Source organism: Nylanderia fulva, unplaced genomic scaffold, assembly GCF_048542155.1.
Source record: "Nylanderia fulva isolate GAGA-0341 unplaced genomic scaffold, ASM4854215v1 Scaffold142, whole genome shotgun sequence".
Lineage (NCBI taxonomy): Eukaryota > Metazoa > Arthropoda > Insecta > Hymenoptera > Formicidae > Nylanderia > Nylanderia fulva.
In genome coordinates, this window is record NW_028189644.1 from 242925 (window position 1) to 302858 (window position 59934).

Here is a 59934-nt window from a genome sequence, read left to right on the forward strand (position 1 = left end):
AAATATTATAAAAGAAGGGGCTGGGGAAAAAATGACTAAGGGAGTTAAAGGAGTGCAGAGGGGAAGGGAGATTGAATGAGGAGATGAGTGAAAGTGATGGAGAGAATAAGGTGAAAGAGTGAAAGTTAAGACTAAATGTTTGTAAACGGAAATGGAAGTCCCCCGAGCGTAATGCCGGGATGCCGGAGCGTTGGCCGAACTCCGACGAGTTAGCGCCCTCATTTGAGTGGAACTAAAATTGTCGATAATTACCGACAATTTTAATTTTGCCATTATCGACAGTAATATATATATGTCAAAAAGCCATTTTAGTATGTTCAACATATTGAAATCAGACAACATAATATATTTTTACTGTCGAATCATCTCGCACACGCATCTAAGCGTGTCAATGACAGTAAAACATACATATATAAATGTGTCTCTTTATGACATAGTTGAACACAATTTCAATATTGCTCTTTTATATATTTTGATGATATATGCATATTTTCATGTATTTTTTAAAGGAAATATACAATCTACCATATATATATATATATATATATATATATATATATATATATATTGCAACCGTATCGCGCGGAATTCGCAGCGAATATCAATTCGTCGCGTAAGGAAAAACGTCTCCTGCGGAATATCGGTTCCCTTCGGCGCGATCTCTCCGTCCGATCACAAAAAAAAATTATAACAAAAAAAAAATAAAAAGAAAACTAAAATCTCGATTTAGTTGGGCTCCAGGTGCGGCAGCCGCACCGTCTCTCAATTAATAAATTCGCGGGACGCTATGTCTTGATGTACTCGGACTTATTGTCCCAGCCCTCTCGCGGGCGTCAATCACGGGAGAGAGAGAGATCGCGACGGCAGCTTTCCCGCTCGGCTAGCCTCTGTACGGGTAAGGGTTCGGGTGCGTGGTGGCGAGAAATCACCCGAGGAATTTAAAGTTAATAAAACATATATTTAAATTTTGTTCATAAGACACATGAGTATATAATATACAGAAATAAGCGGCGTGCACAGGCGCACGATTGAGAGTTTGGTGAGGCAATACGACCGGTGGTTCGCCGGGCCGAGTTATGAATAATATTTAACTAAAAATAAAATCTCGACGGCAATCGGAGCCTGTGCGGATGACATGCACAAATTAATAAATTAAAATGAGATCTCAAATCAAACTCATTTATTAAATTCTAAACGTTTCGACCCACTTCGGGTCTTCTTCAGTAGCTGCAAAATACAAAGAAACAAAAATAAAAGATAATCGATATAATCAGAAAATTATAAAACTCGTATACATACAATCCGCAAATAAATTAAATATCATTCTCCTCCCTATTCAAACCGTCCGGCCGTCGGAGTGTCTCCCTAACGGTGACCATCGTCAGGAAGGAAGCAGAGCAGTGACTCCCTTACTAACACTAATCAACATAGTATAAATTAAACGTAGTTCTTTGTGATTATACATAACCGGATTCTATGTTAGACCTTTGACATGAGTGCTGATAAATTTTAGTTGTTTTTATTTTTATTTTCATATTTTATTTTTATATTTGTTTTTTGCGTATATATGTATCGACTGTGTCGAAGTAGAATACCGCACAGTCGTTAGAGTGATGTGTCACGTGTAACATCGTCTTCTCTCTGTTTTTGCTGTCGGGGTGAGTGTTCTTCCCGGTTTTTAATTTATAATTCTTGTGGATTTCTACGTTTAATTTATACTATGTTGATTAGTGTTAGTAAGGGAGTCACTGCTCTGCTTCCTTCCTGACGATGGTCACCGTTAGGGAGACACTCCGACGGCCGGACGGTTTGAATAGGGAGGAGAATGATATTTAATTTATTTGCGGATTGTATGTATACGAGTTTTATAATTTTCTGATTATATCGATTATCTTTTATTTTTGTTTCTTTGTATTTTGCAGCTACTGAAGAAGACCCGAAGTGGGTCGAAACGTTTAGAATTTAATAAATGAGTTTGATTTGAGATCTCATTTTAATTTATTAATTTGTGCATGTCATCCGCACAGGCTCCGATTGCCGTCGAGATTTTATTTTTATTGTAACACAATAATTCGAGCCGAGATTATCAATTTTTTTATAAATATTTAACTAATTCGCGGCAACGAGGTAGTGTCTCCAATAACAAAAGAAAATTGATTAATTAAATCGGCGATGCACCACCGGGTATGTTACTCCACGCCGCGGGCGCGTGATCCGCGCGGTATGCGCGACAACAAAGGAGCCGGCGTAAGGGCGCACCGCGGGCGCCGTACATAAATTCCATACACAAAATTAAACGTAATCACGCCTTTTCTTTTAAGACAACATCAATACTTTAATGAGCCCGAAAGCGTTTATGAGCTCCCCGATTTTGCGCCTCGAACAATATTCGGCAACGCATAAATCGCGGTAATTTTCGCGCGACAATGTTACGCGCGAAGACTGTCCACGCGGGAGAGAAAATATGCGGAAACGCAAGAGAGTGGATGGGTCGTAGTTTCTCCCAATAGAGTTTCGTTACGTTAATATCGCGACTCGACAATAAAACTAATCTCTCGCCATTTCATAACGGACCGGCAACCAAGTCCGGCATAATCTCTTAACGATAGGTAATTCGGGACTCATCCACCCTGCTACCTTAATTCGGCGACAGCAGGATGACCACGTCGTCTCACCAGTCCTGTAACGTCCTTATCGTCCTCTCCTCTCTCGCTCTCTCTAAGTCGCGCTTCCGTCTCGGGACCTCCACTCTCTTCGGGCGCTCGCTAGACAGTGCCGAACCGGGGCCCTCAGGAGACACGTCGGTGACCCAATTACCTAGATAGGCCACTCGCGGCGCTATCAGGTCGGCCGCGCGCGCGGCCTCGGTGATCCTTGCGGCCGCGCGCTTAATTATCCTTACCCGCGGAGTCCTGATCCGCGGGTTGCCCTTCGTAGGCGGTCGTCGCGGCAGCGCACGGCAGGGCCGCTCCTTGTTCTCCTTCGGGATTCCGGATGTCCCGGGGGCGGCAGCTCTCCTGCCGGCGCTCCGTATGCGGGGACTCGGGTGCTGGTTGCACCCGAGTGGCCATCCCCTGCTCGCTCCTGGAAGGTACAAATTTTTAGGCGGTGGCACCTACTCCGTTGTCGGATGTTCGGTGAAGAAATTTTGAATCTTGGGCTTACCGGGCGTGTCCCTGACGAAGGGGTCCCCGTCGTCCTGCTTCCTATGCCTTCCTATTTCTCCTCCCGGGTTTCTCTCTCGGCTGAGACTCGTCGCACATCCTGTCTGCCGAAATAATCCTAACTCTCAACAAAAAAAAATATACGAAACGCGTAGCAGCGGGATCGCGTCCGGTCCCGCGTTTTTCGCACGCACGCTCTCTCTCTCTCTCTCTCTCTCTCTCTCTCTCGCTGTCTCGGGAGAGCAGAGGTCCCGTGCCCTCCCCCGATCGGGCCATTCAGCCCTTGTGACGGACAATTTCAATTTGTCACGTCACAATATATATATATATATATATATACAAGGTTCAAAAGTCCGGCAACGGTTAATTATGTCCAAGAAATAGTGGTCTTATGAATAAAATATAAAAATTGCACGGTTCAACCCGGGAAAAATTTTTTATATATAATTATATTTAAATAATAATATAATTATACATAATTATATGTGAAATATGTTCATTTTATATATAATTAAATTTATTTATATATAAATTATAAAGTTTATGTATAATCTCATGTCAAGTTATATATGAAACATTATATATATTTATATATGTGAATACTTATTTATTATATATATATATATATAAATTTATATAAGTATATGTATATAAAAAGCTCTTATATCTAATTATATATAGACATATTTCATATTTAATTTTGCAATTATATGTATAATTTTATATATTTCTATATAATTTTATATTGTTATATATAAAAATTGTTTCTAGGGAAAATAAGATATTTTATGGTGACCTTGACTTTGACGTAGGGGTCAAATTTAGAGGTCATTTCAAGATCAACTTTTATTAAACAAAACCCTCTATTTTTATTACATATTCTTGTAGCTTATTTCGAGAATTTTCCAAAACACTAATAAAATTTTTTTGATGTGCTTATTGAGTTATAAAGGTTTGAAGTGAACAATTCTTTTATAAAATTGACAATGTCTTGTAAAACATTCGATTTTCGTTATACATTTATACTTTTTATGCACGGAATAATGAGACCAATCAATAGGTGCAAAGAAAACACAGTTGCAAAAGACGTATGTAATTTTCAAGAAGCAACTGCCCAGCAAACAACATTATAATTGCTATATAACACGTAATTAACGTGCATGTAACATGTAACATACACGTTAGTTGTAATTTCCCACTTATGGATTCTATTATTTATTGTAATTATATCCTAGATAGAATAGTGACTTAGCGAAAGATTATCTTTCGGGATCTTACAATATCCATGCTATCTGGGATGTAATTACAATATATAAATAACATACATATGTCATATTACAAATGTTACATCTATGAGTGAGAAATTACCGTATATGTTACATGTAACATGCACGATATATAGTATTATATACATGTAACATAGCAGTTATATTTTGTGTTTGCTGATTGCATTTTCTTTACACCAAATTGGTCTCATTATTCTGTGCATAAAAATAAAAAGTATGATAACGTAAAACTGAATATTTTACAAAGATATAATTTTATGTCAAACAATTGCTTTGAATCTTTATAATTCAAAAAGTACTTCATGAAAAAATGTTTTATTATAATGCTTTGGAAAGCTGTCGAGATAAGCTACAAGAATATCTAATAAAAAATAAAGGTTTTAAAAAAGTTGACCTATAAATAATCTCAAAATTTGACACCTAGGTAAAAGTCAACACCTTTAGTATTTTTTTCATAAGACCACTATTTTCGAAGATAATTGGCCATTGCCAGACTTTTGAATTACCATGTACATATTATATATATGTTTATGCATGGATATATGCATCTATATACATGTATATATATATGTATATATTTCTTACATATATAAATGCATACATATATACAAATACATATATACATACATATATACACATACGTGTATGGTATAAGCATACGTGTATGGTACGTATATTGATATTACCTGTAATTTTCTATAAATTACAATGTATGCAGTACGCACAATTCGCTTTTTTCCTCTTATCAATAATTGAGAAAATAGCAAATATATTCAAATAATCAGCTGTATATTTTTATATAATATAACAGAATATTATATAATATACAAAACATTTTTATGCATATATAGAATGAAATGGGCCCCTCCATCGCTCATTCCCGTGAGAACGCAACCATAATATATGTATTTTTTTCGTTTCTCCGATTTTTGCAAATGAGACATTTGTATTAGACACTTTTTTGCAACAATATTTATTAGAATTACACATTTCTAAAATAATGATAAATTTTTATTAGTTAGGAAAAGGCGACAGTTTATTTTCTGCTATAATTTTAAGAAATGTTGTCTCATACGTTTAACATCAGCAAAATATGTCTCATTACAAGGATTTCCTCCTAAAGCTATAGTTGTAGCAAATGCGGCAGCAAAGATTCCACAACATATACCATCAGGTTGTGTTTGAACGTTTTCAAATATTATATTATTTTTATTTATTTGTGGATAACGGCAATAGAAATTGTTACTTTTAGAAAATATGTATATATATATTATGTAAAAAAAAATTTATAACAATTGAACCCCATAAATATTGAATAAGAATGAAGGAGGTGTCATTAGAATATCGCAAAAAATTTATAGATGGAGAAAATCTTGCAAATTTTAAAATCATCTTTATTTTTTGAATGATCTCAAGAATACAAAATTTCACTGTGGATATCACGTTGCAGGACATCCTGCGTATATATACACATACATACATATATATATATACAGGGTAGGCCATTTTAATCTTTCCACTAAAATTTCTCAAAATCCAAAAATTTAAGACAAAAATGTTTCAGATAAAAGTTGTATGGTTTCAAGGGGGACATGAGATGGTGTCATTGATTTGACCTTGAATAGCCATTTGAAGGTTACGTGAAGGTCAACTTCAATTTCTTAAATGGAACACTATATTTTTTCTTGCATACTTTTGTAGCTGACTTCGAGATCTTTCCAAAACATTATAATCAAATGTTTTTTCATGAAGTACTTTTCGAGTTATAAAGCTTCAAAGCAGTATTTTGAAATACGATATCTTGTATGTTGTAGTTATGTGGTCAAGTTGACTCTTAGGGATCATTCCGAAGTCAAATCAACTTTTCACCCAAATTTTTGTGGTTATGCATGTTATGCATAAAAAAAAAATCGAATCATCCTACTTTTAGCGCTATCCAGGAACAACGACGTGGACGTAGTAGAATTTTGTTCCCTTTGGGGTGCTTGATTAACGTGAGTCCCCTTGCCTCTCACGATTCGGGGTGCTTGATTAACGTGAGTCCCCTTGCCTCTCACACGTTGTCAGAAACGTTCTTACAGCAAATGCTCAAAAACGTTTCCATTTTCTTGAATACATAATTGTATCCTTCGATGAAAATGTTCGACAGTTTTTAATAATACAGTTCGTGGTATGTTTCCGCAAGCTGTTGTAATTCTTTCAACCATGTCTTCTCTAGTGGTTGGTGCTCGGTCGTATGTAACATTTTTCAAATAACCCCATAAATAAAAGTCAGGGGAAGTAATGTCAGGAGATCGTGCCGGCCATGCAACATGCCCACCCCGTCCAATCCACTTGCCATTGAAGCGCCTATTTAGGTAAGCTCTGACATGTCTGGAATAGTGTGGTGCAGCTCCATCTAATTGAATCCACATTCTTAGTCTTGTATACAAATCAACTTTTTCGAGTAATATTGGAAGTTCATCTCTCAGGAGAGCTAAGAAGTTCTCTCCATTTACATTTTCCTCAAAAAAATATGGACCAATAAGATAGCCATTGATGATGCCACACCACACGTTGATGCTCCAACGATATTGGTTGTTTATTTGTCTATACCAATGGGGATTAGTATCTGACCAATAATGGGAATTGTGTCTGTTAAGTTCTCCATTATTCTTAAACGTAGCTTCATCCGAGAACATAACATAACGAAAGAAAGCTGGATCATTTCTAATCATTTGTTGTGCCCATTGACAAAACTGCATACGCATCCTCATGTCATTTTGTGTGATGGCTTGCGTTAATGTGATATGATACGGGTGATAATGTAGCTTTTTTAAGATTCTCAGAACGGTACGTCTAGGTATACCCGTCTCCCTTTCAATCTGATAGCTGCTAATATGAGGATTTATGTGAACCGTTGCCAAAAATTTGGGTGAAAAGTTGATTTGACTTCGGAATGATCCCTAAGAGTCAACTTGACCACATAACTACAACATACAAGATATCGTATTTCAAAATACTGCTTTGAAGCTTTATAACTCGAAAAGTACTTCATGAAAAAACATTTGATTATAATGTTTTGGAAAGATCTCGAAGTCAGCTACAAAAGTATGCAAGAAAAAATATAGTGTTCCATTTAAGAAATTGAAGTTGACTTTCACGTAACCTTCAAATGGCTATTCAAGGTCAAATCAATGACACCATCTCATGTCCCCCTTGAAACCATACAACTTTTATCTGAAACATTTTTGTCTTAAATTTTTGGATTTTGAGAAATTTTAGTGGAAAGATTAAAATGGCCTACCCTGTATATATATATATGTATGTATGTGTATATATACGCAGGATGTCCTGCAACGTGATATCCACAGTGAAATTTTGTATTCTTGAGATCATTCAAAAAATAAAGATGATTTTAAAATTTGCAAGATTTTCTTCATCTATAAATTTTTTGCAATATTCTAATGATACCCTCTTTATTCTTATATATATATATATATATATATATATATATATATATATGTAGCGACTTATAAATAAATTCACCAGATCTTTGAAAAAGTAATGTTTATTCATTGAAAGTATAAAGCGAAAGAACAAAAAGAATTAATATGTAACAAATAAATGAATGAATGTGTTGTTATGGAAATATATATTTTTCTTAAAAACATTATGTATATTAATGAATTAAAGTTATTACAAATGTATAAAGATGTAAAAAGTGTAAAAGTGCAGTGAAAAGTGTAAGGTGTAATAAAAGTGTAGAATGTAAATGAAAAGTGTGGATGATGAATGCTACAGTACTCCCCCCCAAGTGACGATATTCGTTGCGAAATGGACTTTCTTCTTCTTTGGTGGGTAGGTGCGTAAAGCTTTTCCAACAGTAGAAGAAGAAGAAGGATTTGAAGTAGCAGAAACAGGAGCTGAAGTAGCAGGAACAAGAGCTGAAGTAGCAGGAACAGGAGTTGAAATAGCAGGAACAGGAGTTGAAATAGCAGGAACAGGAGCTGAAGATCTGGTAGAAAGTTCAGTAGAATCTGAAGTTCCAGGAATGAAGGCTGGCTTGAGACGTTCTGTCGAAATATTGACAACTCTTCCTGAAACATTAACTGCAAATAAATGATCAGAGATACGTTTCTCAATAGGAAAAGGGCCAGAATAAGGAGGTTGTAGTGACTTCCTAACAGTATCTTCTCTAATCCAAACATGAGTACAATCAAAAAGATTCTTGTGAACAAAAGGTGATCTTTTGCAATGATGACTTGTAGGAGATGATCTGATATTTCTCATATGAATCCTGTGTTTTTCAAGAAAGATTTCAGGATCTGCAGGAAAATCTTCTTCAATGAAAAATTCTCCAGGAATACGAAGAGTGGATCCATAAAGAAGTTCTGCAGGTGAAGCTTTTAAATCTTCTTTGAAACACGAACGTAATCCCAAAAGAACTGAAGGTAAAGATTCTACCCAGTTGGTTGTTTCGTGGCACATAATCGCTGCTTTCAAAGTCCTGTGCCATCTTTCCAGAATTCCATTTGAAGCAGGATGATAAGCAGAAGTTCTAATCCTTTGGCATCCAATTAGATTTGTTAAAGCTTTGAATAAAGCTGCTTCAAACTGAGGACCTTGATCTGTTGTAATGCTGATAGGAGAACCAAAACGTGCTACCCAATGTGAATAAAATGTTGTAGAAATAGTTTCAGCAGAAATCTCAGAAATAGGAACAGCTTCAGGCCATCTGGAAAAACGATCAATCATAGTAAGACAATAACGGTAATTTTGACAAATAGGAAGTGGTCCAACAATGTCTAAATGCACATGCTGAAAGCGTTGATCAGGAATTGCAATCTTAATTGGAGAATTCTTGGTGTGTCTTGAAATCTTCGCACGTTGACATGGAAGACAAGTTCGAGTCCATTCCTTCACATCTTTCTTCAAAGAAGGCCAAATGAATTTCAGTAGTAATTGTTTAGATGTCAATCTGCCGCTGGGGTGAGCGAGTCCATGAACAACATCAAAAATTCTCTTGCGTAAGAGTTTAGGAACATATGGACGAATTAATTCCGAAGAGCAATCACAATAAATAGGTATGGTTGATCCTGAAAGAATAAGTTTCTTCAACAGAAGTGAAGAATTTGAAGAAAGTAAAACTTGAAGTTCTTCATCTTCTTTCTGATAATTAGCAAGTTCTTCTAAAGAAACTATAATAGGCATTGAAATAGATTCAATTCTTGACAGAGCATCAGCAACTGAATTCATTTTTCCAGAAATATAGGTAATATTTGTAGAGAATTGAGCAATAAAGTCCAATTGTCTGATCTGTCTTGGTGACGCTTTATCCAATTTCTGACGGAAAGCAAAAATCAAAGGTTTATGATCAGTTCTGATAATCAGTTGTCTTCCTTCAACAAAATGCCTGAAATGTTTAATAGCCAAATAAATGCTAAGAAGTTCTCTATCATAAGTGCTATAATTTCTTTGAGCTTTGTCTAGTTTCTTTGAGAAAAATGCTATTGGTTTGATATCGTCGTCAATAGACTGTTCAAGTGATGCACCAACAGCAAAGTCAGAAGCATCACAAGTTAAAATAAGAGGAGCATGAGGAGCAGGATGAGAAAGGGTAGTAACTTGTAAAAGTTCTTCTTTACATGACTCGAAAGCTAATTCCGCTTCTTTAATCCAAGAAATAATTCTTCTATCCCTCTTGCGACTGTCCTTTAAATATTCTGTTAACAGAGCTTGATGATTTGCAGCATCCTTGAGACAGCGACGATAATAATTGATAATTCCTAAGAATCTGCGTAATTCATGAAGTGTCTTAGGTTTAGGATAATCAATAATTGATTTCACTTTTTCGGATGTAGGTTTAACTCCTTGGTTAGAAACTAAGTAACCAAGAAAAGAAATCTCGCTTTGACCGAAAAGACATTTAGCGACATTGATTGTCATTCCAGCTTGTTGAAGACGATCAAAAATAATGCGTAAGTGAGCAAAATGTTCTTTCTCATCTTTAGAAGCAATAAGAATGTCATCAAGATAACAAAAGGCAAAACTCAAATCATTAAGTAAAGAGTTCATGAGCCGTTGAAAAGTTTGGGCTGCGTTTCGTAAACCGAAAGGCATTACGACAAATTCAAAAAGCCCAAATGGAGTAGTGACAGCTGTTTTGTGAATATCTTCTTTAGCGACGGGTACTTGATAGTACGCTTTAACTAAGTCGATTTTAGAAAAGATATTCTTACCAAAAAGTGAAGAAGAAAAATCTTGAATATGAGGTAAGGGATAACGATCCGGGATAGTCACTGAATTGAGTGCACGATAATCACCACACAGTCTCCAAGAATTTTGTTCCTTTTTAGGTACCATATGTAGAGGGGCTGCCCAGGAGCTGCTTGAAGGCCTGCAAATTCCTTGCTCCATCATAGACTTGAATTCTTCCTTGGCAGATTTAAGTTTCTCAGGAGTAAGTCTTCTGGGAGTCGAAAATTTAGGAGAACCTTCCGTAACGATATGATGTTCAACACCATGTGTTTTTACCGAGGAAATTGGAGAAAAACGGGTGAGTCCTGGAAATTCGGTTAAAAATTTGTGGTACACAGAATCAGGAGATGTGGTAAAAATTGACAAATGTGCAACTTCTTGAATTTTTCCAGTATTCGTAAGACCGGTAACATTATCAATCAATTTCTTGTTTTTAATGTCAATTAGGAGATTAAAATGACAAAGGAAATCGGCGCCTAAAATAGGACGTTGAATATCCGCGACACAAAATTTCCATTTGAATTCTCTCCTTAAACCGAGGTTCAAAATTAAAGTTTTAGAACCGTAAGTATTAATTTGAGTACCATTTGCGGCAAAAAGTTTTAAATTAGTATGCCACGGCTTCAATAAAACCTTTTTAGGTAACAACGATATATCAGCGCCCGTATCGACAAGAAAATTCAAATTTGAATGTCTGTCGAAAATAATGAGGCGATTGTTAGAAACACCGTCGTAAGCAGCCTCAGTCTTAAGCGGCGTTTTTAGTTTTCCTGTGAAGCCAAGAATGTTTTGGACATAGAACAAGGTAAAGTACATCGTTTAGCCTTATCACCAAACTTCTTATGGTAAAAACAAATTGATGTATCTTTAATATCTTTATTTGATTTGTCTTTCTTACGCGATAACGATCTAAATCTTCTATTCTCTCTAGACCGGCTTTTGGAACGATCTCGACGACGAGAAACTTCTAGAGCTTCGATTCTTCGTAGCAAATCCGCGAAATCCGAAGATTTATTACTTGTATTATTGGAAATTTCCGCGACTTGCAAACCGCCGTCCCGATCAGCAATTTTATCAGCTAATTCCGCAAGTTTAACAAGAGGAACATCCTCTACTACGGCTAAAGTCGTTTGAATTCTATGTGGTAAGCATTGAAGCCAAATCATTTGCAAAACACTATCCGCTAAAGATCCTCCAGATAAATGACGAATTTCTCGAAGTAATTCCGAAGGCTTTTTATCATTAAGTTCAATTCCAGCTAATATTTGTCTCAAACGTTTTTCCTCTGAATCCGTAAAGCGATTTATTAATATTTTCTTTAAATAATTATATTTATCTGTTTTAGGTGGATTTTCAATGACTTCAGAAATGTTTACTAAGGCTTGTTCATCAAGATGACGAATGACAGAACTATATTTAATATCATCTGATCGAATTCGATAAACCGTAAACTCACTTTCAATAGAAGCAAACCAGAGTTTAGGTTGTTTATGCCAGAAAGTCGGTAGTTTTAATAAACGAAACTCATTTGAGTGAATTTGTAACATAGGATCACTCACCTGATGTCCAGTTTGAGAAGGTAAAATATTAATATTTTCTGATCCAACCTGATTTGATCCGCTCGCCAAATCCATATCAATCTGTGTATCCGAACAGGGTCTAACTGGTGATCTATCGATTGGCATTTTCCTCTTGTTCCAGGAATCCGATAAAATGATTTGAGAATTTCCGTGAAGGACTAATCCGCCTCTGATGTTTCAAAGATCCGGAGAATGAATCTCTTAAAATCAGAATATCCAGCAATTCTTCCAAGCGATGATAATATTTCGCAGACTTCAAATACGACGATCACTTGGCACTTATTCCGCATCAGCCTTTAAAATGCGTCGGCTTTAATATCACGTCGGCTTTAATATCACGTCGGGGTCACCAAAAATGTAGCGACTTATAAATAAATTCACCAGATCTTTGAAAAAGTAATGTTTATTCATTGAAAGTATAAAGCGAAAGAACAAAAAGAATTAATATGTAACAAATAAATGAATGAATGTGTTGTTATGGAAATATATATTTTTCTTAAAAACATTATGTATATTAATGAATTGAAGTTATTACAAATGTATAAAGATGTAAAAAGTGTAAAAGTCCAGTGAAAAGTGTAAGGTGTAATAAAAGTGTAGAGTGTAAATGAAAGGTGTGGATGATGAATGCTACATATATACAGGTATATACACGCACACACACACACACACAACCAAGAGGCACTAAAGAAGATCACAGACAGACGAAAATGAGAATATTGCAGCTCAACATCAACCACTGTAAGGCTGCACATGAATTGCTCATGCAGACAGTACGAGAATTGAAGCTTGACCTTGTGATTATATCAGAGCCGTATAAACACCTCATCGGCCAATCATGGGAAACTGACAGCACCACCAAGACTGTCATTTGGTCCTGTGGCAAGCTTCCTTTTCAGAGTGTAGTTAGCAATAATAGCGTCGGCTTTGTAGCAGCAACAGTAGATGGCATCCGCTTCTACAGCTGTTACGCACCACCTAGCCTCTCCATTGTTGAATTCACCGACTTCCTGGACAAACTGACCGAGGACGCGAAGCAGCACTACCCAGTGGCGATCGCCGGCGACTTCAACGCCTGGGCAGTAGACTGGGGCAGCAAGCAGACGAATACGCGAGGAAAAGCACTACTAGAAGCTTTTACTACACTAGATGTAGTCCTGATCAACAGTGGTGATACGCCAACCTATATTAAAGAAGATGCAAGCTCTATTGTAGATCTCACTTTCGTCAGCAGCAGCCTCATCAGAAGGAACTACGACTGGAAGGTGATGGATATCTACACGGCCAGCGACCACAACGCGATTCTTTGGCAACTATTACATGACCAGAATACAAGAAGTCCAATCAAAAAACTCAACACCATTGAATGGAAAATAAAGTCTTTTGACCCAAGTGCATTGGTCATAGCCCTAAATAGTGAACCGATTACGACTGGAACCGCAGAAGAAATGACCAAGGATCTGATGAAGAGAGTTGCCCAGGCCTGCAACGTAAGTATGCCTCGGAAACGTAGCATGGGCCAACGCCTGGCAGTGCACTGGTGGAATGATCACATCAGCGTTCTTCAAAAAGAGTGTCTCAAAAAAAGAAGAATATCTCAGCATGGCTACAGACGACCTGACTCTGCAGAGCTGGTTGCGGAGTATAAAAAAGCTCGTCGATCACTAAACAAAGCCATCAAGGATAGCAAAAGAAAATGCTGGGAGGAGCTCATCAACAAGGTGGACAAAGACCTGTGGGGTAGGCCATACAAGGTCGTCATGACCCATTTACAAAACCAGCCAATGCCTTCACCCATGCCTCAAAGAAGGGATTTTTCCTCAAAAGTGGAAGCAGCAACGATTAGTACTGCTTCTGAAAGGAAAGAAGCCACCGGATGAACCGTCATCTTACCGCCCACTTTGCATGCTGGACACAGCGGGTAAGATATATAAACGCATAATTCACCAGAGGATTGAAGCAGTAGTTGATCCACTCTTGGCAGACAATCAGTATGGATTTCGCAAAGGACGATCAACCCTGGACGCGATCAATCTGGTTGTAGGTACGGCCAAAGAAGCAATCGCAGGAACTAGATGGAAGGGTGGTACGAAGAAATATTGCCTGGTAGCCACGTTAGACATCAGAAACGCCTTTAACTCCGCCAATTGGGACTGCATTATGCAGGCTTTCCAAGAGAAGAACGTACCAGGATACCTTCTTAGGATTGCAGCAAGCTACTTTAAGAATAGGGTCCTGAAGTATGACACGAAGAACGGCCCGAGGGAGTATGATATTACTGGAGGAGTACCACAAGGTTCAGTTCTTGGCCCGCTCCTGTGGAATATTATGTATGACGGTCTATTAAGGCTGACACTGCCAAGAAGCGTCAAACTCGTAGCGTATGCAGACGACGTAGCCGTAGTGATCGTTGCCAAACACCTTGACGAGATTAACCACATGTTCGATATCACTTTCGAGCGAGTTAACCGTTGGATGGACACAGCGAACCTGCAACTGGCTCAACACAAGACTGAGGCAGTGCTCATCACCAGCAGGAAAACAGTAGAAGCGATTAAGTTGAAAGTCGGAGAACAAGAAATCACATCGCAACCATTTATCCGATATCTGGGAGTGATGATTGATGCCCGACTTAACTTCAAACAGCAAGTCGAACACGTCAGTTCCAAAGCGTCAATAGTGAGAGCTAGCTTAGCACGACTGATGCCGAACGTCGGAGACCCAAAGCAGAGCAGAAGACTACTACTGTCATCAGTAGTCACATCAGTGCTCACATATGGAATATCCATTTGGGCGGACGCTCTCGAGACTCAAGAATTATGGAGAAAGGCTGGACCAGTATATCGTCTGAGTGCCTTAAGAGTAGCCAGCGCTTTCCGTACAATATCTGAGGAAGCAGTGTGTGTCATTTCCGGAACTCTGCCACTTAGAGTTCTAGCTGAGAAAAGACGGGCCCTTTACCATCGAAGGTCAACCACACTGAGCGCTGAGAAGCTTAAAACAGAAGAGCGGCAACGTAGTATCGCACGATGGCAACATTAATGGGATGCTGCAGAGAAGGGAAGATGGACGCACCGTCTCATACCTCGGATTGATGTTTGGCTAAACCGGAGTTACGGCGAGGTCAACTACTATCTTACACAGATGCTGTCAGGACACGGCTGCTTTCGGGGGTACCTACATCGCTTCAAGCACGATAATTCTCCGGAGTGCCCGTCCTGCCCAAGAGTTGCTGAAAATGCGGAGCACGTTTTCTTTGTGTGTCCTCGTTTCAATCCACAGCGTGATGAATTAGAAAAGATCCTGAACAAGAGAATCCAACCAGAGTTAATAGCAGAAGCAATGTTGTCTTCAGAAGCTGCTTGGAACGCTACAAGCACTTTTGCCACAGAAGTGCTAACAGAGCTGCGTTCCACTGAAAGAAGAAGAGCAAAGGACAGTAGCTAGAAGGAAGATAGAAATAACACCTTAGCCAACAGAAAAGAGAGCGGTAGCTAATTCCTCCCCCTGCGAAGTAATGCCTAACGGCGGTTTCCGTGGGGATCAGAGGCTGGAAGAAAGGGGCGGTTTTAGTGAGTATGGGCGCTAGCGTCGAGTCTCACATATCCAGGCGAAACATATATGCCTGGAATACGTAAATGTATTTCCGCGTCTTTTAATAAAAAAAAACACCAACACACACATAAACATATATATATATATATATATATATATATATATATATACAGGGTATCCCAAAAAGATCGGAACACTGAAAAATCTCGAAAAATATACGTTTTACAGAAAAAAGTTTTAGACAAAAGTTATAAAAAATCTATTCATTGATCTGATCAGTTTGACCTTGGACAGTGTTACCAAGGTCAGAATAAGGTTACCTTAAATTTCTTAGATGGAATCTTATATTTTTTATTACATATTCTTGTAGCTTATCTCGAGGGCTTTCCAAAACACTATAATAAAATTATTTTTCATAAAGTGCTCTTTGAGTTATAAAGATTAGAAGCTAACAATTTTTTGACATAAAATATATTTTTATAAAATATTCCATTTTCGATAATCATACCTACTTTTTTGCACAGTATAATAAAAAATCAATTTATTAAAAAAAACAGATAATTGAATATGTAATATTCAATATGCAGCAGCATACTTTTTTTTATAAGCACAACTATGTGTTTTTTTACACCAATTCATTGGTCTCATTATTCCGTGCAAAAAAGATATGATTACCGAAAATGGAATATTTTACAAAAATATTTTACATTTTATGTCAAAAAATTGTTAGCCTTTATAAATCAAAGAGTACTCCATAAAAAATAATTTTATTAGTGTTTTGGAAAACTCTCCAGATAAGCTACAAGAATATGTAATAAAAATTATAGGATTCTATCTAAGAAATTCAAGATGACCTTATTCTGACCTTGGTAACGCCGTCCAAGGTCAAACTGATAAGATCAATAAATAAATTTTTTATAACTTTTGTCTGAAACTTTTTTCTGTAAAACGTATACTTTTCGAGATTTTTTAGTGTTCCGATCCTTTTTGGGACACTCTGTATATATATATATATATATATATATATACATATATATAATATATACACATACCTATTGATTTATTTAGCAATCTGTCTATCTATCGAACTATCTATCATCTATCGATCAACCTATCTATCTATCTATCTATCGATCTATCTGTCTCTTCTCTCTTTTCTACATTGCATTCTTTTATATATGCACACGTATATAATAATTTTTTAAAAATATTGTACATTACAAAAGTAAAAATAATTAAATTTATAATCTAAAAATATATAAAAATTTTTTATGAATATAATGATTACAAAGTTTTAGTAGATAATTTTTTGTAATAAATAAATGATTTATATGATTTATTCTTATCTAACTACTGCTTTGTTTTGATAATAATAGCATTATTATGTATTCAATCTCTAAAATACTTTTATATAAATCATTTATTACAAAAAATTATTTACTTTATAATCAATTATAATTATTATAGATAGGCCTGTTTATACACATACACACACTTACACACAATATATATATATATATGTGAAGTAATTAATGAGTAATAAAAAATAATTGAGAAGTTTGTTTTATAGTACCCGTCAAATAGAACGAGAACTGGAAATCCCTAAACCTACGGCACATAGATTGTTACGATCAGTCAATTACCATTCGTATCATATTACTCTGGTACAGGAATTAAGTGAGGCCGACTACGTACTCAGAGTATAATTTTGTAGATGGGCTCTTGAGATGTTAGATCAGAATCCAGATTTTTTTAGTAATATTTGTTTCAGTGATGAAGCAACATTCATCAGCAATGGTAGTCTCAATAGGCATAATTGCCACTATTGGTCACCAGAAAATCCACATTGGTATCGTGAGGTGCTTAATCAACATCGTTGGAGTTTGTATGTATGAGTAGGCAGTTGCAATGGCCAAGTCATTGGACCTCATTTTGTTGAACGTCCAATTAATAGTCCAATGTATTTAGACTTTCTCGAAAATGATTTGCCAGCATACCTAGAGAATGTTCCCCTTGCAGTTAGATTAAATTTATGATATCAACAAGATGGTGCTCCTGCTCATTATGCTCGTATTGTACGGATGTTTTTGAATCAAAGGTTCCCAAATCGATGGATAGGGCGGGGTGGACCAGTTCTGTGGCCTCCGAGATCACCGGATTTGAACCCCCTTGATTTCTTTTTATGGGGATACGTTAAAGATGCAGTGTATAGTGAAGCTCCAACGACAAGATTGAATATGATGGAAAGAATAAAAAGAGCTTGTGAAGCTATAGCTCCTTTAATGCTAGAAAATGTACAACGTAACTTTCGCTGTCGATTACTGTTATCCTTAGAAAATAATGGTGCACACTTTGAGCATCTCCTTTATGCAGAGAGAGCTGATAACAATGCAATCTTGCCTTAACTGGTTGGGTCACCACTCGACCTTGCCTTAACTGGTTGGGTCACCACACGACCTTGCCTTTACTGGCTGGGTCACTACTTGACCTTGCCTTAACTGGTTGGGTCACCACTCGACCTTGCCTTCACTGGCTGGGTTACCACACGTTCAAGCACCCCGAATTGTGAGAGGCGAGGGGACTAACGTTAATCAAGCACCCCGAAGGGAACAAAAACTGCTACGTCCACGTCGTTATTTCTGGGTTACGCTAAAAGCAATTTCTTGAGAAGTAATTAATGAGTAATAAAAAATAATGAGAAGTTTGTTTTAAGACTAATTTCGAGTATTAACAATGAAAACGTGGTATTTTTATTGTTAATGTATTGAAGAATCGTAAGCATGGGTTCTCAGTAAGATAAATCAAAGAAATTGAATTTTGTCGATTACAGCGCCATCTATCATGAATCGAGAAAAATGTTTCAGACAAATTGTATGTGTTTTTAGCCAAAGATTCCGAATATGCAATAAAAAATAGGGGTTCCCATTTAAGATTTCATACCTGCCCCTCCTCACCGCCCAGGGGGAGGGGTAGTGGGGGGGCTGATGTTAACGTCATTGTACGTCCTCCTCGAAATGACAAAATTTTGATTCTAAACATTTTTTCGTAGTGTGCTTATTTTTCGAGTTATTTGGCTGCCTAAGTTAAAATGGGTCACCCTGTATATATATTTTATATATATATGTATATATATATATATATTTATATATATATATATATATATTGTTATGTCCGTGTTACGTCCGTTTGACGATACGTCCCTGTATTTTGCGATCGTCAGGATCTTTTATCAGGGTCTTCTATCGTCGCTAAGAAGTTGTTTATATTAATCGTCGCGTGTTGTTCTGGTCTGTCTGTCGTGCGGTGAGGACGTATCCTCCGACAGCTGATCGGCCGACATATTGCATTAGGATTAATGCACGTTATATTATATTGTATCGCTACGGTATATTGGCTTGTTATATTAAAGTTCATTGCTTTACTACGCGAGTGTATTCATTTCCGGCGTGTGAGAGTTTGAGTGCGCGCGACATTTCTGAGAGATAACCCGAAGAGTGCGCGCGGACGTAACAATATATATATACACATATATATAATATTAGCATATTATATCTACATACTTTAATTTTTAGAAAGCATATTTTCTCTCTCTCAAATCACTCGCATACAATTATGAACGAGCAATTTGAGAGAAAGAGAGAGAGAGAGAGAGAGAGAGAGAGAGTGTCAGAAGCACGGTCGTATACACACCGTGGTCAGAAGACAAGACAGCATGAGAGAGACGAAGATAATATGACTGTCTGTCCTTGTCTAACTGCACGATTGCAGCTCCATCTATCGCGACATCGCGCAACTAATTTTCTGCTCTGTATTATTCCCAAATGTCATTTTGCACATACACATGTGAATGAAATATTTCTGCACCAAGATCTTTTTTATTAGACTTCTAAACTTATTTCTGCAAGCTCACTAATATTCCTTTATGCAATCTTTTGTAGGAACCTGTCTTATTTTGTACGTATAAATTGTGAAACTTTTATACAAGCAAATATTGTTATGACGTAACGCGAGAAGCCAGAAAAAAACTCGTATTTAAAAATTTTTTGTCTTTTTATCACAAATTCAGACAGGTTCCTACTTTATTATTGTATTAACTGTAATCGTGGAAAAGCATTTGTTATTCTATTAACGCAATAAAAACTTCTTGGTGCAGGCAAAATATAATCGGTTCGGCCGGTAAAAGTAGACCTCCAGCATCCCCTTAAGCTGGAAAGCTTAAGATAAGGTGGTAAGGAAGTGTTTTATTTGTATTATTTATGTGTGAGAGAATGTAAAGTCTGTGCAATATTTGTATCCCTAAGGGGAATCAATAAATCTATACTACTATTATATTAAATTTATCTGCCATCTCATCTATATTATACGTATATTATCTCATTTCCACATTTAATTTATTTGTATTCTTTATTTATTTCTCTACCTTTCAACATCTCTTTCAGCACTCCCCACATTTGTTTAAAATCTTTTTTGTTCCTATATAATTTTACTTCTAAATACACTTTTTTAGCTTTCCTAATTATATCAACTGCTTTATTTCTTTGCTGTTTGAAAAAAATCAGAGTGTACCACTTGGGTAGATTTATTTGTAAGTAAGTAAATTTGAACTAATTTATATCGAGTTTTGATCATGATTTTATCTATATGATGTCAAATAAACATTTCTTTGACTTCGTGTTTTATTTTGTATATTTGTATATTAATATTTTATAAAAAGTTCGTAGAAGAAATGTTTAACAATTTCTCAGAAATGTATTTCGTCGTATTGTGAAATGAATGGTCTGCGACCATTCCATCATCGTGGTTGATATTATTTAAAGCATTTAAATGGCCACCGAAAGAGAAAAATGCTAACGTTGAGTCTAAAAAGAACTCATTACCTATGTAACGGTGCTCCTTTCCCGACGCCGCGGATCGACTTGCCGGTTCCAGGATTCGGGAGAAGAAGAGATTCAGACTCGCTTATTCCTTGACAAGGTTGTTTATTTAATAAAAGTAAAAGGTGTATCGTCCACAAGGGACTTACAAGTCACCCAGTGGGTAGTATCAGACTGAGACTATATAATGCAACAATAAATTATATATTGTTCCGGAAGGACATACAGACTACTCGGTGTACAATGTAACGGAGACTTAACGGCTAGTGCGGTGCCGTGGATACGAAGACATCCGGAGTGGACTTTCAGGTTACCCGGTATATACAGCGTAACGAAGACTGGATACAATACAATGGAGCCTCCTCACCAACTGGAAGCTGTTTTTCACATGACTGTCAGCTGCCGGAATTGACATATATATAATCTTATGGAGGAATGTTGCCAGCCGATGTAGTGGGGTGTTTGTTGAAGAGACGATAATTCGTAAAGGACATCCCGGCTTGTGAATTTTTGGGAGCTCATAAATAGTTGCACATCTTGTTTTCGTGCCTAATTCGTGCGCCGGACGCGTTCGGGTTTCCGTTATTACGGACCACGGACTTGACAGCCATGAATTTGATTGGGATAATGTTGAAATCTTGGATGAGGAGCTTTTCTTGAAGAAGAGACTTGTTTCAGAAATGTTGTTTCAAAATCGTCAGGAAGACACTGAGTGCCTACATCAGGCATATATATGCATTGTTACAAATATGCCTCAAATTCATTGAAATTCTGACCTTGGTTACGGTTATTACAAATTCTCTTAAAGAGTCATAAATCAAGGTTATAAACTTGTTGTTAGTGAGGCTTTTATATAATTAGGTTTAATCCTTTCCTAAAGGGCAAGGAACCGTTGTTCAACGATCTATAAATAGTCGCACATCTTGTTTTCGTGCCTCATTCGTGCGCCGGACGCGTCCGGGTTAGGTAGCGTGCGGGTATGTGTGTTATGTCTATGTGGGTAGTGGGTCTCCCATTGGAAAGGCTTACTGGCTACAGTCAGTATGGGTTACCTTTGAAGGTATTATTACTACCTCATTATTCTGTGATATTTGTCCGGCTGGTGACAGTTTGGGAGGCTCACTATACGTAATGCGTTTGAGAGTTTGTAAGTGATGAGACAGTTTCTTTGTCATAATTTGTACTTTTATGTTCCTATTATACTAAAGATGGTTCAAAGAAAGGACCGAAACGTTTATACTGAATAAGCTTGTTTATAGTACAAGTTATTGTGTTATTTTTTGCGCTCCCCTACACCTTGCGCTTGGCTCTATAAGCCGTGTTTAGATTTGTTTTGTTTTAATTGACACAATTCCATTCTCTAATTCCATTTATTTTTCTTTCTACTATAAACAATTGTATATATTATACAATTGTATAATACATTTTCAATATTTTTATATTACATGTGTATTTTTTTAAATAGAAAATATAGATAAAAAAATAAATAGAATACCAACCTACCGTGAAAATGACACCTCTACTAAAATTAAAGTAAAAGAATTATGTCATGACATATAAATATACTAAAAACATTCAACATATTCATTTACAAATATATTAAAAATATTCATATTGAAATAAAATAGGAATAATATAGTGAGGGCACTATAGTGAGTCAAAACAAACCCCCACTCCTCGGTCATTGGTGCCGACCTCCTGTTGTGCTAGACGGTTTTTTATGGTGTGACAGACAATGGCCCCTGATGTGAGGGTCAGTGATCCCTGTTGCAGGTGTCAAAACTCAGTCCGGACACGAGGCCTTAACGTCTGAGGGGGTGTGACTAGACAGAATTTTTTCATCGGAAATTAGTCTATTTTTATAGGGACATTAGTCTTCGGCGTCTGATAGGCTCTACCTATACTTGCCAGCACTCTGATTGGGTGATTTTTATTTTGGAAGGGTAGAGGGAAAGTAGGTGGATTTTGAAAAAAAGCCGACAAAATGGCGAGTCATGGTATATAATATTGGTGCGCATATTTTTGTTTCGTCCCGCGTTACAATTTCATGAAACACAGTACGACAAATGGCGTTGAAACGCAGATTTATTGTTATCTTATTTTCTTCTTCGTTATCTTCGTTTTCTCGTGTTTTTTTTGTCGCTAATATCAATTTTTTGATGCTATTAAAATTAACACGCCGTAAGTTCTTGTAATTGAGAGTTATACCTTTAACTTTGCAAGTTTCGTGTATAACTTCGTCGGGTGTTCGCACAATGTAGGCGTAAAATTTCGGACCGCCGGTCACGAATTCCTCGATGTAACTATCGTGCTCGTAGCTCTCGAGTTCATCGGTCATGTCGCCTAGAAAATTACCGGTACAAGGTTCATATTCATCCGGTTCACCGGTACTCACGTAAATGCAAAAATCGGTATCATAATATAATACACGACGGTCTAAGCGCTCTAGATAATTAAATAATTTTAGCCGCGCTTGTGCAGTCGTGTATGCGGCTATCATAACATTTGTTATCGGTGAGGGTACGACGGCCTCGTGTCTCAATCGCCACGAAACATACATTGCCTCGTCGTTTATTGGCAATATATCGGTTATCTCGTGCTCGGGACTTGTTAATAATAACATAAAACGCCGATGTGACTTAACAATTTCGGTATTTGACAAATTGGATCGTTGGCCGAATGGACCCCGCAACGGTCCTTATGGGTTTTGGGTCTCAGTTAAATTTAACAATAATATAGGATAATGTAGTTCATAAAGTGCTGATAAAAAGTGTCCATGGGCACCAAGCCCAAAAATGGACAGTTTCCGAGATATAAGACATTAAAGGGTGGAAAAATGAGTTTCAGGTTTCAGCTAATGGCAGTTTGCAACAGGAATATATCATGATAAGCCATACTTTTTTAATATTAAACCCACATGCAGATATGAAAGAGAGAGTTTTGTGTGTGTCCAAGGCACAGATAAAGACTCCACGGTTCGTCACTTCCGTAGTATTTATAGCGACTCCAAACCCTCTTTGCCTTGGTTGTGTCCGTGTGCGTGCGTGCGTGCGTGTGTGTGTGCGCGCGCGTATGTGTCAAGTTCTTCGCATAAAACGCATATACATGCCCTGTCAATGCTTTTATTTTAGATTCTTTATGGATCCACATTTTGAGGTGGATGACGGTTTCCTGCATCACAAACGCTTTCAAGCAGCATTTCGAAGGATATCGAATATTCTCTTCATGACGCGCATACCCTAGATACCATAACACACTGGTTATATGTGCACAGGTACCTAGAGTTCGAGCTCCAGACTTACACGTGCAGAAGTGTCCTTGAATAGAAATGCGTTCTTCACATATTTCATTTCTGGTTGATATGATATCCAAAGTTGATGCTTGGTAGCATTTCGAAATCTAGAAAAAATCCTTACTCTTATAAAGCCCAGTTCAGGCACTCTATCTACATCTTTTAACATTTCTAGATGAAATTCTTCATCATCCCTTCGCAGTTTGTCTTGGACGTATGAGTCAAGTCAATGATCAAACCATGCGTAATATAATGTTAATTTCAGTAAATGTTATCGTTATTACTTCATGTAATTTTATTTATATCTTTAGTAATTCATGCTAGTACCACGCGTTAACAGATACGCATTATCTTTCAGCTTTAAAGGATGTTATATATCTCTTTATAACATTTATTTCTTTATGTTAACAGTAATATAACGTAATAATTCGCAATATCACATATTTTAAATCCCTTATAAAGTACAACTGTAAGCACGTTATAAGTGTAATTCACAAGTCGGTTTAGTAGTATTATATCATACTCTTCATACACTACAAAATTCACATTAAGTAAATAAATAATTCTTGCTTGTTATACATGTTACATATATGCCATCTAATACAATAACAATATATTACGCATGGTTTGATCATTGACTTGACTATGTGAACACGCATACTGTGCATAAGTATAATTCAACCAGCAATCAAGTAAATGTGTTAGTGAAAGCATGGCATTCAGAAACGTTCTTCGTTGTTATGTATGTGACAGGCGGTTTGCCCCACGATTAATGACTCAAATAGATGGTGACGAGAATGCTGCGAATCTTGAAGTAGCTATTCAGAGAAGAGATTCCTTCAACAGACCTCCTCTCGAAGTAACACATCTGACAAGAATATGCACAAACTGCAACCAATCGATTCTTCATGAAATTGTAGCATTAGAGGAAGATCCTGATTGTCTTAGGCTAATGTCTTGACACAAACTAGGAATAGTACGTGCTTATTTTGCAATAACATCAATGATATACATCGATTATCAGTAGAGTGCAAAGCCGATGTTTTTATTAAGCAAGGTATTTTTATTTCTGATAATGTAAGGTCATGTCGGCGACATATGGACATTGAAGGATATATATTGCAACCTTTGCTTCTCGATTTGCAATTTGTCAATAGGCCATACGTTATCAAAAGACCCCAACTTCAATTATTCTTACAAGGGCTTCGCAAAGTCGCTAACAATATGAAGAGAATCGACAATGAAAATAGTCTGTCAGATGAAGAATTTGAATGTTTTTGTCCTATGTCAAAAGAACAATTTCGAAAGCTGTTCACTTTTTGCGAAAATATGCGACGTAATGATGGGTATAGAAATAATATTAGTAAAAAGGATTTGTTGATGTTTCTATGTAAAATGTGTCAAGGTCTCTCCAATAGTTTTTTAGCTGCCATTTTTCAATACCCTAGTAGGCAAGCAGTGAGTATTTCTATTACTAAGATCAGGAAGTTTTTCCTTAAATTTTCTTCTAAGTTTCCTTAAATGCGGAACAACTACTAGACTTTTCACAACTCACTTTAGAGTACTTAAAAGAACTTACCATTGGAATATATCAAATAAAGCTTGCGCCATCATACATCCAAGACAAACTGCGAAGGGATGATAAAGAATTTCATCTAGAAATGTTAAAAGATGTAGATAGAGTGCCTGAACTGGGCTTTATAAGAGTAAGGATTTTTTCTAGATTTCGAAATGCTACCAAGCATTAACTTTGGATATCATATCAACCAGATGATAAAATATGTGAAGAACGCATTTCTATTCAAGGACACTTCTGCACGTGTAAGTCTGGAGCTCGAACTCTAGGTACCTGTGCACACATAACCAGTGTGTTATGATATCTAGAGTATGCGCGTCACAAAGAGAATATTCGATATCCTTACAAGGGCGATATCCGAACATGCTGCTTGAAAGCGTTTGTGATACAGAAAACCGTCATCCACCTCAAAATGTGGATCCATAAAGAATCTAAAATGAAAGTATTGATAAGGCATGTGTATGCGTTTTATGCGAAGAACTTGACACATACGCGCGCGCACGCGCGCGCACACACACACGCACCATAGTGGGAGCCTGAAACCTATACGTGACGCGTCCCCAGATGGCGGATAGGGGAAGCTCGCTGATCGTGGAGGGACGAGGCGCATCTGCGTCTCGTGTACCTGTGTGGTGCTTCTCCAACACGTTCGGAGGGTTTGAAGGAAATAAAATACTTCTCGCGGACCAAACAGCATAGGGGAAGAACCCCCGAAGATAAACTAAACATGAAGAGTACAACCAATAAAATGTACTTACGGTGCAAGGGAGGGATACCCTAGTACCGGCGTCTGTTGGGAGTGAGCAAGCGGGCTCCCTGGCGTCGTCACCAAACAACGCAGTGCTGCAGGATTTGGTCACTCGGATCCTGTAGCGTCTAATACTACAAATGACCAAAAAGCTGAAAGAAAATTCAGCAAAATGAAGAAAGAAATCGAGGCCCTTGTGGAATTCATCCAGGAGAAAAAGAACCTACATAAGGAATTGAAGAACATGGCAAAGAGCGCACTGAAAACTCTTAAGGAATACAGTAGTGAGCGACATATTCCTACACCGTGTATGAGAAGCAATGCTGGCAAGGATGGGATGATACAAACATCTCCCATCTTTAAGACAGGTGTCAATAGTGTGAATACACCTGGAAAACGTGGTTGCTCGCCCTCACCGCCGGTGCCCTTGGCAAAGGTGGCTAAAAAAAAGAGGATACAAATCAAGAGAGAAGACCGCGGTTATTAAATTACCAATGGAGGCCGCAAAGAAGATTATAGGAGAAAAAGGCAGGATCCGAATTGGCTTAGTTAACTGTCCCATCAGGTAGGTAAGCAGGCCCCTTAAGTGCTACAAATGTTGGCACATAGGTCATATCGCTAAACAGTGTAAGAGCGATTAGACCGATCTAAGCTATGCTTAAAATGTGGCGGTAGTGGGCACAAAGTGGCTCAATGCACAAAAGATGTGCGTTGTATCTTGTGCATTGAAGCAGGAAATGAAGCAAACTGCGGACACATGGCAGGTAGTCCTAGGATGCGCAGTTTATCAACAAGAACTCCAGCGGATAAATAAAAAGCGAAGATGAGGATAATTCAGCACAACTTAAATCATTGTGAAGCGACACAGGATCTGCTTATGCAGACGGTAAGAGAGACAACGCCCGACATCGTGATCATCTCAGAGCCGTACAAGATGCTCGAGACTGACTTATGGGCGGCTGATTCCACCGGAAAAGCTGTCATTTGGGCTTGCGGAAACTTGCTCTTTCAAGACACCATTGATAGCACACAGAAAGGATTTGTGAGAGCGAAAGTAGGTAACATCCATTTGTACAGCTGTTATGCTCCACCAAGTCTAACCATTGAGAAATTCACGCACTTCCTGGAATTATTAGTCAAGGATGCTAAGAAACATCATCCCGTTGCCATTGCGGAAGATTTCAATGCGTGGGCAACTGAATGGGGTAATATACGTACCAACTCAAGAGGTCAAGTACTACTGGAAGCAATGTCCAGCCTGGAGATTGTGTTACTAAACACCGGAGAAGAACCAACTTATGAGAAAAAGGAGAGGAGCTCAATAGTGGACTTAACTCTCATTAGCAGCTGCCTGATACGAAATCATTGTGGAAGGTTTCAGAAGAGTACAACCACAGTGATCACCGACTAATTCAATGGGTGGTCTCAACAAAACAAGAAAGAAGAAAATCGGTATCAAGAAAGGCAAACTCGATAGAGTGGGAAACTAGCATGTTTGTCCTAGAGTTATTCCAAGTGGCATTGAATAGCAGTCCTATAGCTTCTGATAATGTGATACCAGAGGCGGAGACGGTTATGAAGCGAGTACAAAATTCCTGTGACGCAACAATGCCTCGTAAATGCTCCTTTAATAGGACCCCACCCATGTATTGGTGGAATGAGGACATTGCTGCCAAACGCAAGGAATGCATTCGATCAAGAAGAGCGGAGAAACGTGGCAGGAAGAAGAAGAACCACGAAGAGTTGAAGGAGCAGTTCAAAAAAGCAAGACAAGAGCTGGCTAAAGCCATAAAAGCCAGTAAAAGGCAATGTTGGGAGAAACTACTTCAGGAAGTTGATAAAGATCCCTGGGGTAGACCATATAAGGTAGTCATGTCGCGGCTTAAAGGCAAGGCAATGCCCACACCGACATGCCCAAAACTACTGCAGAAGATAGTCACGGAGCTCTTTCCACAGAGGCCAAATTTTGAGTATCGGGTGGAAGTGCTTGAGGACAAGATGATCCCGCCGGTGACGATAGAAGAATTGAAGAAAGCATGTTCCAAAATAGGAAATTCAAAAGCGCCAGGGTTAGATGGAATCCCTAATATTGCGCTGAAGGCGGCCATTAAGATGGCTCCTGAAATGTTCCGGAGCATGTACAATAAATGTTTGGAAAAAGGAGTCTTCTCCACTAAGTGGAAACAGCAGAAATTGGTTCTTCTCCCTAAGGGGAAAAAACCACCGGACCAACCATCGTCATACCGTCCTCTTGGCATGCTTGACACGGCAGGGAAAATTTTGGAACGCATTATTCATGGTAGAATCGAAGAGGTGGCGGAGAAGTACTTATCGGATAATCAACATGGTTTCCGCAAGGGTCGCTCCACGTTTGACGCTATCGACCTGGTAGTAAAAACTGCAAGAAAAGCAATTGCTGGTGAAAGATGGAAAAGTGGAGAGAAGGAATATTGTTTGGTAGTAACGCTGGACATAAAAAACGCTTTTAATTCCGCTAAGTGGGACTACATTATGGAAGCACTAAAGAAGATAAACGTCCCAGGACACCTTCAGAAAATGATAAGCAGCTATTTTGTAGATCGGATTTTGAAGTATGACACGGAAGACGGACCAAAGGAGTATCAAGTGACTGAGGAGGTACCACAAGGATCAGTTCTTGGGAACATAAGACGAAAGCGGTACTAATCACTAGCAGGAAGGAGGTGGAGATGATAAAGCTTCGAGTAGGAGAATACGACATTACATCCCAGCCGAACATACCTAGGGGTGTTGATTGACTCCCGGCTTAATTTTAAAGCACACATGGAGTATGTAAGTGCAAAGGCAGCCGGAGTAAGGTCAGCTCTATCGCGACTCATGCCCAACGTAGGAGGTCCGAAGCAGAACAGAAGAGCATTACTAGCATCGGTCATTACATCAATTATGACGTATGGCATTGCCATCTGGGCCGATGCATTAACAGCGGAGGAAACTCGAAGGAAAGTTGCATCAATAACCAGATTGAACACCCTTAGGGTAGCAAGTGCATTTCGCACAGTATCGAAGAAAGCTGCAGAAATCATCAGGTATTCTTCCTATAGAAGTTTTGGCAGAAGAGCAAAAACTCATATATCAACACGGAGGAAACTTGGACGCAGATACAGAAGATTTAAAGATAGAAGAGAGACATAGAAGCATACAGCGCTGGCAAAAGCTATGGGATGCCTCTACTAAAGGAAGATGGACTCACCAATTAATCCCGCAAGTGGATAAGTGGATCAAACGTAGACACGGTAGTGTAAATTACTACCTGACCCAGATGCTGTCAGGACACGAATGTTTTCGGGTATATTTTTTCAAATTTAAATATGAAGATTCCCCAAAATGCCCATCCTGCACTGAAGTAGACGAAGATGTTAAGCATGTCTTCTTCGAGTGCCCCAGGTTCGAAGTGCAACGACATAAACTAGAGGCAATTCTTGAGCAGGAAATTAAGCCAGAAACTTTAGTCCAGGCAATGCTCAAATCCGAAGAAGCATGGAAGACTATAGTATTATTCACAACAAAAGTACTTAAAGAACTACGTTGCGAAGAACGAAGAAGGACCAAGCAGAAGCTGACGACGCAAACGACGGACTTCGTAGAAGATACGGATATGTAGGCAGAGCTATTAGCTAATGCCTCCCCCCGCGAAGCAATGCCTGACGGCGGTCCTGCAGGGAAGTAAATAAGGCCGGATGTAGGAGGGGTTATTTTTTAATGGGTATTGGTTTTGGCATTCAAGAGCCACACAAGATATGGTCAATGACAACACGACCAGACGAGTTGACTTCATCTAACTCGGCGAGTCCCACACAGCGTACGTAAAAGTATTTTTTTTCCTCTCATTGAAAAAAAAAACACGCACGCACGCACGCACATACACACACAACCAAGGCAAAGAAGGTTTGGAGTCGCTATAAATACTACGGGAGTGACGAACCGTGGGGGTCTTTATCTGTGCCTTGGGAACACACACACACACAAAACTCTCTCTTTCATATCTGCATGTGGGTTTAATATCAAAAAAGTATGGCTTATCATAATATATTCCTGTTGCAAACTGCCATTAGCTGAAACCTGAAACTCATTTTTCCACCCTTTAATGCCTTATATCTCGGAAACAGTCCATTTTTGGGTTTGGTACCCATGGACATTTTTTATCAGCATGTTATAAACTACATTATCCTACATTATTGTTAAATTTGACTGGGACCCAAAACCCATAAGGATCGTTGCGGGATTCTTTCCCCAAAACAAATTTAAGCAAAGCTTAGCAACCGAGCGTAAACCGGAATTTTGCGAGATGTTACGCTTATCAAGAACAATACTTTCGGTTTTCTCGTACTCCCGCAGGTATTACTCTTTAGCATTATCGTCCGCGCATTTAGTCGGCCATTCGCTTGCCTCCTGTTTAAGTTGTAAAAATGAATTTATATATTCGGCGAACAATCCACCCTGCCGTGTTTTGCGATTATATTGACTAATTTTATATCGCCAAATTTTATTTACTTTAGTCACAACCTTTTTGGACGGCCTTGCGTAATTCGCAGCTCACCCACGTACCCTCGAATTCGCGTTCGCTAGGCTCGTGCGTACACTACGTTTGCGAAAATGTTTCACAGCAACTACGACACAGTGCAAATAATAATTTTCCGTGCGCGCGATACGGGAGTACCGGATGAAATAAATCGCGCGGAGGAAGTATCGTACAGCGTACGAGACCTTCGACGGTGTCAAAATTATAATTCGGAGCCGTACCGATTAAAGTTGAACATTCATCGCCGATATAAATGTCGGGATGACCGATAGGGAAAGCACCCGTCTTCAATGCATATGGGTATAACGAACATACGTCTACGTAGCGTATTTTCTTCGCGTATTTTCTGTGATTTTACAGAGTCGCGATATTTCCCGTACGTCCACCAAAAAATGCGTCGCAAGGATCGAGCGGTGCTGTTTTCACCATCGGATGACTCTCGAGAAATTCGCGCATCTCACGATTATCCCGCATTTCTCGATCAAAGCTACACTCCCACTTTTCAGTCAGCGTGTACCCATACTGCCGAAGTCGCCACGAGATTGCGAGAGTTCGCTCGTATCGCGAGTCAATCGTATCTCTACGTTCCTCAGCCGACGAAAGCGATCTATTGCGATTTATCGGAAAGCACGACGTACATCCGTGCCAAAAGTAACCGTGGAATTGCAACACGTGACGCGACGTTACTCCCGTTTCTGATGTTTCTTCATAATAACCATCGACGAGTGTGCCATCGATCGTACGGTATTCGCGCGCACGTCCTGCGTGGTTTATAAGATGACCGAGCTCGCGCTCCTTCCATACCAACCACTGTAGAGCTTTGCGCAAATGTATGTTCGCTTTTCTGTATCCGCCCGCTGGAATGACGCCTATCGTATTCGGCTGTAAAAAGTTTTTCCGAAAAATTGTCATACACGTTGAAGCAATAGTTGTACATTCCTCGAACGGACATACATTTCCGCGAGCTATAAAAATTTTTCTAAACACCATGCACGCTCGTCGAAGTATATCAACATCGGTACGGCAATATTGTACTATCTCGCGTTGAAAATCAAACACGGTGTGTTTTAATCGCATGTCCGTATGCCACGCGAGAAAGCATTCGCGCTTTTTCGATTTCATGGTTTTGGGAGAGTAATAATGCGCGTCGGGTAATGGCCCGAAATACATTTGATTTTCGATAGTATTGAATAAATGCGGAAAAATGCCTTTACCCGATGTATCCTTCAGCCCGAAAGCTTTTCGGCAAATCGGATAATCGCAATTGGCATGTAATTCACGCTATCGATAAACTTTGTATGTCCAACTGTTAATACGACGATTTTTGTTCCGTTCAAAATCACTTTCGGCACGAGATTGACACGATTTTCTACGATATATTTCAAAATAAATTGAGCGTCGAACGCTTTCGCATTGTGGGCTATGCAAATTATCTGTTTGAAATATTTCGTCCTTCGCGTAGCAAAATCGACAAAATATTTCACCGGATCATTACGAAATACAAACTCTCGCATCCCGCACCAGCGACAACGCACAAAGATATCATTGTTTTGCGCGCACGCTTCGCAAATTTGATGCGCGACGCAAAGTGTCGAGATGTGTCTTTTTACGGACGTCATACCTTTGAGCGTCTCGTCCTGCCGTGTTTCAAAATCATAATACGAATGCTACGCGTCCTTTTCTATCTGTCAATGCCAATTTGCTTGTTTTTTTGTTATCAATTATGCTTTCTTTCTCCTCGACGGATACACCTACCGTCGCTTCTACCTCTGGAGGATATGTCGACGACAACGGCTCGGTAGATGAATTAACGTCGTTGCGAAGAGGTCTCATATAACACAAATGATTTCGAGGTTGCTCCGAATGGCATAATCTGCAGTAAGAAACGCCGCATTCGTGCTTCGCTTTCGCTTTAACTATACATCCACATTCATTGCAAAATCGTATGACGCTACAAACACTCGCGAGCGATTTACCGTCATAAGATTTTTCCCTACAATGACGCTCAAAACACGAAGCACCGAAAAACGTCCGATTGCATGTATCACATTTTACTATTCACGCGTCGTCGGAGTGTTCGCACGGCGGCGCGGTAAAACATCGCGGACATTTATTCGAGCACCGGTGACCGCCACCTCTATTGTTCCGGAAGCGTACATTACACGTTACACAAAAATTACGAGAACCCGCAGCGGCTTTTAAATTTAATATAGGGTTAAAATGACGCGAATTCTCATAATACATAATATTTAGTCGATGAGAGGATTCACGCCCAAGAGAAGCGAGTATCGCTGTTCCGTCATAGTACGGTTTCGTACCGTGACCGAAAGTAATAAAATTATATACAACGATAGCGACATTGTCCGCGGCAAGATATCGCTGGAAACGCTCAATTTCATGAATCTCGCAACCCTCTTCGAGAATTATTACTCCGGCTTTTCTAGTTAATTCCAACGCCTATTCGCGTTGTAACTTCGATTGCGGATGTCTTACTCTATTTCATTTCTCGTGCAATTCCCCCGTACGTATATTACCGCGTTCGCAATAAGTTTGCGCTACTACGAGGAAGCGCGGAAAACACAAGTTGTCGAAATTATGTATTTCGACTATTGAGCGTTTCGCGATATTTTTATGCGTTAATGCAACGCGGCCGCAATCTGAAGAAACAGCGATGTTGAAAATGCGTATGTTAAACTGCTCCGCGATATCAAGTCCTCTCGCGCTCTGTGCTACCGCGGTCACGAGGCCCCAAATATCCTCGTGAGTCAAATCGCGCACCGAACGAAAAGATAATCCCGCGGAACCGTGCGATAAATTCAGCGAATCAAATGATAAACCTACGTAATTTCCTGGTTCACTTGAATTTATTGCATACGCGTTAATTTCGCGAAACGCATTTTCCAAAGACCAATAAATATCCCCGCCTTCAGGTAACTGTCGTATCGCGAATCTCGCTTTTCTCTCGACTATCCCAAATCTTCTAAACTGCCGCGCGTTTTCTCTAATTAAATTTATATAATTAAAACGATCATCGACCTGTCGATGTTGATGATGTTGCTGTTGTTGCTGTTGTCAATGCTCTTCCCCCCCCCTCCCACCTTCTCTTCACTCTCCTCCGTCTCCAGGGAAATATCGTTGCGATTTTCTGTAGTGTTGCTCCCTCCACCGTCTCCGCCTCTTTGTACTAAAAAAAAAAAGAAAATTGTAAAATTGAATATAAATTATATAAATTATATAAAGTACTGTTATATTGCTTTTATTTTTATGCTCAAATTTAATCTTTTACACAACTATTGACATTATTATTTGGCGAGATAACTCACTTTTTGACAATATCCGGTCTCGAGTAACGCTTCCGTACTCTCGAAGCTAATATTCCGGAGAATAATTAATTTGTAAGCGACGAATTGCTAAAAATTTAAATTTATTTATTAAATTCAAACATAAAAATTTTGGAAAAAGTAAAATAATTTGTAATAAATTTGATAAAAGGCTGTTAAGAGCAGTAAATATAAAAATTCAAATTATGTTAGACAGAAAGTCATATATAAAAATAATATTTCTTAATATAATGTTTACTAATAAATTACAATAAAAGGTGACAAAAAAGAATTAAACATAAGTACTTTTTAAATACAAATATAAAGCAAACGTTTCGGTCAATATTTTGACCATTATCAACGCTGATTAAATTCTGAATTTAACAAATAATAAACGATGTCATAACGGTAATATATAAATCAAGTATAGTAAAAAACGTCATAAAATATGTAACGCATTAAAATACAATAATGATTAACAATTATTATCGTAAGGGAAAAAGAGAACATGATGTAAAAATGCAGAAAAGCGATATTCCTTCAACATAGTAATAATGTGATGGTTAAAAATCTTAAATTGTGTTTCTACTCCGGTTATTAGACCCGATAGACACATAATGATTTGAATCCTATAATATTATTAGATATTTATTGATTTATTTAAGCTTAATAGGTTGTACGAAAATTAAGAAGTTTGTAGACTTACATATGATTAGATTGCACCGTAAAAGCAATAGTGTAGGAGGAACATCGATTCTTGAGGTCCGCACACTTATAATGTCACAGACAAAATGATCGAAAGGTGAAAAATAAGCGGAGTTAACTTATTATATTTGTGTATCTATTTTCAGAGTTTCGGTAGTTTGTCAATACTGTCTATATATGTGTCAGGTAAACATTCTGTGTCCGTTTGCAAGTTGAAACTATTTGTTTGTCTTTTAATGTAAATCATCTCGGAGATTGATCTTTTTCCGAGGATACTTTCTTTATCAAGAATTTTTACTTCATTCCATTTAAATTTGTGGTTGAAATCGAGCCTATGGTTAGTTATAACAGATTTATTTATTGTATTTTTATTAATGTCAAGTTTATGTTCCAAAATCCTAGTACTTAATTTACGTCCCGTTTGGCCCACATATGATGCATTACAGTCAGCACATTCAATTCTATAAACAATATTGGTATTGGAAAAAATTGAAACTTTATCTTTATGCACTTTAATGTGTTTGTTTAACTTATTTAAACTGAAGTAAGAGAGTTTTGTATTAAGATTCTTTGTGATATTTTTAAATTGTTCAGATATGGTTGGTAGATATGGAATGGTCTTCCTGCTCCTCAAGCGCCTCCTCTTCTTCCTGCTCCTCAAGCGCTTCCTCTTCTTCCTTCTCCGGTTCCTCTTCCCGCTCTATTAATATTATTATAACATTAGAAATTTTGTTATAAAAATAATACATATATATTTTACAAGTTTTATATTACTTTGTATATTCAAAGTCGGTTGTTTTGTAAATCTATATTTTTTAAATATCACCTTATCTGGTGTAAATATTAAGCTATCCGCTGGGCTTACGACGATGATAGAATCGTATATAGAATCGTCGTCGTTGGCATCGTCGTTAGCTTCGGGAATAACGATGTTAGCATCATCGTCGTCGTCGTCGTCTGAAATAATATATTTATACATTAAGTTTCTTACTATATTTTTTATATTTCTTTTTAAAATATTTTATTATTTCTCTAAAATGTTAACTTACCCGCTATATCGACAACAATTGGAACCGGATTTTCCGCCGGCAGTATTCAGGCTCTCTCCCTTAAATATTTAATTTTTAACAGTAACTGTTATATATATATATATATTTTTTTTTTACAAATAATTATATATTTTACGCGCATATAAACTTACGTGAGGGTCTTGCCTCGGACTCTTCTGCCGCTCGCCTCTTTTGAGAGGGACGAATTATTGCAAGATTTACTGGAGAGTTCGCTACGGATTATTAATAACGATTTAAGCTTATAATTCAATCACCGGCACGTTAAAAGTATATAAAGTAATTACCTCTTATTTCCATTCTTCGTTGGTTCGCCAGCAGATAGGCGGCATATCCGCCAACATCCTCTTCTTTGTGCCGCAAATCTTTGCGAAACGATATAACTTCGGCGGCAATGTTCAATAATTCCTTATCACCTCCGAAATGCCCCAATCTGTACAGAACTCCGAGTAAGGAGTTTGAGATTGAATACGCGAATTTCTCGAAAATATAATAGTTATTATCCCGATCTTCTGTCAGGCGAGGCAGATACGTCTTCGGCTTTATCTCCCGCCATAAATTTGCTGCCAAATTTATGCACGTCGATATCAGCATTTTCCGAGCCGACATTTTCACTTGCACTTAACTCGCAACACGTGACAATAACACAAACGCGTACGTTCGAGGAACTGACAAGTATCTCGGACAATGTCGAACTTAAAATGCACATTTTTTTCTGTACTGCGGGAAATTTATACTTTACTCCCCGTCGAAAAATTCGACATTTTCCTCCGTTTAGATTTTGAAAGAGCGGGAGAATCGAAAAAAAATTTCAATTTTCTCGCTAGCAATTTCTTCGTTTTTCACGAAGGAGGGGGCGAGGAGTATTCTTAATCTAGTTTTCTCACCTATCGGATGATACTTTTCTTAAATTCTGAGTGTTTCTTAAAACTAAAATATTTCTTAATTTGTTACCTACCTTCGGAATGTGCTTTTTTCTTTACAAATAGGCGTGACAGAAAAAATTTTTGGTTATTTCATTGGCGAGCGTCGATTTCCTTTCTGGCAAATATTTCAGATGGTGTTATTAAGTTTTACAACTATTTTCTCAGTGCAGTTCGGAAAATCGTAAAATATAATTTATTTTTTATTTTACGAGATACAATAAATTACAAAAAATCAAAAGGATTGATTTTTTATCCCGTCATATATATTGGTGCATGTATTAAATCTCAGACCTTTTTTTGACGAAGTTTATTGATACTCCAATCTTTATCCTATTCAGGCGTTCTCGAACTCGTAAATCCCTTGCTATATTTTAAAAGGATAAAAAATATTTTCAAATCAAATCTTCCGAGCGTTTTCTTTTTGTTTAATACATGTTTGTTTAAACATAAGAATTCGATTTGACATGAAAAATTGATTTTTTGTTTATTCACTTACATACACAGATTTTTCTTTCGTTCTTTTCTCGCGTTACATGATCTCGTTTCTAGAAATTTCTAAATATTTCTAGAAATTTTTTATTTAACGCGTACAGGTCTGAACATGAAAAATCATAATTTTTCACGTAAAATACGTCTTCCCCACTTTTATTTTTTAAATTTTTGCGAGAGAGGGAGAACGGTAATATAAGCGAGTCGACAAGTCGTTCTTCCTCATTCATTCGAGTTCGAGTTTACAGAAATACAAGTTCAAGATACGAAGAAAGAATTTCTCGTAGTTTTGCCATTTTACCGGGTTGTCCTGACTATTCGTGAAATTTTACAAGTGAAAACAATGGTTACGCGCAAGGAAGTATTCGGCTTTGCGAAAAATCTGATCGCAATCGCGATATTCGCAAAATAACTAACAACGACGGCATCGATAACGCCAGAAGTCACGAACAACGTTACTTATTGTTATCGACGACGTACAGACTTAATTCTTCTCACACTGAGAAGATACATGTTGGATTGCAGTCAAAGAACAATGGCGGCTTCATGCCGATTGTTAAATTAACGGGCAATTACGCCGAAAGAATTTGTTTCGACCTCAACACGTGGCATCAGTTTCAAATCAATATGAAACATATGAATCTATATTTGAATGAGAATTTAAAGATTAAACCAGATCCTATTATTATCGAGAATATTTCGATCATCTTCACTACTGCTTACGGAGCGAGGGCTGTACTGGTGGCATACAAGAAAAACAAGGATCATGCAACGGAAGATAAAGCGGAAGAAGAAGAAGAATCTCAACCGCCGTTGAAAAAACAAGACTTACGCAGTTGCAATAGTGATGCAGAAAACTACTTTTCTCGGCTTGGAACATATTAGAAAATGCGTGGATGCACATTTGATGCAACTAGTTTCCATACTGTCGATACTGTTGATGCAACTGCGAGATATTTAATTAATGAAATATAATTAAAACTTCCCTTGTCTTACATTGATCGTGAAATTATAAAACTTACTATCAGAGGCAATTATCAGGAAATTAAACGTAATGTACAAACGCAAATAAATAACTTAACATTTTTAGATGTTTACTTTAACATTGTATTTGTAAAATTACTTACGCTTCGATTTAATGAAATTCTTCGTATTATTTTGCTAAAACGCAAATCTTAATTTTTTATTAAAAAAATATTACTAATAAATGAAATTGTTTTTATCTTAAGGGGATGCCGGAGTGTTGGCCAAACTCTATGGCATCTCTCTAGTAACTTTATACCGCGCACATGTGCACTAGCCAAAGATGGTTCCTATCTAGATATTAAGTAAGCTAAGTTCTTCCTCACCGAACACACTCTCTTTTGTCTGCCTTTAATACTGTGATACTGTCTGTTACCAAAGAAGAAATAAAGTATTTTTTATACATATAAAAAATATACTCATCACATACTTATCGATCCGAGACGCCTCAGCAGTGGTTTCCAAATAGTTATTATATATCTACCTGCATCCAAGACGCATGAGCAGAAATCTCTTTCCCGCTAAATATATATATATATACACGTGCACGAGCGCTACAACTCCGACGGGTTAGCGCCTTCATTTGAGTGGAACTAAAATTGTCGATAATTACCGAGAATTTTAATTCCGCTATTATCGATAATAATCCATATATGTCAAAAAGCCATTTTAGTGTGTTCAACATATTGAAATCAGACAACATAATATATTTTTACTGTTGAATCATCTCGCACACGCATCTAAGCGTGTCAATGACAATAAAACATACATATACAGTGGCGGATTTTGGTTTCTGCCGCCCCTAGGCTGAATCAAATTTGCCGCCCCTTAATGACAGTAGAGCAAGGGGAAATTTTTTTATTAATTAAATAAGAAATTGATAATAAAATAGGAAACGGGTATCTTATATATAAGATTCTCTGAATAATAATAAATAACACACTCCATTAATTTTAAAAAATCTTTTTTGGAATATAAAATAATCAGCTTAAATCTTAAACTTAACTTAAACTAATCTTTGGAAATCAGGAACTACATTAACAAAACAATTTTCTTGTTTAAAAAAAGAATATCAAAGTTTAAAAAAAATGTCGCCTCGCTTTTATTTTGGCAAACGAATAAATAACGTCATCAAAAGATATTCTTGACATTATTTCCGACTCAATTGACAGAATTGCCGATGCGTTTAATCTATCTTATGACATTGTAGATCGCATATAATTTTTTATTCGTCGTAAGCACGAAAATGAACGTTCACCCGTACAGTTTGAGGATGCTTTAGTTCTAAATATTCTTGCTGCAATATTCACATTCGGATACACATCGTATAAGTCATTTTTATACATCCATGTGCATATATCTTGCACTGACACGGATATATTTTCGGGCAAGAGTAATTGTTCACGCAAATGTATTATAAGAATTCTTCAACAATACTGACTTCAATATCATCTGGAAAGCTTTCACAGACGCGGATAGCATATTTTCTTATTTCTGCTGAACTCAACTCTCTTAATTTGATGAGCACAATGAATCTATCATATATAATTTCATACCCAGAACACCGTTTTTCTAATTCAATTCGTAAACTATCTAAAATTACGAGGAATGTTTCAATTCAAAAACGATCTCTGCTGCTGAACGTTTCATCAGCATCGCCATCTCGTGATTCGTCAAGTTGCAATTTTCTTTTCTTTATTCGGAATTTACATCTTTCATATTTCTGCTCATTTGACAATAATTTCGCTTTGTTCTCAAATTCATCAAAGTCGTTTCTAATCCTTTGGACGAAATTAATAAGAGACTTATACAATTCTAAAACAATGGAGATATCAATATCTATACTTTGTAGTTTCTTGCTTGATGCGTTTAATCTTGAAAGTAAAGTACTCCAAAATACAGCCATAAACGCGGTTTCCAATCGTTCTAAACGAATTCGCAATCCCTTTGCTTCACTTCTGCTTATATTTTTTTCTACTGCGTTATTTTCAATGAAGGATAAAGCTTCAATAATCTCCAACCAAGATTCATTCAAACTTCGGCAAGCGTCATCTCTAGCAGACCATCGTGTTGTTGACAGTCGCTTTAGTGTTAGTTTGGCTTTTATATATGATTGTAATATTTCCCACCGGTATGTGGATGCCGAGAAAAATTTAAAAAGTTCCTGGAGGACACCGAAAAAATTTGTTGCTTCAGTACAACAACTTGCGGCACAGTTTCCTACGAGATTTAAAGAGTGGGCAGCACATGGTACATACTCAGTTAAAGGATTTAGTTCTTTGATTTTCATCTGAAGTCCCGAATAAACACCAGACATATTAGCAGCATTATCATAAGATTGGCCTCTACAATTAGATATGTCAATTTCCAAATCAATAAGTATTTTACTGACGGTTTCTGCTAATTCCTGTGATTTATGTCCTGTATTTGGAAGAAACGTAATAAAACGTTCTACTGGTGAACCACATTCTTGAACATATCTTATAATAAAAGACAACTGATCGATATGTGATATATCGGGGGTAGAGTCTACTATCACAGAATAATATTTCGCTTTTTTAATTTCCGCAAGAATAGTCTTTTGTGTTTTCTTGGCCATTAGCTGAACTAATTCTTCATAAATCGTTGCAGATAAATAATTAGTGTGCCTACTACCTGGATTACCATACCTTTTAATATGTTCGGCCAAAAAAGGGTCAAATTGTGAGATCAATTCCAGTGCCATAAGAAAGTTTCCATTTTTGAGTGATCCAAACTTTTCTTCGTGACCTCTCAGTGGAAGTGCACGAGAAGAAAGTGACCTCACAACAGCTACTACTCTTTGTAACACTTTTCTCCAATAAGATATTTCTTCATCTAATTGCTTTATTAACGTTTTATCAACTTGTGCTATTTTGTTTCCTTTTATTTTTAATGTTTATGAAGTTAGCACCGCCATTTTGGAAAACAAAAAAAATCAAAGTTGTGTTAGATTGTGTTAGGCTTGTGCTATGTTGTGCCGCAAACCGCACTTCGATATCTCAAAAAAAGAAGCGAAAATTGAAAAAAATCGTTTTTAAGGCCCAACACCGCCATTTTGTCAGAATGAAAAAAAACACAATTGTGCTAGATTGTGCTAGACTTGTGCTAGTTTGTGCCGCAAACCAAAGTTCGATAACGCAATTAATTTATTAGAAAATGGCAATTTAAAAAATAGTCGCAGCACCGCCATTTTGAAAAACAAAAAAAATCAAAGTTGTGCTAGATTGTGCTAGGCTTGTGCTATGTTGTGCCGCAAACCGCATTTCGATATCTCAAAAAAAAAGAAGCGAAAATTAAAAAAAATTGTTTTTAAGATCCAACACCGATTCTATGTCCATAATTCGGCTTTTCAATTACCCGACGAAGACAGTATTGCATATCTGAGTTGTGCTAGCCTAGCACAAGTCAGCACAACTGTCTATTTCCTCAGCACAGCGATATTAAGGACACTTTACTCTTGAGTGCGACTCTTTGCGCTCGCATTCTATGTCCATAATTCGGCTTTTCGATTATCCGACGAAGATAATATGGCATATCTGAGTTGTGCTAGTCTAGCATAAGTCAGCACAATTGTCCATTTTCTCAGCACAGCGATATTAAGGGCACTTTACTCTTGAGCGCGACTCTTTGCGCCCGCATTCTATGCCCATAATTCGGCTTTTCGATTATCCGAAGAAGACAGTATTGCATATCTGAGTTGTGCTAACCTTTTTTTTTTTACGTCAGGAATGTGTTCAACACATACCCTCCACTTCGGGGGAGGCTTCGGGTTATGCGGGGATGGGAGAGGGCAGAAGGCCCAACTCCCGACCCGCTAAACCTGACGGTGGTTCTCCTGGCGCTACTCGGAGGCCCCGGGAATCGCTTTCGCATGCAGCCGGGGCCTCCGAAACGCCGTGACGCACCCCTTTCAGGTGCGTCCCCTCCGTTTGACGGGTTAAACCCGTCAGGCAGAGAGGAGTGGGGACCACCACCACTCCTCTCTCCTCCTTGGAGAGCCGCGTGCAATGAGTTCAAGGGCCCCCGCCCTTGATACTCTACGACTCTCCCGTCTCAGGTGTTGACGCTCCTTCCGCCCCCAAAGGGGGTTAGGATTCGGCGCCAACACCCGAGACTTCTCCCGGGAGACTCCCTCCATAAAGGAAGCCTCCCTCAGCGGGAGGGAGGGGACGCTTGATCCCGCCCTAGGGGCGTCCCCTCCGTTCCGCTTCTCCTGTTACATTTCTCCCCCGGGGATCAGGCGAGTTGTGCTAGCCTAGCACAAGTCAGCACAACTGTCCATTTCCTCAGCACAGCGATATTAAGGACACTTTACTCTTGAGCGCGACTCTTTGCGCCCGCATTCTATGTCCATAATTCGGCTTTTCGATTATCCGACGAAGATAATATGGCATATCTGACAAGGGACATGTCACAACTGTCCGGAACCGATTTGATTCTCCTTGAAATATGTTGTTAAATACACAAATCTAAAAGACACGTATTTTTTTATACGTGCGCAATTTGAGTTTTAAGGGGTGAAACACCCCTTTAAAGAATAACGGTATTTTTCTTTAGGATCAAATATCTGCTAAACTATAAGAGATATAAAGAAAAAACGTACAACAAATTTTAATGGCTTGAAGAGTACTTTAAAGTTATATGAACAAAAATTTTTTTTTTTTTTTTTTTTTTAAAAAAACCCTCACCACCTAATTTTTTTTTTCAAAATTAAAAATTTTGTTTACCTAATTTAAAGCTTATTTTTTTCCAAATTCAACCATGTGTGATAAAGTTATGTTACGAAATATCATTTTCGAAAATTAATTATAAACGCTCCCGTATATACGCTCATCCGTGCTATGTGCGTAAGTAATTACCGTCGAACAATAAAATATATAAAAAATGTTTTTGTATAATTCTTATTTATGTTTTCTATGTATTTATAACTGTGTATTGTGTATATTTAGATTTTTTTAAAAATGTATTTGCATTTTATATTATTCACTCATTATACACATTACAATAATGATATTCGACAAAAAAATGTTTCAAACATAATGACTTCTTGCACCAAGAACATCTTACTACAGCTATATTATTGCAACCTTCGATATCACATTTTGTTAAAGTTTCGTCTAAACTAAAGTGTACTGGATTTTCGAATTCGTCTGGTCTTTCATTCGTATAACCACTTTTAAACCACGAATATTTAAATAAGTTTTGATATCGTGGGGATGACAATTGATTATGTATCAAAGATTGCAATTTTATTATATTATTTCGTTCATGTAAGTTTATATTACTTTCCAACAGTAAAACCGTATCTGAAAATCTTTTAGCAAAATTTTTCCAAATTCTGAATCCATAAACATCTAATGGTTGTATTTTCCCTGTAGTTCCTTTCGGTATTATCATAGTAGTAATATGTGTTCCAGGAGGTGTTAAATCCGAAATCATATTGGGGCAATGTCCAGTCCATGAATCGATAAGAAGAACGCTATTAGGACCAATGTTTGCGAAATAAGCTTCTTCTAACCACATTTTAAAATGATCTGTACAAAATATAAATGTTAATTTAATAGTTTTTTTATGACTCTTATTAAATTGTTAAATAAAATAAGGTTGTTAAAAAAAGTAATTATAAAAGGAAAATACCTGATGTCATTTTACCAGATTTCGATGCTTTTACAATAACATTTTCTGCTTTAAATAAATTTTCTTGTACTCTTGGTCCAAATTTACCATTAGCTTTTTTTAATACAATAAATAAAGGGGACAACAAATTGCCATTACAGGATATTATTGGTTGTATCGTATATGAATGGGTTGTTGATGATATGGATTGCACGACACGTTCTACTTTCTTTTCTCCCTGGTTAGACAATGATCTTCCAGAGTGAAGTTCCAATTGGAAACCACTTTGATCTGAATTGTAAATATTTTCAGATCCAAACTGTTCAATAAGAGGTTTTACTGTTTCCAGAAAATCATCAGCTGATTTTTGCAAATCAGCAGAATCTTCTAATGTTCTTCTAGTGACAAACTTCGTAACTTTTCTTGAAACAATTCGGTGAGACTTCTTAAATCTTGCTATCCAACTGTGAGATGCTTTAAATATAGGATTTAAATTTCCTATTTCTTCTTGAGCTTGTAAAGCCCATCTTTTTAAATCAATATCATGAACCATGAATCCTGATTCGACAGCTGCAGTAAATTTATCATGTGTAAATTTGGAGATGTAAGATAATTTTTCTGTACGACTTCCACCTGATTGTATTTGTTCTTCCCATCGCCTTAACTGACGTTCAGATGAAACTCTTCTAAATTTATTTTGTACTACTCTTAGAGGACGATTCCTTTTTCTGTCATTACTGTTTTCATCAGTGTCCCGAAATCGCCAATACTCAACAGCTCGTCTTTTATAAGAACTATCAAAATTTGTATCATCATTTGAACAATGAGGATGAGAATTTAAACTATCTTCATGCCATGCTTCTTCGTCATCTTCAATTATTTCAAAACTATGTAATTTATAAGGTTCTTCATAATCGAGATATATTTCTTCCGTTACTTCCACCCCATTATAATGAAAAACGCTATCCAGTAATATTTTTTTAATGTTTTCCTTTAATTCCACTTCTGCTTCAGTTACTGGCGTTTCTGTTAAATATATTGAATTTATTGACACCAATAAAAGTCTAACAACGTTAAGCGGATTGATAATCATATTCAAAGATGTTATATTTTGCTTTCTATTGCAATAAAAGAACAGTTTACACAGATATTATTACAACGAAAAGACTACACCGACTGTGAGAATTATGCTGCTACATGAACAATTTATATTAACTTATCAGAAATACGTCATCACATAATCTTATTTTATTATTTATTTTAACGTATTAAAGATTTTATTGTAAAAATTATAACTTATCTGGAACACGTACACATAATCTTATCTTATGATTCATTTAACGTAAGATATAAAATTTGTTTATGCCAAATATTGCGACATTGGTATTCGCAAGATTCAATTAAAAAATAATTTTATTATAAAATATAATTGTTTTTAATTTTTATAGAAGAAATTAAATATTAAAGAAATAATAAGAAAGCAGGGGGTATATTTAAAAAATTCTTATTAATTATATTTAAAAATTTTTTTTTAAATCTAAATATACACAATACGCAGTTATAAATACATAGAAAACATAAATAAGAATTATACAAAAACATTTTTTATATATTTTATTGTTCGACGGTAATTACTTACGCACATAGCACGGATGAGCGTATATACGGGAGCGTTTATAATTAATTTTCGAAAATGATATTTCGTAACATAACTTTATTACACATGGTTGAATTTGGAAAAAAATAAGCTTTAAATTAGGTAAAACAAAATTTTTAATTTTGAAAAAAAAAATTAGGTGGTGAGGGTTTTTAAAAAAAAAAAAAAAAAAAAAAAATTTTTGTTCATATAACTTTAAAGTACTCTTCAAGCCATTAAAATTTGTTGTACGTTTTTTCTTTATATCTCTTATAGTTTAGCAGATATTTGATCCTAAAGAAAAATACCGTTATTCTTTAAAGGGGTGTTTCACCCCTTAAAACTCAAATTGCGCACGTATAAAAAAATACGTGTCTTTTAGATTTGTGTATTTAACAACATATTTCAAGGAGAATCAAATCGGTTCCGGACAGTTGTGACATGTCCCTTGTGAGTTGTGCTAGCCTAGCACAGGTCAACACAACTGTTGATTTATATGCAATACCGTCTTCGTCGGATAATTAAAAAACCAGCATAACTGTTGATTTCCTTAGATTGATGATGTTAAGAGTACTAAACAACAATTTATATGAGTCTCGCCTTGGCTATTGAAGAGATTATAAAATTTCTTTATCAAGCTCCAAACAAATCTGTCATTGCGGAAACTAATGCCCGCACGATCGACGTTAAGATCGATCCTTATCAAGATTTTCGATTGATAAGGAGAATTAAGGAGAATTGCGAGTTAAAAACCCCAGGTTAAACCAATGCTCGGTTACTCGATATATGCAACTTCCGAGAATATACTTACTTAAGATTATAAGGATAGATTATACGGCAGTAATTGAACAGAGGGACTAGCACTTTCATCACCACTCGTTTCAGTCGATAAGCGTTTTTCTTCTCTCGCGTGCCAGTGACTATCCTCTTCAGATTGTCGTTGTTGCTCCAACAACCGTTGTTCCAGTAACTTTTGTTCATTGTCAACACCACTGTTAAAACTGTCGATCGGATTGGCGCTACGCAATTGCGACTGCTCCGTCGTATTCTGTGGTTGTCGGGAGGGTTTTGGTGACGGCACATCATCTGCACCCCAGGACATGGCTTGTACTCTTCTGTTCTCTCGTCTTATTGTCTCCTGCTGCTGATGTTTCTCTTTTATCAAGATCTCATGAAGTTTCTCTAATTTCTTTAAAAGTTGGTCTCTTGCTAGATTCGTAACTTTAACATAAAGACATCAAGAAGTATAATCGTGACAGGCAGTGATTGGGAAGCACGAGTCGTTCTCCATTCTCCAGTTTACATAGCACTTCATTACTCTTCAAACCTTGGAATGGTTTGACGCCTAACATTAAAATCTCCCACATACATACACCGAACAATCCAAACGTCGGACAAAGTTGTAAATCTTCGAAAGTTTATGTTTTCTGGTGTCATCCACTTGATTAGGTAGTTTACACTTGCTTGCGGTATAATAACTCTGATCTTCCACTCATCTACTGAGGTCGAAATCTGCCAACGTAGATTATTGAGCAGAAAAACGGTGCTGAGTTGAGAAAAAAATCTCTCTAGGAAATCATTTTTTTCGTTAGAGCCAGTGCGGAAAAGTAAGACTTAAGGAAAAAGAGACCGCCAATATCACGAAAGTAAATTTCGAATTATAAAAGATAGATGTAAAACCTAATATATCGAGACTGTGGCAATTACTGGAGCCACCTAACGGTGCTCATGTCGTGGACGGAAATGGCAAAATCCTTCCACCGAGTTCGGCAGTTTTTAAAGATCTTTCTAAGACATTGATAGCCGAATACCCAACTATGACCCCAAAAAATATTTACACAATAATTCTAAGTCGTAGGTACAATGTTTACGACCGATTAGTGGCGGCTCTTGATATCGTCAATGCTGACATATCCACGAAATCGAAAACGCTCGACTCAACAGGCAATGATAGCATTAGTGGTGTCATTGTGTTTACCATTGATATCACTGAATTATGGCCAAAAATTCAACCTAAATCGATATCATATGAATTCCAGGATGGAAGAAAACGCGATTTATATTGCTTGAGAAAACACTCGTGGACCAGTATATTATATGAAAAGATATGGGCGGAAACCAGAATGCCATGTGCTATTTCTTTCCGTAACGCGAAAATTTCCGAAACTGGTATTTTTGCAACAATCTCAGGAAAATGTTTTGAATGTAAGTGTGAGTTTCTTGGGCGTGTTGCGAACGAACCCCAACCAGACATTAGCATACTTATGGAATGCACTATTCAGGGCTTTGATCCAGTCGTGAAACACGTTAAAAAACGGCAGCTCAGAGGCAAAACGCGGACCGCTGTCGCCAAGCAATTAGTTGAAGGCAACAGACTGCCTTGCCAATGGCGCCGTGCAGAAGCAGACAGACTAATGACACGCTTAGGCGAGAAAGAACCACCTCATCTATACAGCGGTAAGGTACTCCGCAAAGCCAAGCAAGAGCGACAGGATAAACTCTTAGATATTCAATCTGAGAATGTATTTGAAAGCCTCCATCTAATGATGTACAGCGAAAAGTTTAATGGCGCGATAAAAAGAATCGGCCTTAATCCACTGATAGTTATGTACTGGTCTAAGGAACAGGAAGCAGTGTACGACCACTATCACGATACCGTGTATATTGACAGTACAGGATCTTTGGTAAAAAAGTTGAAACTGCCAAATGGAAACCTGTGCCCGTACATATACTTATATCAAATCGTGACACAAGTAGGTAATAAGACTGCACCTATCGTCCAAATGTTGTCTTCTGCGCAGAGCACTGACGACATTCTGATGTGGTTACGAGTATTTTTGAAGACTGTCCATGCAAAATGATCCGTGATTCGTGTGCCCAAAGAATGTGTTACTGATTTTGATAAGGCACTTCTTGAAGCAGTAGCGCAGGCATTCGGTCAAGTACTCAGCCTCAAACAATATTTAATGATTTGCTTTGATCTTTTGATAAACAACACTGATACGTCCATGAACAGAATACCTCCATGCCTCATACGGCTCGACGTTTGTCACTTCTCAAACATGCTCGCGAGATGGAAATGCTTCAGTGACAAGCATCCTCAAGTACGGAAATTTTATTTGAGGGCAGTGGCAATATTACGAAAGCAGGAAACCTTGGAGAAGTTTACGAAAATAACGACAGCAATTCTGATGCTAGCTCTGAATCATAACGGGCAACCCGGTGGACACGTGGAACAATCACGGAATTTTCTTGCTGGGAAGATCCGAGGATCGTCATCAGTTGAAGTGGAAGATGACATACATGACGATAAGGGAACAGAAGAGATTCCGCATCCTGAAATTGATGAGAATTATATGGTGAACTCGAACCTCCATCAATGGATAGAAACGCTGTACGGAGACATTCTCGAACGGATCGAGGCTGAAAAGAACACTATCGAGATAAACGGATATTACTGTCCTAAATTCGCTAAAAAGTTGAAAGCATTGCTCATGTATTTTCCTCTGTTTACCGAAGTTATGCGCGATGTATTTCGATACGGATCGGTCAACGCCACATCTGCAGCAATCGAATCCGAATTCAATGATCTGAAACATCGTACGTTCAAGAATATCTCCTTACCATTGCGCGTGGACAAATTTGTCGCGCGACATATCTTTTCACTACCAGGGAAGTTGAAGATAGCGATGGCTGATACGGAAATCAATTCGTTTTGTGATTCGATTAGTGAAAATGAACGCGATCGCCACATTAATTCCGAGGTTTCATTTGAAAATCGAACCTGCCAAGAGCAAGAGATATCGATGCTGATAGAAAAGAAGGCAGAACCGATAAAACAGGACGTTTGTCTGATTCCATCGAAAATACCGAATATTACAGTCCCGCTGACAGATGTTGAAGATAAAGAGAACGAGGGAAATGTAATTGATCTTGAAGAAATGCGAGCCGAACACAACTGGCGTAATAAAAATCCAAGCCAGAAAAAAACGTTTAGATACGCGGATCCGTATCCTTGGATTAATACCAGTACGACTTTCTGCACTTACCGATAATTCCCAATGGAAACCGATGCTCGATTGTGCGAGATAAGAAACAATCGTTCATTGTCCGAAACACATGTGGCTTTGACAGTCTTTGTCAAATATTAGCCCTTACAGCATCGCATAATAACGTTTATGGAAACGAGATTAAAGATTATACATCTTCAATCTTCTCCTGTGTGAATGAATTGCTTAAGGCAGGTCTATCGACTAAGTTTTATTCAAGCAGAGTAAATGCCCTCAATATTCCACAACTGAAACAGGAGAATCGTCAGAATCGTCGCAATCGTATCATACAAATCATTGCTACGGCCAACATTGCAGACATGGCGATTTGGATGTTCAAAGATTATCCAAGCTGTATTATAGAAAAACGCTGCGCTACTTGCGAGAAAGAAAGCGTCAAACGCATAATTGTCATGTCTGTCGATTTTGACATGTGGATGAGAGATGGCGCGATCGGTCTTCCTGACGCTCTATGTCGAGGCGACTCCCGGCCCAGACCATGCTGCGAAAAGCTTCCGATGTGTGAAATAAAATATGGTCTACACTTAATAATCGAAACAGCTTTCGGCGATGATAAGCTGCAACGATTAAGAGACTTCCCAGATCGTCTCACAATGCCGGGGAACGCGATCTATCAGTTAGCCGGGATAGTGGTGTACAAAGGGAGCCAGAATCCAAACTCAATAGGGCATTACATAGCGTACATTAAAACTGGCTCCATTTGGCTGTTATTCGATGATCTGAAAGTATAGGCGAAGCCGCAAAATATCGATAGCGAAATCGAAGTTCAGGCACATTTGTGCATATACGTAAAAGTATAGCTTAACGCCAACACTACACTAATGCGATGAAACTCCATTTGAGAGATACATAAAAGAGATTTCATCATTACTCATATATTTTATCTACAATACAATACGTTTAAAAATTAACAAAAAAAAACAAAAAAATAATCCTATATTTTATCTACTATACATTTTAAATTCTTATTCATATATCTTATCAACTATAATTATTCATATATCTTAGCTAATATACATTTAAAAAATTAATTAAAAAACAAACAAAAAATAAAAAACAACGAAAAAAAACAAATGGGATACATCTAGTAATACACTAGGATTTCAGCGGTAGCCTCCACGTGGCGTGTCCTGGGCAGGCAAATGATGTACTGGCTAATATCGCTAATAATATTTCTAAGGTTGTGACTAACAATTCTCGATATGTGCTACACCTGAGAAACTAGATGTTTATGAAGTTAGCACCAGATATTGCATACCTGACTTATGCCAGTCTAACACAACTCAGATATGCCATATTATCTTCGTCGAATAATCGAAAAGCCGAATTATGGACATAGAATGCGGGCGCAAAGAGTCGCGCTCAAGAGTAAAGTGTCCTTAATATTGCTGTGCTGAGGAAATGGACAGTTGTGCTGACTTGTGCTAGGCTAGCACAACTCAGATATGCAATACTGTCTTCTTCGGATAATCGAAAAGCCGAATTATGGGACATAGAATGCGGGCGCAAAGAGTCGCGCTCAAGAGTAAAGTGTCCTTAATATCGCTGTGCTGAGGAAATAGACAGTTGTGCTGACTTGTGCTAGGCTAGCACAACTCAGATATGCAATACTGTCTTCGTCGGGTAATTGAAAAGCCGAATTATGGACATAGAATCGGTGTTGGATCTTAAAAACGATTTTTTTCAATTTTCGCTTCTTTTTTTTGAGATATCGAAATGCGGTTTGAGGCACAACATAGCACAAGCCTAGCACAATCTAGCACAACTTTGATTTTTTTTGTTTTCCAAAATGGCGGTGCTAACTTCATAAACATTATTTTTAAGGTTAATATAGATGATTTATGAAAACTGCAATTTTCGTGACATTCTATAGATTTGATCATATTTTTCCAGTTATTGAAACCTTCTTTTGTAAAATAATTTTCCATATTTAATAATTGACATGGTCCACAAAATACACAATTTGTACTTTCAGAATATATGAGCCACGTTCTTGAACTTTTTTCACCATTTAATAATTTACGTTGAAATAAACTCGATGAAAAATAGCGTGCTTGATCAGAATATTCTCGTTTCGATAATTTAAAATCAGCATCTTTATTTTGTATAAATCCGTTGACAGCAAAATAATCGCGAGTTGATTCATTTAATATCCATTTAGCCGGGTCTTTATCGCACGTACTTACGATTTCGTTTATCGTTGTTGTCTCTTTTTCTACCTCTTTTATTATCATGTCATTTTCTTCCTCGCGAACTGTAGTGGACTGATTTATTATAATATCACGTTCAAGTGCTTCTGTTTCACTATTATCATTTCTTGTACTAGCACAAGCAACACTAGTACTGTTTGATTTTGAAAAAAATGATTCTAGTGTAGCAGTTTTTTTCAATACTTTTTCTTCTTTCTCCTTTTTTTCTTTAGCATTTTTTCTAAATTGATAACCGCTTAATCGTTTTCTTCCGTCACTCATCGTTGAACTTTGTAAAAAGTAGATCTATATAAATTCATAAATATATATCAGTTTCTAATAATCGCACAAAACATACTTTTAAAAAATTAATTTTTTCAGATTAAAAAAAATGTTCTAAATTTTTTCTGATTTATTATACATACCTCAAACACTTCTGGAACTATTTACTAGAACGTAATTCGCACAATAATACCATATATTTATGCCATTGAATGTACTGAGGAAAAAAGGCATAGAAAAAAGATTGATTCTTAAAAATGTATTTCAACGCTGTTCATTCACTATTTGCAATGACAATCGAGTCACAAGTCGCTCGCTCCTTCTGTAGGTTAATCTGCATATGCATGTAAGTTTCATTTGTTGGACGCGTGGTCGAATTCAAGCACGCGCCAAACAAATGAAACTCATATGCACATGCACATTCTCTCTCGCGCGCGCGCGCGTTTCCAGTTTATCTTCTCGAATTCTCAACCGATTTTGTTCACATTTTTTTTATGAAATTTAATTACCCCGAGCATATAAAGTCAGAAATGTAGATAGATAGATAGATAGATATATTTATTGCTGCCCCAATTGGGGATTACAAGGCGCTTTTTTTTACAGGAGCGTTCCCAAACCTTTCCTTCCTTTACCCTTTTTCCTTAGCCTAAACTTATATCTATAACTTAATCTAATTACATGTTTTTCGCCACGCCTCTCCTCTTCGCCGCCTTTCTCATCTTCTCTCGCATTTCTACCCTACCTACACACACACACACGTCCGCCTTTCCCTAACCTTTCTTATTCTAAATTATCTTAACCTACGCAATCTTACATTCTACTTAGCCTATGTTGGACCTCCGCTTCCGGTTACCGTTATTCTTCCACTCCTTTCCTCTCCCTCCCTCTCTCTCTCTCTCACACTCACTCACACACTCACTCCCTCCCTCTCTCTCTCCCCCTTATCCCTACCCTCTCTCATCCCCCTGTCCTCCTTTTACCTCCTTCTCCTTCTCCCCTTCCCCCTTCCCTCTTGCTTCCTCTAACCTTTTTAACCATATTTCCCCTTCCCCCTCCTCTCCTAATATCTCCTTTACCATTTCCTGCCAGCTCTCTTCCCTTCCCCAATCCATACATTCCTCCCACACATGCTCCCACGTCTCTAACCCTCTCCCACATATCCTGCACTTCCTATCCTCCTCCTTTTCCCAATACCTATTTCCCTTCATTTCATTCCCCAGTCTATACCTTGCCATCCTCCTCCATCTACCTTCCGCCCACCCTTTCTTCAAATAGCCCGGAATCCCCTCCCCTTTAATCTGTTTGTACCACTTATTATATTCCGATTTTATCATTTTTCCTACCCTCTCCTCCCTCTGTTCCTTTCCTTCCCATTCCTCAACTTCTTCCCATCTGAACTCCCCCTTTTCCCTTCTTTCCTCTATCTCCCTTAATCCCATCCCCTTACCCTCAAAAAATTCCCTTCTTTCTCTCTCCCACCCTGACAATTCCCCTCCTTTTTTTGCCCTTTCTTTAATCTCCCCCAAACATATTCTCGCCAACCATCCTCCCTTACCCTCCTCTAACCTTCTCTCATATCCCCATGCCTCTTCTTCCCATCCTTGTCCTTATCTTTTCCCTTTGCAATTCCTCCCTTACCATATATCCAGGCGTTCCCCAATCCACTCCTAACATCCATCTCAGATACCTTTCTTGTATCCTTTCCAATCCCTCTCTCTCTTCCCATCCCCATATCTCCACCCCGTATCCTAAAACCGTCCACACTAACGCATCGAAGAGCCACAACCTCCTCCCCCAGTTATTCCCAAATCTCCTCTTACCTATTCCCCATACCTGTCCCATAATTGCTGCCCCTCTCTTTATTCTGTCCCTTACCTGTCCCTCTTGCCCCCCATTCCTTTGAATCACATATCCTAAATACTTGTACTCCTTTACCTCCTCTAATTTTTTTCCCTTCCAAAACCAACTAGCCTTTTTTAACCTCCCTCCCCCCCTTCTGCATCTCATCACCTTCGACTTCTTCTCATTCAGTTCCAGTCCCTTCCCCTCCAGATATCTCCCTAACCTCTCCATCATACACCTCATCCCCCCCTCATCTTCTGCCAACAGCACCACGTCATCTGCGTACGCTAATGTATAGACCTTGCCCTCTCCTAATCTCACACCCCCCCACCTCCCTTTCTCCATTTCCTCCTCCAAGTCCGCCATCAACATGTTAAACAGGAGCGGGCTCAGTGGGCATCCCTGTCTCACCCCCCTCCCCGTCCAAAACTTCTCCCCCACCTCCTCCCCTATTCTAACTCTGAACCCTATCTCTCCTAGCACTTCCTCGCACCTCCTCACCGTCTCTTCCTTCACCCCCCTCCCTCTTAACGCCGCCATCAACTTCACTCTGTCCACCGAATCAAACGCTGCTCTCAGGTCCACAAACAGTAGTACCATTTGCTTTCCTTTCCTACTTATTTGTCTGTTTATTAAATAATTTAATACATAAATATTGTCCACCGTTCCCATCCCTTTCCTGAACCCCGTTTGATTCGGTGGCAACATCCCTTTTTCCTCTATCTCTCCCCTCAATCTCTCTGCCAACACCGTCGCATATACTTTGTATAAAGACGGTGTCAGAGTTACCCCCCTGAACTCCGAAACCTCCTTTCCCTCACCCCTCTTCAAGATTGGCACCACCAGCCCCTCACTCCACTCCCTTATCCACCCCTCCCCCTTCCATATCCTATTGCACAACTCCCATACCCACTTCTCTATTCCCTCTCCTCCAAATTTCCACACTTCTCCCGGAATCCCGTCCACCCCCACCGCCTTTCTTTCCTTTATCCTACCTATCGCCCTCCTAATTTCTCCCTTTTCTATCTGATCTTCCCCTCTCTCCTTCTCCGTCCTTCTTCCTCCCATTATCACTCTCGACTCTACCCCTCCTAATAGATCTCTAAAATATCTGTTCCATTCTTCCATCTCAATCCCCTCACCCATTCCTCCTTTTCCTTTTCCCCTTTCCCTCCTAACCACCTCCCAAACCTGCCCCTCCGTCCTCGCTTCCATTGCTTTCTTCGTCCACTCCTCATTCTCCTCCTCCTTCTTCTTTCTACATAATCTCTCATACTTCTTTTTTCTTTTCCTGTATTCTTCTCCTTTCCCCCCTATTCTCCTCCACCTTTTTAACTCCTTTACCACCTCCCCCTTCTCTCTTCTACACTCCCTATCAAACCACCCTCTCTTTCTTTCCTTCTTCTCCTTTCCTTCTCTCTCATTCCCCTTATCTAACACTTCCTGTATCTTCTTTTTCTTCTCCTCCCACTCTCCCTCTACACCCTCCTCTTCTTGTTCATCCCTCTGCTTCCCCCAAATTTCCCCTATCTTCTCCCTAAATTCCTCCTTCCCCTCTTCCGTCCAGTTCCATCTCCTCCTCTTTTTTCCTTTTCTTTCCCCTCCTCCTCCTTTCCCTTCTAACCACACTATTAACGGCATGTGATCCGAGTCCATCCTTTCACCTATCTCTAACTTCCTGATTTCCTCTCTTACCTCCTCATTACCTATTATGTAATCTATTACCGATTTCCCATTCGGCCCCATATATGTCCACCCCCCTTCCTCATCCCCTGCTATTCCTCCATTCATTATCGCCCATCCCTTTTCCTCCAACTTCTTCACCAACCTTCTCCCTTCCCCATTTACTTTTGTATCTCTTGATTTTCTCCCCTTCCCTTCCTCTCCTTCCTCCTCTCCTATCTCCACTCTTCCTCCTAAATTTCCCGTTCTTGCATTAAAGTCCCCCCCTATTATCGTTCTTACTCTGTCTCCCTCCTCCTCCATCCATTCATCCATCTCCCCTAGCTTCTTCTCCATCTCCCCATTTATGTACACTCCCTCCACTCTCCATCTCTCCCCTCCTTTTCCTATCACCACCTCCACCATTCCCTCTTTATCCGCCTTACACTTTCCTTCTATTCCTACCCCTTTTCTCACCCCCACTATAATTCCCCCCATAGCCCTTCCTTTTTTACTCTTCCTCCTCGCATATTGCACCTCCCATTTATATCCTCCCGGCATCCTCCCTTTTATCCTCTCCCACCCTTTTTCATCTACCCATGTCTCCAGAAAAAACATTACATCCCATTCTCCCACCGCTTCCCAGAAGTCCGCGTCCTTATTTCTTAATCCCGCCACATTCCAGAATGCCACCTTCCATCCTTCCTCCCCTTCTCCTTCCTCCTTTCCTTCTTCCCCTTTTCTCCCTTGCCCTTTACCTCCCACTTCCCTCCTCTCTCTCTTTCTCTTTTTCACCCTTCCTTCCCCACTCTTTCCCTCCCCTCCTTTCCCGTCCCCTGTATTGTTTCCATCCCCTTTCCTTCTATTCCCTCCTCTCTCCTCTCTTCCCTCCTCTCATCCCCTGCTTCCTTCCTCCTTTAGCTCCTCTTTCACCTCGTCCCATCTCCACCATTTACCTCTCATCCAAATTCTCCCATACCTTACCCATGCCCTCCTTCCCTCTCTTTCTTCCCCTTTCGCCAACTCTCCTAATCTCCACATCATCCTTCTTTCTTTCCACGTTAGATCCTCTTCAATCCTCTCCTCCCTTCCTCTCAACCTCCTTTTCTTTTCCATTATCTCCCTTTTAACCTCCATCTCTCCCACCCTTACTAATGCTATACTTGTCCCGTCCCTTCTCCCCTCCCCTATTCTCCTCACTTCCTCTACCTGCCCTCCTACCCCTATCTCTTTCAATAATTTCTCCACCTCCCCTTTCACCCCCCCTTCTTCTTCCTTAATTCCTTTTATTATCACATTCTTTCTCTTTTCTTCTCTTTCCTTTCTCTCCCATTTCCATTCCATCCTCTTAATCCTATCTTCCATCTCCTCACTCTCCTTTCCCTTCTCCCCTTTCTCTCTCTCCCCCTTTTTTCCTATCTCTAATTCTTCCATTTTCTTCCCCATCTCCTTAATCCTTTCCATAAATTCCTCCCTTTCTCTCTCCCACTTTTTCTCCCTCTCCTCCATTTCCTTTTTTAGCCCCCTTACCTCCTCCCTTAACTCCTCCTGCCCTCTTACTCCCTCCTTAATCTCTTCTCTAATTTCTCTTCTTATCTCTCTCATCTCCTGAATTATCTCCTCCTTCCATTCCCTCCCCATCTCTTTCAATATCTCCCCTATCCCTCCTGCCTCCTCCCTCCTTTCAACCAGTGTTGTTAGACGGGCTAGGTTTTTTTCGCGCATGCGCGTATTACCGTGACGTAACCATGACGACTACAGTAACGTATGATGTTTGCGCGCGCAACTACGGACCAAGACCCTGGACCACGGAGTTTTGGCGGAATCGCAGGAAACAGATAAATTGAACGTACGTAAAAATAAATAAATTATTACAATATATGTAATATAAAAGTGTATTATTATAATTTATGTATATTAAAATTAATCAATAATTCAAATTATAAATTGTATAAATAAAAACTAAACTCGTAATTTACGTATGTTATAACATAGGTACACGTATATGTATATATTTTATAATTTCATTATTTGTTTATTGTATGTTTATATTTAACATTTTTAATTAAATTTATTATATTTATAATAAAAATTATACGATTCATTAATTATTTTAAAAAATTTTCAATAATTTAAGAAAAATTAAACAGAGGGGGAAATCAGGACCCCATTTCATGCGAGTGACTACTTCATTAATACTACATTCAATGCGCATGCGCGAAAAAACCTAGCCCGTCTAACAACACTGCTTTCAACCTCCGGCGACCTTATTACCTTTTTACTTCTCCTGAACGCCCACTCCAAATCCCCTTTTTCTTCTCTCTCCTTTCTCAACCCTACTTCTTCTAATTCCTCCCTTTTCCTTTTCAAAACCTCCTCTGCCGTCCCTGTGCTCCCTCTTCTCTCCCATTTCTCCGTCTTCTTCAATCTTTCTATCTCCTCTATTTCTTTTCTTTCCATCTATATCTCCTTTACTCTATGTCTAGTGACTTTCCCTATACCCTATTTCAGTTACTTTCTCCTCTGCTAGTGACTTTCCCTATATCCTCGACTGGATCCTCTGTCACTAGAGACTTTCCCCGCACCTACACCTATCTCCTATCTCTCCTCTCCTTTTACACCTGCACTCCTCTTTCCTATTACCTTCCTCTCCCCTCGTGCCCCTGATCTATCTTCCAAACTGCCAACTCACTCTACCTGCATCACTTCTCTTCCTTCTCACCGCTCTATTCCCTTCTCACCCCACTTGCCTGCACTCCCCTTGCATTCGCCACCTCCAGCTTCTCACTCTCTCACTCTCTCTCCCCCTTTCTCTTCCACACACCTCTAATATTCCACTCAAATACACACACTGACAGCACCTCAACCTTCTCACACGCAACCGGAAACGGAAGTCGTCAAGTCAGAAATGTAAAAAACGTAAAAAAATTTTTAATAATAAAAAAACTCAAAGAAAAAATTTCAGTAAAATCGGTTGAGAATTGGAGGAGAAAACGGGAAATAATTTTCGCCGAAAACGCCGGAAAAAGTAGCACTTTAAACGCTCTTTAACAGTAATGATCACGAACATATTTATATTATGACTCTTTTAATGAAAATCAGAATGTATTTCAAATATAAATCTAGTGTTAATAAATTTTTTTAATTCAAAAATTTTTTTTAATTTAAAAATTGAAAATTTGCCGCCCCCTAAAATCTGCCGCCCTAGGCTATAGCCTATCCAGCCTAATGGGAAATCCGCCCCTGTACATATATAAATGTCTTTATGACATAGTTGAACACAATTTCAATATTGCTCTTTTATATATTTTGATGATATATGCATATTTTCATGTATTTTTCAAAGGAAATATACAATCTACCATATATATATATATATACAAGGTGGTTCAAAAGTCCGGCAACGGTCAATTATGTCCAAGAAATAGTGGTCTTATGAATAAAATATAAAAATTGCAGGGTTCAACCCGGGAAAAATTTTTTATATATAATTATATTTAAATAATTATATAATTATACATAATTATATGTGAAATATGTTTATTTTATATATAATTAAATTTATTTATATATAAATTATAAAGTTCATGTATAATCTCATGTCAAGTTATATATGAAACATTATATATATTTATATATGTGAATACTTATTTATTATATATATATATATATATATATATAAATTTATATAATTATATGTATATAAAAAGCTCTTTTATCTAATTATATATAGATATATTTCATATATAATTTTGCAATTATATGTATAATTTATATATTTTTATATAATTTTATATTGTTATATATAAAAATTGTTTCTAGGGAAAATAAGATATTTTATGGTGACCTTGACTTTGACGTAGGGGTCAAATTTAGAGGTTATTTCAAGGTCAACTTTTATTAAACGAAACCCCCTATTTTTATTAGATATTCTTGTAGCTTATCTCGAGAATTTTACAAAACACTAATAAAATATTTTTTGATGTGCTTATTGAGTTATAAAGGTTTAAAGTAAATTTATAAAATTGACAATATCTTGTAAAACATTCGATTTTCGTTATACATTTATACTTTTTATGCACGGAATAATGAGACCAATCAATAGGTGCAAAGAAAACACAGTTGCAAAAGACGTATGTAATTTTCAAGAAGCAACTGCCCAGCAAACAACATTATAATTGCTATAACATAATTTAACGGGAATGCTTAAATC

The 59934-nt window shown here is 37.9% G+C and overlaps 5 protein-coding genes, 2 long non-coding RNA genes and 2 pseudogenes across 7 annotated transcripts; 6 read left to right on the plus strand and 3 right to left on the minus strand.

The window, feature by feature from the left end:
• Positions 1–6525: 6525 nt before the first annotated feature.
• LOC146724232 (uncharacterized) lies at positions 6526–7206 on the minus strand. Its single transcript, XM_085480305.1, has one exon. It carries the CDS (start codon positions 7204–7206, stop codon positions 6526–6528), a length of 681 nt encoding a protein of 226 aa, XP_085336431.1.
• A 2939-nt stretch (positions 7207–10145) lies between these two features.
• On the plus strand, positions 10146–11759 carry LOC146724233 (uncharacterized). The gene is made up of 5 exons (XR_014924164.1): positions 10146–10704; positions 10789–10988; positions 11083–11254; positions 11332–11495; positions 11622–11759. It is a non-coding gene; the product is annotated as an uncharacterized LOC146724233 (long non-coding RNA).
• Positions 11760–12980: 1221 nt separating this feature from the next.
• On the plus strand, positions 12981–14150 carry LOC146724234 (uncharacterized). The gene has a single exon (XM_085480321.1). The coding sequence runs from the start codon at positions 12981–12983 to the stop codon at positions 14148–14150; it is 1170 nt and encodes a 389-aa protein (XP_085336447.1).
• A 1264-nt stretch (positions 14151–15414) lies between these two features.
• LOC146724235 (uncharacterized) lies at positions 15415–15717 on the plus strand. Its single transcript, XM_085480322.1, has one exon. It carries the CDS (start codon positions 15415–15417, stop codon positions 15715–15717), a length of 303 nt encoding a protein of 100 aa, XP_085336448.1.
• Positions 15718–27138: 11421 nt separating this feature from the next.
• Positions 27139–27726, plus strand: LOC146724236 (uncharacterized). The gene has a single exon (XM_085480323.1). It carries the CDS (start codon positions 27139–27141, stop codon positions 27724–27726), a length of 588 nt encoding a protein of 195 aa, XP_085336449.1.
• Positions 27727–31227: 3501 nt separating this feature from the next.
• LOC114938089 (uncharacterized) lies at positions 31228–36574 on the minus strand (annotated as a pseudogene).
• Positions 36575–37492: 918 nt separating this feature from the next.
• On the plus strand, positions 37493–38559 carry LOC146724237 (uncharacterized; annotated as a pseudogene).
• A 4629-nt stretch (positions 38560–43188) lies between these two features.
• LOC146724238 (uncharacterized) lies at positions 43189–45335 on the minus strand. The gene is made up of 2 exons (XM_085480327.1): positions 44062–45335; positions 43189–43958 (listed from the first exon to the last, which is right to left on the minus strand). The coding sequence occupies exons 1-2, from the start codon at positions 45131–45133 to the stop codon at positions 43408–43410; spliced, it is 1623 nt and encodes a 540-aa protein (XP_085336453.1). The 5' UTR covers positions 45134–45335; the 3' UTR covers positions 43189–43407.
• Positions 45336–57416: 12081 nt separating this feature from the next.
• Positions 57417–57930, plus strand: LOC146724239 (uncharacterized). The gene is made up of 2 exons (XR_014924163.1): positions 57417–57570; positions 57859–57930. It is a non-coding gene; the product is annotated as an uncharacterized LOC146724239 (long non-coding RNA).
• The last annotated feature ends 2004 nt before the right edge of the window (positions 57931–59934 follow it).

Coding starts and splice junctions, on each gene's coding strand:
- LOC146724238 (XM_085480327.1), bottom strand. CDS start 45,133: ATGATTATCAATCCGCTTAACGTTGTTAGACTTTTATTGGTGTCAATA. Junction 43,959..44,061: donor ATCTGGTAAAATGACATCAG/GTATTTTCCTTT, acceptor TATTTTGTACAG/ATCATTTTAAAATGTGGTTA.
- LOC146724234 (XM_085480321.1), top strand. CDS start 12,981: ATGAGAATATTGCAGCTCAACATCAACCACTGTAAGGCTGCACATGAA.
- LOC146724236 (XM_085480323.1), top strand. CDS start 27,139: ATGAGGATAATTCAGCACAACTTAAATCATTGTGAAGCGACACAGGAT.
- LOC146724235 (XM_085480322.1), top strand. CDS start 15,415: ATGCTGTCAGGACACGGCTGCTTTCGGGGGTACCTACATCGCTTCAAG.
- LOC146724232 (XM_085480305.1), bottom strand. CDS start 7,206: ATGAGGATGCGTATGCAGTTTTGTCAATGGGCACAACAAATGATTAGA.